Genomic DNA, 72,089 nt, shown 5'->3' with positions numbered 1-72,089 from the left:
GGACTGCACACAGAAATCGGGCCCAATGGCTAACGAACTGAATTAATGATAGTGAGAATCCCGGCAAAACAGAAATAAATGAAGGGGCTGGAATGTTGGGAGTCCCCAAACATAAAGAGGCTTTATCTCCAAAGGTTACTTACTAGGGTTTTGGACTCAGAATTCATTTATTACCAAAAAAATCCTGTAAACACTGATCACCTTCCTGCAATAAATTTTGGCCTGTGCACAAAATTTAAAGGGGTACCAAAACCTTCAATAATCAAGGTAAATAGTATTTTAATGCGACATACGTTTTAAAGTAAAAATAAATGCCAAAAATCTCATGATAAACAAAATACCACCATTTTAAATAAAGACAGGATCGGTATTATTGACTTTTCTTGTTGCTAGTGGGTGAAATACGCTCTCTGCTGATCCCACGCAGCTGAGGCTGGTAGGATAAAGGCCAGAATTGCCAGAGGCCCTGTTTGCCAAGATGTGGAAAGCTCAGATTGACAATGAAACCACAGAGATGAAAGCAGAAGCAAGAGGCAAAAAGAAACTAAGTTCTGAAGTCACGTTTGAGTCCCTGGATCTACTCATGCCTGAAAGGAAGTTCTGCTGGGTTTTTGTGTTGGGAGCTTCACTCCCCTTTTTTGTTTAAATTCAAAACCCAGTTTGAATTGGATTTTGGTCCTTTCTAATCCAATGGCTAAGGAGAGCTGAGTAGCAAACCAGTCCCCCTCTGACTTGCCCTTGCTGTGCCAACAAGCAGGCTATTCCTTTTAACTGCCTTGCTTTCCCCAAGCTCTTCTCAGCTTTATCAGTTTTCTTCTTCCTTCTCTCTTCCTAAAAGAATGGAACGTGTTTCTCCATGCAGAGCCTAGGAGATCCCTAGAATGACCAACAATTCTTTGAGATTCATGGCGTCATTAAATGTAGTTGAATTGCAATGGCATTGTTTCTACTGTTTCCTTTGTAATTATCAATACATAACTCTTTTGCATTATTTCTGTTATTCCATAGAGTTTATTTAATGGAATCTCTGTGGTTTTATTCTCAATCTGAGCTCTTCACATCATGACAAAAGTGGTCACTGGCAATTCTGGCCTTCATCTTACCAGCCTCAGCTGCATGGTAACAGCACAGAGCATAAGTCGACTGGGCACGGTGGCTCACGCCTGTAATCCCAGCACTTTGGGAGGCCGAGGCGGGTGGATCACGAGGTCAGGAGTTCAAGACCAGCCTGGCCAACATGGTGAAACCTCGTCTCTACTGAAAATACAAAAATTAGCTGGCCATGGTGGCATCCGCCTGTAATCTCAGCTATTTGGGAGGCTGAGGCAGGAGAATTGCTTGAACCCAGGTGGCGGAGGTTGCAGTGAGCCCAGATCGTGCCACTGCACTCCAGCCTGGGTGACAGAGCAAGACTCTGTCTCAAAAAACAAACAAGCAAAACCATACATTTCATTAAAATATTATTTACCTTGATTACTGAGGTTTTTGGCACCCCTTTAAATTTTGTGCACAGGCCAAAGCCTTCCTCTCTTCCAGCCTGTCCTGACTACACCTGCAATGTTACTCTGACCCTCCCCAGCCTCCGGATCCTAAACAGTACATTTTGCCCCAAGGTATCTGCTATGGCTGAATTGTGCATCCCAAAAGACATGTTGAAGTTCTAACAGCCTGTACCTAGGAACATGACCTTATTTGGAAATAGGGTCTTTGCAAGTATAATCAAGATAAGATAAAGTCAATAGGGTGGGTCCTCGCGCAATATGACTGGAATCCTTACCAGGAGAGGAAACACCCTGTGAAGATGGAGACACCGGGAGAAGATGGCCCTGACAACGGAGGCAGAGGCTAGAGGGAAGCGTCTGCCAGCCAAAGAAGGCTGAGGATTCCTGGCAGCTCTGGGAGCCAGAAGAGGCAAGGGAAGATTCTCCCCTGAAGGTTTCAGAGGGAGCATGGCCTTGCCAACACCTCGACTTCTAGCCTCCACAACTAGGGGAGAATCCATCTCAGTTATTTGGGGACCCCTGCCCCCTTTCTTTTAGTGCTTTATCACTGCAGTCCTAGGGAACGAATACAGTCCCCAATCTAGGGCCTTCTCTTTGGCTTTATCCTTGGGATCCAGAGACTCGAGAACCATATTTGAGCTTCTCCATATCTTCTTCACAATTTTCTCTCCCTTTGTCTACTGCTTAAATGTTGATATGCCCTTGGATTCCCCCGTAAAGTCTTCAGTGGGACTCTTCTAGACAATCTCCCCCTGTACTATCTAAGAAGCAAAAAAACTTGCTCCCATGAACTGGCAGCAAGAGGGGCCACTAATCAGCCAAGAATTGCTGGGCAGGGAGTTTCAGAGTCAACTGAAGGCAGCTAGCAAGCTGTGGTGTGCATGATTGCAGGAACCTACAGGACAGCGCTGAGGAAATGGCAGCGGGTCAGCCTGGGTTGGGGAATGCAGAGCACTCATTATTGAGACGTGCAACTTCAAAGTTACCTTTTACTCTACCCTAGCTAGTTGCCCAGGTATAAATCTTATTGTTCTTCCTTCAAAATATATTTTGTCCCTAGTTGCCCAGACTGGAAACCTCAGCCCCCATGACAGTTCCTCCCCATTTTCACCCACCTTTTTCTAATCAGTTGTCAAGCTTTAACTTTCAGTTATTGTCACTACTGTGGCCACTGTTCAAGTTCAGAGACCTTAAACAAAAATGTTGCCAAGGTCACATGCGAATAACTTGAAGATCCGTTGGCCCCAAGCCCCATCCTTCTCCCCTAATGACACAAGATCTCAAGTTTTGTCCTTGGACAGTCAAGCCTCGCCTCAGTCCTGGCACAGAGCGATGCTTCATAAACGCTTCCTGACTGAATGAAGAATCATGCATTTCCCTCTCATTTCACTTAGTAGCATCTTCCAAACAGGATGTTTTTTAGACTTTTAGGACTTCCTTATTGTTTGGTCACACAGGGCCTGATCTTCTATATTGTTTCGTGTTGCTACCTTTAAGAGAAAACAGGGCATACGTGGAATTTCACAGCAAGCTGTCGAGTACATGGAATTGCCATTAGGGGTTCATAAATCTCTTTTTTGGGAAGATGGGTGGGTGGGAGAGGTAACGGCAGGGAAAGATGAGCTTAGGAAACATGACTGATTCTTAGGTTGGGGAGGAAGCATGGGTTGCAAACCGGCACAGAGGAGGACCCCATAAGTAATCTCTAAAGCTATGGCCACTAAGAGGAATGGGAAGGATCTCACCAGCTAGAAATGACAGTGATGAAAGGAACAAACACCAGATAAAAACAAGTCGCCAGTAATACAGATTAAATGAAAGCAATGCACGGTTCTTTCTGTCTCCCAGAAACAAATAAAGGACAGCTAAGACCAGTTCAGAAACACTACTGAAAAAGCGGAATTCTTTTCCTCATGCACTTTGCCAAGGAGTTATTTGTATCTATTGTTATTCACTTTGGCTTCATTATTTGATCCTACGAATTCTTATGAGAATCAAAATCAAGCCAGTTTCAGTGGAGCAGTGCACTAGCGTATTGTGTTAGGAAGCTTGAAATGTATTCAGATGAAAGATACACAAAATGCTCATCATATCACTGACACAGACACACCATATGCATCTTATCTAATGTGAGTCCTCTATATATGAACTCTTATGCTTAAAATTCAGTATACATTTATTGTATATGCTTTATTCTGATCAACTGAGTAGTGCTTCTGAGATAGAAAAACTTGCCAGGTATCCTTCCAGCTTTTCGGCACCAAGTAGGGGGAAGACAGCTTTCAGAATTACCATGCTGAACTTTGATGCTACTCTGAGAAAGTTACTGCCTAATTCTACAGCTCTTATGCAAACCGGGTGGCGCACGATTTCATTTCAACTTATTAAGTCAATTACCTGAAAAATAGACACCAAATTACAATGTATACTGTTTTTTCCCACTTTATAGAGAATCAAAATGTCACAGGTAGGTGGGATACCACAGAATTTAAAAAGTTTTCTGCTTATGAATGATACATAATTTCAAATGACTCATAGCACTTGTTGAAATAAACTATCCAACCTGGCTGACTCATAACACTGACGCTGGAGTTTCAAATAGAGTTTCCATTATCACACAAATGGATCCAATCTATGCATTGCACAGAGTTATTCTGACCATAACAAATTACTAGTGACCAGGCTATCAATCATTTAAACAAGCAATGCTATCACAAGATAATACACTCAATTACCTAACCCCGTCTGCGAGTTCTATAGGAACCACTTTCATAACTTTAACAGAATGCTCTGGATATATTTTAAAATCTTTTATAATTCAGGCTCCATTGTCAAGCTCTGATGAAAAAGTGGGGCTCTTTATTCGCCTGTAATTTTGAAAATGGCTTCATTTCTTCTCCAGGTACATGCAAGACATTTCGGATAGTTTAAGAATACCGGCTTTCTTAAAAACGCTGCGTGAGAAATGTGGATGTCTGGAAATGAAAAAAGCCAGATGGCTTTATTTGTTTCATCTCCTTTTGCACCTACAGAGTCTGAAGAGATCATACAATGCGTCCTTCACTTTGGCGTCTTTTCAACCAAGATTGAAGAGAAAAATAGAAACCTAAATAATTAAGACTGATTCATACTTGTCTGCTCACAGCAATGTTCTACCCACTAACTTAGAACACCTTTATGAAAAGTCATCCCCTCCATTTCAGTTTCCTATTCCAATACGGAAGATGGACATTTTAGCAGCAAGACTTCAAAGGGGAAAACTTCAGACACAGACTGAGTGCACTTTGCATTCTGTCTTCATTTATAAGAGAGACACTAATGGATTTAAGCAAGGAAGGTGAGTGGGCTAGCTTTTATTCAAACCCTGTATCTGTATTATTCGGTGTTGCTGTCATTACAAACACCTTTTCCATGGGAAGAGGGTGCCCACTTATTTTTTTTTTTCCCCCAAAAGAAAACTTCTCTGCAGGGATTTCAAAGTTCTAAGGAAGTAGTAAGAATCTCCTATGAGCTGATTCTTTGGTTTTCTAGGGTTCTCATACAAAAAATGATCTATTCTTTCAATTAGTATTTCCTGAATTGTGCTATGTGCAAAGTGAAACGGCACTTGACCTCATGAAGTTTACCCTCTGGTAGAAGAGAAAGATTCTTAAGAAACAAACTCTTTATTAATCATAAAGCATGATAGGTCATGAGAGATACAAGCATGGCAGAGAGACAGGAGGCCAGGTGGGAACAGGGATGGAGGGAGGGTGTTTCCCTACTTAGGACAGGTTATTCAGCTACCCAAGGAGGGGACACCTAACCGGGGGTCTGAAGGATGGAAAGAATCCAGTCTGCTGGTGAGCAAGAAGAACAGTTTTCAGGAAAGGAAATGCGGATGCTGGACTCCCTGAGAGTTGAATGGGTGGGGGTGGGGGTGGCAGATGTTGGTAGAGGAAGGAAGAGCAGCATTCACACTTCTTAGGCTCATACCCCAACCCCCCGTCTCCCCTTTCCCCAAAGAAGAGAGGCAAGTCAGGTTCAGAGTCTGGGGAGGATGTGGGGACTTGAGCCCAGCAGGGGTGACAGCAGCCCCCTGTGGGGTTCAGTATGTGCATGTGCATGTTCTTCAGCATGTGCACAGCTGTGTGTGTGCAGGTGTGAGCTTACCCAGGAGGGGCCACTCCCAAGTGTATCAGGACTTGTCTGGGAGGTCAGAGTCTCTGTGCTGCCTGTGTGTTCTCATGTAAATCAGTCTACAATGTGAATGGCACCCCTTTAGATGTGGTGCAGTGCACACCCTGAACACCTGTACAAAGCTGCCCTGGGGATGAAGGAAACATCCAGGGTGATGCAGAGTCCTGGCTTGTGCCATTGGCAGTGCCAATACTGAGCAAGGGAATGGCAGAGGACCAAGTTGGAGGGGAAAGAGGATGAGTATTCTTCCCCTTTTCCCCTAATTATGTGGCCGATTTTTTTTTTCAGTTTCACCATGTAAAATGTCACAGGGGCAACATGCAGTCTTGATTTGTCCCTTTACCCATGAAACCCAAAATGAGGTCACATGATAGATGCAAACTCCGGAACCACTGTGAGTATGTGAGGAGTGAAGCCCACAGGGTCTGGGGTTAGTCTGAGTTGGTTTCCCCTGGGCCCCTCCATCTGCCAGTTCATAGGTCCTGTAACCTGGTGAGTCCCAGCGGCGACATCCCGAAAGTGGGAAGCTCACACTGAGAGGAGACACCCGGGTGGGGACCTGGGTCTCTGTGACTCCCAGGTGCCTGCTGTCTATGGTTCTGCCTTTTTTTTTTCCTCTTCTTTGTCTCCTCTGTGTGTGGATCTGCACACTCATGCTCTCCTTTGGGAGGGCATTTCTTTAAATCAAACATTTAAATTTTGCATTTTTGTAACTCATACAAAAGAAATAAAAGGTTTTCCAAGCAAATAAATTTTAAATACAGAATATCAAGTTTTAAAATATGGTATCTCAAAAACCCTCTCTTGGTCTGTGTAACATATGATAACAATTTGAAAATTATTTCAAAAACATTTCTATCCTTTGTCATAGGAAACTTGAGTTGTGAAATGGCTTCATTTTTACCATGCTCAAATATATCACGGTCTGTTGAAGTGAGAGGTACACGTCTGGGAGTACAGGGCAGTCATAAACTTGAGATCTCACGCTCTATTTTTCTGAGTCTTTCATTTATGTCTGTAATTTTTTTGGAGCCAGCACATCATGATAAGAGAGTACTTAGATTTTTGAGGATTCTGAGAACTTTGGAAATAATGTCAATACTATTAAAAAGAAGGAGTTAATGGCACAAGAATGGTCCACTCAAACTTAAGCCCAACTTGCCAAAGATCTTCTACATTCAAATCAATTAAACATTTTTATTTTTATTTTCAGAGATGGGGTCTCACTGTTACCTAGGGTGGAGTGCCGTGATGCGATCACAGCTCACTGCAGCCTTGACCTCCTGGGCTCAAACGATCCTCCGGCCTCAGTCTCCCAAGTAGCTGGGACTACAGGCACAAGCCCCACTGTGCCCAGCAACTAAATGGTTTTTTTTTTTTTTTTTTTTTGAGATGGAGTCTTGCTCTGCCACCCAGACTGGAGTGCAGTGGCCGGATCTCAGCTCACTGCAAGCTCCGCCTCCCAGGTTTACGCCATTCTCCTGCCTCAGCCTCCCGAGTAGCTGGGACTACAGGCGCCCGCCTCATCGCCCGGCTAGTTTTTTTTTTTTTTTGTATTTTTTAGTAGAGATGGGGTTTCACTGTATTAGCCAGGATGGTCTCGATCTCCTGACCACGTGATCCGCCCGTCTCGGCCTCCCAAAGTGCTGGGATTACAGGCTTGAGCCACCGCGCCCGGCCACAACTAAATATTTTTAAGTGAAACCACTGACATTTTCGCAACTTCACTTTATCTTCTAGTGAAAAGAAGGTTTCATTCTTCACACAGTGACACTGGGAGCCTGGCGCAAGCCTTGGCACCTCTGCTCTCAGCTCAGGAAGGGCACAGAACTGGGAGCTGGGGTGCTTCTGGAAAAAAGCAGTGATGCCAGACAGTGGCACCCACCACATGGCAGCTATCATCCTGTTTCTAGGAACTTCCAAGTGGGATTGGTAGTATCAGCTCGAGTGCCCTGATTTATTAGGGTTTTGCTTGTTTGTTTGTTTGTTTTGTTTTGTTTTGCTTTTTTTGAGACAGGGTCTGGCTCTTTCACCCACACTGGAGTGTGGTGGTGTGATCATGGCTCACTGTAGCCTCCAACTCCTTGGGCTCAAGTGATCCTCCTGCCTCAGCCTCCTGAGTAGCTAAGCCTAAAGGCATGCACCACTATGCCCAGCTCATTTTTAATTTTTTTGTAGAGATGGGGGCAGGGGAGACTTTCTGTGTTGCCCAGGCTAGTCTTGAACTCTTGGCCTCAATCCTCCCACCTCAGCCTCCCAAAGTGCTGGGATTACAGGCATGAGCCACCATGCCAGGCCTGATTTATCATTACCAGAAAGCATTTCTTTTTTGCACTCTCCGTGAGCTCTCAGCACATCACTGTCCTAGACAAGAAAATGAGGTGATATTTTCTGATAAGCCTAGAGTGATTGGCTGACTCAAGCCTCGTCTTGAGCACAGAGCCTTTCTGGGTCAGCCAAGTGTGAACAGCTTTTTTCCTTTGTTACAGGTTTGATAGTTCTTGGCCTCATTTGTAGGACTTTGTGTAATCTGCCTTGTAGTGTGATTAAATGTATATGTGCTGTAACTAGATTTTGAATACATAGAAGAAAAAATTTACATCTTTATCCTTGCTCTATTCCTCAGAAAAATGCCTTAAACAACAATTCCTCAATACATAGTTATGGAATTTGAATTTCAAATGTATTCTCTATTAATAGATATAATCAGTGCCAAACCCAAGATTTGTGTTTCGAGTGTAAGCGAGGATATACACTGTATCAATCAGGGGTTCTGATTACCAGCAACAGAAATGGATTCTGATTAACTTAAGAGGATACGAATTTATTGGAAGGCTACCAACAGTTGACAGAACCAATGGAAAGGCCTGGGAAATTGCCTCGGAAAGTAAGCAAGCACGGCAAGAACAGAAGCCAAGAGCATCAAGGGTCCAGGGGTCTCCCCCACTGGCAGCCACCTGTTTATGCACCTGCCATTGCTGCCCCTGGGCTCCTAACCTTTATGCCACCATGTTGAATAGCCCTCAGGTGCCTCCATTTCTTGGGGGCACATCCCAACATTTCAGAACCATGAACAGGGGAGCATGCAATCAGCTGAGCGTATATATGCACACATATCCTGGCTGCCAGGAAATGGGGAGGTGATTTATCTGCACCCTGTCCCAGGGTGGAACTGCATACTAGACAGTTTCCCCAAGCTATGATGGTATTATCAGGTTGGAGAGGGAGAGGAGGAAGGAGAAAAGAGAAGGAGGACAAAGAGGAGGAGGAGGAAGAGATGGAGAAAAGGAGAAGGAGGATGAAAAAGAAGGAGAAGAAGAAAAAGGAGGAGAAGGAGGAGGAGAAAAGGAAAAAGAGAAGGGGGAAGAAGGAGAAGGAGAAAAAGGAGGGCAAGGAGAAGAAGAAAGAGAAAGTGAAGAAGGGGGAGGAAGATGGGGAGTAGGAGGCAGAGGAGGAAGAGGGAGGGAAGGAGAAGAAGCGGAAGGGGAAGAGGAAGAAGGAGAAAAGCGGGTGGGAGGAAGAGGAGAAAGAATAGCAGTGTCTACTAGGTTACGGAAAAACTTTGATTTTCGTTAACTATGAGTTTTTAAAGCAGTTTGCACAAAAAGTTGCTTTTCACAAAAACAAATCAACCTTTCTGAACAAATTTCCCTAAACATTGAAATGATTTTCATGAGTAGAAACAGGTTCAGTAACTAACTATATAATCTAAGTGACAAAGTCTGTGTTAATAACACAAACATTTAATAAGATCAAATGTAAAGTATAAACAATTTTCACGTCAATACTAAGAAAGCGGAAATTCTCAGAATAGAAACCAGAAAATGAGAGAGTGAGTAATCGGGTCCCAGAGGTGGAAAGGGAAGAACAACGTAATACATATTCTCTCATTTAGCGCTACAGGGTGTCTCCACCTGCCTCCCATTCGGAGATAAAGACCGGATGTGACACTAACAAGTAGGTATGCACCCAAAGCATGTTACTAGCCTAAGAATATGAATGACAAATCATGCTGTTTTCCCACATGGAATAAAAGTGCTCTTCCTAGGTCAGAAATGATTTGTTCATGATGACCATAATGATCATCTCTACCACGCGTCTAGGCTAAAAATTCACCCCCCACAAACCTTCCACTTACTCCTAATTTTCATGAATTAGTTATTTCAATGCTCCCCAAATAATCTAGTTGACTATAAACCTTTTCATACTCCTTAAACTACAATAACTCTTGATTTTAAAACTAGGGCCTTACATTACTAATGCTATACCAATTTTTAAACATCATCCTCTGAAAAAATAAAAGCCTATGACTGTAAGTTATATATTAAGTTTTTTTTGGAAGTGGGTACATACAAATACCTGCTGTGCAATTTCGATGTACTAGGAATAACAAAAAATACTTAAAAAATGTTATTCATCTTGCCCATAGAATATTTATTCTTCAATTGCTAATTACACATAGGACTTTGAAGGTACAGAATATGGGCACTTCTTTGGTAAGCAGTGACACATGTCATCAACTCCACAATTTTACTTAGGTTCCATGAAGTGGACCGCCACCAAAGAGGGACTCTCTCTTGCCTTGGTAATGACAACTACATACACTATCTTTTTTTTTTTTTTTTTTTTTTTGAGATGGAGTCTCACTCTGTCACCTAGGCTGGAGTGCAGTGGCATGATCTAGGCTCACTGCAACCTCTGCCTCCCAGGTTCAAGCGATTCTCCTGCCTCAGCCTCCCGAGTAACTGGGACTCCAGGTGCCCGCCACCACGCCTGGCTAATTTTTGTATTTTTAGTAGAGACAAGTTTTGCCATGTTGGCCAGGCTGGTCTCGAACTCCTGACCTCAGGTGATCCACCTGCCTCGGCCTCCCAAAGTGCTGGGATTACAGGCGTGAGTCACTGCGCCCGGCCTGGATCAATATTTCTTAAAGGCAATTTGTCAATACATGTCCGAAGCCTTAGCTTTATTTTTTTTCCAAGAAATCTAATTTTCTGGACATATATTAAAGATACAATAAATTTGTGTAAAGATTGTGCTGTGAGCATATCCACCACAGCACTGCTTAGCAAAACAGAAAATTACTAATTTCAATGTCTACCCTCAGGGCACTAGGTAAAAGAAATCGTATGTCCACACCATGGCATTAAAAATGAGGCAGGAAGGAAAATGTAAATCCAAACCACAATGAGATACCATTTCATACACACTGCGTTGGCCATCATCAAAAACTGGAAAAGAAGTGTTGGTGAGGATTGGAGAAAGTAGAATCTTCATGCGTTGCCAGTAAGAATATAAAATGGTTCAGCAATTGTGGAAAACAGTTTGACAGTTCTTCAAAAATTAAACATAGAATTATCCTACAACCCAACAATTCCACTCCTACCTGAATACCCAAAGAATTGAAAACAGCAACTGAAATAAATACAGGTACATGCATGTTTATAGTAGCTCTATTCACAATAGCCAAAAGGTGGAAACGACCCAAGTGTCAATCAGCAGAGGAATGGATAAACAAACGGTGCTGTAGACATGCAGTGGAATGTTATTCCGCTAAAAAGGAAGGAAGTTCTGATATTTGCTACAATGTGCATATAAGCCTTGAAATACTAAGTGAAAGACGCTAGACACAAAAGGTAACATATTGTGTGATTCAATTTACATGAAACATCCAGAATAAGGCAAATCCCTAGAGACAGAAAGACTAATGGTTGTGGTGGGGGGGGGGGGGGGGCGCTGGAAGGAGGAGTGAGGTGGGGAGTGACTGCTTAATGGATATAGGTTTTCCTTCTGGGGTGATGAAAATGTTTTGGACCTAGGTAGAGGGGGTGGTTGTACAACATTGTGAATGTACTAAGTGACACTGAATTGTTAATTAAGAAATGGTTAATGGTTAATGTTACGTTGCTTTTTCCCTCAAGATAATAAAATGATGCAGAAGAATATTTCGTGGTAAGGGAAGATGTTCACCACATATTTGGGGGGAGAAGTGTAAAAGCAGGGAAATAAAAGCGGATATAGGAATTAATTATTGAACTTGCTAAAATAATTTTATAAATAAACACTATATATAAAAATATAAACACATATGAATATGTATTTTATAACATATAAAGAATATATAAACGGACAGAAAGTCTTTACACAAGAAAGTCCCTAGTGGTGATTCTTGGGTAGGGGGATTATGTGGTAGGATTATGGTTGACTTAATCCTTTTCTTACCTGTACTTCCAAGTATCTCATAATGAGCATGTAATACTTTGTATTAAAAAAATTGTAAATGGTATAATAAAAATAGGAATGTAAAATCAGGATTATGTCTGTTGACTCATAACATGCCTCCATAGAATCCAGTAATAACATGGATAGCTTTTCCATGAGCTCATCTGCATTATCAGGCAAATGATGTCCTGTGAAACACAATCACACAGTGGAAAGCAGGATATACCACGCTGAACAAGCAAGTCAGGCACCCTAAAGTGGCTCCACTGTGCTATCCAAAGGCTTCAACCTCTTAGTTGAGATAATATTGAGGTAATGATAGTAACATAACTAAGTTACGTGACTTTGGAATGCACTAAAAAAAATATACTTAAAAGAAATAGCATGTCAACAAAATAAGCCAACCTACTGCATTTAAGTAATCCTTTAACAAAATGTAATTTGCTTAAAATCCTTAATAAGAGCTCATTCTTTTATTCATAAAGTATATCAAAATGTGATCAATTTTACTATAATGAAATAAAATCTGGTATTTGTTTACTATTTTTTACTACTATTTCAAGGTGCTGTTAAAAGAAAGCTACCCAAATGAAAATATCTGTATTTTCATGCTTTAAGAAAACTTGGTAAAAATGAAAAATTTCAAAACAGGGAATCATGTGACTATGAATTGCATGACTTAAAAAAAGATTGAATTATTCTATGAAAGAATGAGCTTTCACTGCATTTCAAAAAATGTCAGTTTTCCTGCTTCTATAGTTACTTGAATTCTTTCAGGTTCTCTCTTAGATACAATTGCTTGTCTAGAGGTTACTAATTGTTATCATGAAGGTTCCCTTCTGATCTCACCTAATTTTCTTTCTTATTAGCAGCGGCTGACATTCATTCATCCGAAAAGTATTTGAGGAGTGTCTACCACATTCCAGACCACATGCTCGGAGCCTGGTGGACTGAGCATCACTGGCCCTACCCTCAGGCCATAAGTAGGCTGTCCAGCGCCGAGAATAGCAGTGCCACACAGGCATTTGGTACATATGTATTGAATACTGGCCTTAGGAGGAGGGATCAGGGTGAACTTGTGTGTGCATATTACAGCCTCTCCCAGGGTTGTGGGTTGTCCATGTGAATTTGGGTATTATTACATCATGGCATGTGGATAAGGGCTAATATCTATTGAGCATCCACTGAATTCTGGGCAGAACGCTGAGCACTTTCCCTGCACTAGGTGATTCACATCCCATTGATCTAGGGGCTACCATCACCACACTCTACAGATGTGAAAAGCGAGGCCCGAGGCAGTTAAATATTACTTGCCTGGGGTCATACGTAGTGAAACCTGGCGACTGCATCTTCTTGCCAAGGGCATGGAGAAAGAGGAAAGTGATAAAGACCAGAGGTGTGTTCTTGGGAACGCCCTCCATCCAGGGGAAGAGGGGACAGCAGAGCGGCAGGAGAAAGAGCACGGAGGGACTTCCTAAATTCCTAAATGTTCAGTGAACTACCAGGATGCTTCAAGAAAAGCTGGCTCACAGGAAGTTTGGGCTGGATGGGAAGGAGGGTCCGGAAGCACTTGGTATCTAGGAACTGGGGGCCTTCCAAGGAACACCTTCAGCTACATGGGTAGGATATGGCTGAGTTCCTGGGCCTAAGAAGGCGGCTGAGCTATGGAGGCAAGGTGTTTTTCCCAAAAGGCTTGGGGTGGCAGGCATGAATGTGCTTAGAGGGATGTCTTGAGTGGGGAGAGAATCCAGGCAAGAATTGCTTCAGGCCAGGATGAGTTAGCAGAGAAGCTGAAGACATTTGAGAGCTGAAGGCTGGAGAAGGCTCCAAGAGGAGCTGAGGGACAGGGCCCAGTGACCCCCAGCTCAGCAGAGGGCAGAGGAAGGAGACTTTTGGCTCCAATGGGGAACTGAAGAAGACATCTAAGTAAAATATTAGGCAGTGTGATCTGGCGCAAAGCGGGAGATGAGGTGAGCAGGCAAGATTCAGCATGGCTGAATGGGCAGCTTGATGGCCCAGGCACTTGCTGGCTCCTTTGTCATTTCAGAGGGTGACTTTCTGTTCCAGGCTAGTGATACCATTTTTTTCCATTCATGGTAGTTTCATAAAGTTCCCTTTTAAAATAAACCTATTCAGATAAAATAAATAAGTCCATTAAGGGAAGAAGAAAGCAAATAATGGTACAGATGGTGCAGGGATGTGGCAAAAATTGTGAAGGGGTGTGGGTGAGTGAAGATTTGACAACATTGCATACAGGAGTACATTTCCTAGTTAAAAATCATTTAAAATTTAATTAAAAAAATGTACAGTTAATTGCTTCACCTGCAATGCTGGAAACTGTCTAGGTGGGACCGAATCTGAGCCAAAACCAACACCCGCCCAGGGAGAAGAGGGCTGAGTCCTTGGCAGGGGTTCCGGGCTGTTCTTGGCAGAGAATGTGGCCTAGAGAAACTGTCCAGCTGGCTCAAACATGTGGATTTGCAGCTGTACACTCAAACTGGGTTCCATCCTTTTTTTTTTTTTTTTTAAATGAACTAGTTACCCTTATTTCAGTGCCCCATTAAAATGTTTTTGGGCTGGGTATGGTGGCTCATGCCTTTAATCCTAGCATTTGGGAGGGTGAGACACAAGGATCGCTTGAGCCCAGGAGGTCGAGGCTGCAGTGACCCTTGGTCACATTGCTGCACTCCAGCTTGGGCAACATAGTGAGACCCTGTCTCAAAAAAAAAAAATAAATAAATAAAAAATAAAAAAAAATCAGGTTTATAAAATGCTTTTTATTATGAGGATGAGAAATACTTGGATTTTCTCTGTAATTAGAATTATGAAACCAGTTGGGCCACTCACCCTCTCTAGCCTGGGCAACAGAGTGAGACCCTGTCTCAAAAAAATATTTTTTTTTTGGCTCATGTCTGTAATCCCAGCACTTTGGGAGGCCAAAGTGGGCAGATCATGAGGTCAAGAGATCAAGACCATCCTGGTCAACATGGTGAAAACCTGTCTTTCCTAAAAATACAAAAATTAGCTGGGCATGGTGGCATGCGCCTGTACTCCCAAGCTACTTCGAAGGCTGAGGCAGGAGAATCACTTGAACCCAGGAGATGGAAGTTGCAGTGAACCGAGATCATGCCATTGCGATCCAGCCTGGTGACAGAGTGAGACTCTGTCTCAAAAAAAAAAAAAAAAAAAAAAAAAAAAAAAAAAAAAAAAAAAAAAATTAATGCTCCTGTTCAGGCAATATTTTGTTTTGTCTTACTCTATAGCTTCAAGGCATTTCAAAAGAAAATGAAAAATCTTTGCTCTAATGGGCTAAGAAGCAAAGGAAATGGACTGACAGGGTTTGATCTGACTGTGTCCTCTGTGGCCAACATCATTGCGTCTCTGCTGAGAACCCACAGCCTTTTTTGATTCTGGGCACTGAGACATAAACAAGACATAAAGACAAATGCCAACTTCCTAATAGATTTTAACCCTTCCTTCAGATTTTCTTTGGAATACTGAATGGACTAATCAATTTTCCCATTTTCATTCTAGAAACTCAAATAACACTTGTCAGGTAGAGATGAAAAGACAGTAGGTTCCAGAACCCTTTCCTTCTTCTAGGACATACATGGAGCACACAAGCAGTTTTATAAGTTACAAATATATGTAGAGAATAAAATTTTAACATAAAAGAAAAGTGTGGAAATGCCTCATAACATTAACTTTTATTCATGTATGGAGAAAATCACTATTTTCCCCTATTTATTTCATTTAAAAATTTCCTCCAGTGAAATACAATTAGTTGCTGAAAAAAGATAACCCTAGGAACAAAGTGCTGTGCACCTGTGTCTTCTAGACTTGCAGTGGTGTTGCTGTGCCACCCTCAGCTGTCAGGTCAAAGATTAGTTAGGATGAAACTTTTCTGGGGCAGAATGAATGCATAATTGCATTTAAAAATGAATCTGCTTGATACTTAAGATTACTTGACTGCTCCATCCGTGAGATTCCTAAAGAAATTAGGTCACTCAGTAGGACATAAGTTCAAAATTAAGACATTCCAATTTATCATGAGGACAAAGTACAGTTTCAGACAAAATCTTCCACATGAAGGTTCAGCTAAACACCCATTAACCTGAAAATTAACAAAGGAAAACTTTGAAGATACAAATCATGATTTTAGGGCATCTTATTTTCTAGACAAGTTTTGAAAACATCAAAACATGGTTATGTAATCTGCTTTCAAAGATAAAGCCTTGATTACTGGTGCTGCAAAAGTAGGAAACAAATATCAAATGATATAAAAACACCGAATCTGATTTTACAGCACTTCCTTCAAAACTCCAATTAAATTAAATGCAGGCCGGGCGCGGTGGCTCAAGCCTGTAATCCCAGCACTTTGGGAGGCCGAGACGGGCGGATCACGAGGTCAGGAGATCGAGACCATCCTGGCTAACACGGTGAAACCCCGTCTCTACTAAAAAAAAATACAAAAAACTAGCTGGGCAAGGTGGCGGCGCCTGTAGTCCCAGCTACTCAGGAGGCTGAGGCAGGAGAATGGCGTAAACCCGGGAGGCGGAGCTTGCAGTGAGCTGAGATCCGGCCATTGCACTCCAGCCTGGGCGGCAGAGCGAGACTCCGTCTCAAAAAAAAAAAAATTAAATGCAAATAATATGAGCGTATATCAGCCAGAAAGTTTATAATCCTTCTAATAAAATCCGCATGTTTTTAAAGGAGGTTTTATGTAGAAAAAGACAGACTTTACAAAGAAAACACAAAAAATATGTACTGGTCTAAAACTTTGAAATAACAACCAGACTGTATGCCTGGGACAGCGTGAATCACTGTGAGTAGAGAATCCTGCTTGTATTCATTTTAGTGTCTGTTAGGAGGTTAGGCAGAGAGTAATTTTTAAAAATGGGCTGGTAGAGTTTTGCTATTGATTTGTAAAGTTGACTTGTGTACCATGTGACAAGGTATGTAACTGATATGACTTATTCAGATGCAATCACAATGTAAAGATTTCATACATTTCCTTATAAATATTCTTTAAAAATTCAGAAAATATCACATAAATACTAGTATAGTAAGAACGGAATTGTGAACTCCATATTACTACTAGTCATTCTTAGCGTGTGTATTTCAGAAGTGTTTTCCAAAATGGAAGGCACTGATGAATATTTACTGTTCAGTATCGTAGGGGTTAGCAAACTATGGCCCACAAGCCAAATCTGGCTCGCTGGTTTGTTTTGTAAATAAAGTTTTATTGAAACACAGCCTTGCCCACTTATTTACATATTGGCTCTGGCTGCTTTTGTGTTGTACCAGCAGAGTCTAGTGACTGTGGCAGGATCTTCTGGCCGCAGAATCTCAAATATTTTCTCTCTGGCCCTTTACAGAAAAGCTTGCCAACCTCTGGCTTGTAGAATAATTCAGAATTGTGATGATTTATATTTACTTTAATATCCACCGTGATAGCGAATTGGCAGATTCATTAATTTTGTTTCTCTTTGCTTTGTTACAATCAAAATAAATTAGGTGTTTATTTTAGAACTTGTGGCTGATTAATGCTCAAAAACAAATAAGGAAAATCACTCATCAGATCTAAATAATCTGCAAGTAATTTTCACAAAAATAAACGAGACGGAGAATAAACAGGACAAAAAATGGGTAACATAAATAATGAGACATTTATTCAAAGCTGAAGACTACCCTCAGACTCCTAAGATAACTTAGGTTCTCACAAAAATCGATTAACCTTGCTCGGAATGAATTTGCCCTCTTTTCTGTGAAGTAAACATTTCTTCTCAAAGGCATCCTGACGGCGGTAATTAAGTTCAGAAAGTTCTATACTGAGTGGGAGATGTGCCTGTACTGCTTGACTTTTTTTTTTTTTTTTTTAAAGACAACATCTCATGGTGGAGAGCTGAACTTTCGATTTTACAGGTGAATTCTACCAGTTTATAAACTTGGGATGCAACCGTAAATAAATACATAATAAGTGTTCTCTAAAATACAAGATATAGGTCATAAGAGTTAAGAGGAAAATAATTGCAGTGATCAAAACAGAATTCAAAAATAGAGGTAAAATGAATTGCTTGGGGCATCTCCATAGGTGGGGAGAATGCTCTGAACCCATGCTTCGCCCCGGTCAGAAGGACCACCAGGGGGCGTCTTGTTTCTAAGCTTTCCTTAGGGGTTGTTCTTTGTTAAGATTCCTGGATTGGTAAAGATTCTTTGGCGTTTTTGGAGAGATCCTGAAACTGATTAATTAACTCTGAGGCTTTCAGTTCCTTGCCAATGATCCAATAGATCCATCCCAGTGGGATGGTTATGTCCCTTAGATTTAGGAACCCGTATTTTAATTAATATAGCTTTCAAGCTACAAAGTTTTGTAAAACCTACAGTCAAGTGCAGCCCTGGATCTTTTTCATATGAATTTGTGCTTAGGTTAAGATTTATTCCCCGAAGAATTGTTCATGAAAAACCAGAGGATGTATATTAGAGTTCTGGGAGTCTAGTGTCTCTTTTCCTCATCCTCAGAGTATGTGACCTTGAGCCAAAACTTGACCTCCTCAGGCTCCAACTTCCCTAACTGCCACTTTTGCAAGCTGAGTTTATACACGAGTTGAGATAATGCCTGTGGAATGTCTGACACATAGTGGGTGCTTCATACTCATTATCAAGCTTCTGTTATCCTTTAATTGTATTAAAACAAATAACAGAGATCCAGGGTTTTATGTTCACGCCTGTTAAATTTCTTCCTATTTCAGTTCATCTTTCATCTTTCATTTTCTTTTTTTTTTTTTTTTTTTGAGTTGGGGTCTCGCTCAGTCACCCAGGCTGGAGTGCAGTGGCACGATCTCGGCTCACTACAGCCTCCGCCTCCCAGGTTCAAGCGATTCTCCCACCTCAGCCTCTCGAGTAGTTGGGATTACAGGGGCACACGACCACACCTGGCTAATTTTTGCATTTTTAGTAGAGATGGGGTTTCACCATGTTGGCCAGGCTGGCCTCAAACTCCTGACCTCAGCTGATCCACCGACCTCTGCCTCCCAAAGTGCTGGGATTACAGGTATGAACCACTGAGCCCGGCCTCAGTTCATCTTTCAATGGTAAACATCCTTCTGAATCTTGATTTATTCTGTCAAAGGATGAGTGTTTCCTTCTAGCCCTGGGCTACCTCTAACTTGAATTTTCATTCTTCTGAGCCTTCATCCTAGTTCAGCATTCACAGTCAAGTGGACCTCCGAGGTACAAAACCAGGCATTCTCCTTCCAGGTTGATAGCAACTGGCACTTTTTGGGGGAAGCCTGCCATGAGTGATACCTTGGGGAAGCCAAGGTCAAGGGCAAAGAAGGCAATGACCATCACTGGGGATGCTCACTGGGTCCTGGGACTGAAGTCCACCCTCCCCAGGTCCTCCTGCTTTCCTGTTGGATGCCAGTCACACCCTGGTCATTTGGTGGCCCCTGGTGTCTTCCCACTTTGCAAAGCTTTTGGTGGCTTGGTTCTGAGATGCATGTGTCCTCATTGCCTCAAATAGTGAAGAGGGACCCGTGTCGTCCATCTTTCACCTGTGTCTGTTCTCCCCAATTCTCTGGGTGTACCATGTCCAGCACTGAGGATTGGTTTTCTTCCTAACAGTCAAAACATGTGTCTCAGTCTGCCTTGGACAATCTGACTTTGTAGTGCTCACAGAGCTTTACCATTTGCCTCACAGTAGATGGAGTTTTAAAGTCTTTTTTAAATTTTTTTTTTTTTACTTCTTTTTACCAAGTTATCGACAACAAATTCCTAGGGCCTGGCTCAGAGGGCATTTAAAGGGTGCCACCTAGGGCCACAACAGTTGCAATTTAAATCACAACCTAGATGCATGGTCAGTGCTGAGGAACATAGAACCTTCCAAGCTCAGGGGAAGTGGCTTGTCTTGTGAGTTTCACAGACAGGGTAAGGAGTTGGGGAATCTGGTCCCAAGGGTCTGTGAGTCTTCAGTGTTCCTCTTACTATTTCTCCCAAGAGGCCTTATGGGTCCTCAGGCAAACATAGCTATTGATGACCTGATCTGGCAGCTCATACCCTTTTGGAGCTGGGCTCCAGAAGAGACTCCCAATGCATCAATGCACGGTCCTTAATGTATCGCTGGGGGCAGCACCATATATTTCAGAAATACCTCTACCAATGAATTAATTTTTCCCTTAAGCAGTTATTATTAAAGTGAAATTCACACAACAAAAAATAATCATTTTAAAGTGAACAATTCAGTGACATTTAGTACATGCGCAATGTTGTGCAAACACTGCTCTTTCTGGTTTCACATATTCATTACCCTCAAAGGAAACTCCAGACCAATAAAAAATTACCCCTCATTCCTCCTCCTTCCAGGTGGAAACTACCAATGTACATCCTGTCTCTATGGATTTATCCATTCTGAATATTTCATATAAATAAAATTGAACAACACATGACATTTTGTGTCTGGCTTGTTCCACTTAGTTCTAGCCTGTGTCAGTGGTTCATTCCTTTTTATGGCTGATCACTATTCCATTGTATGCACATATCACAATTTATGGTCATCAGTTGATGGACATTTGGGTTGTTTGCACCTTTTGGCTATTGTGAATAGTGTTGATACGAACATTCACATACAAGTTTTTGTTTGAATACCTGTTTTCAACCATTTTGGTTGTATACCTAAGAGTGTAATTGCCGAGTCATATGACAATTCTATGTTTAACTTATCGAAGAAGGATTAATTTTTGCGCATTTTCAAATTGTATTTTTGTTGTTGAGCTGTAAGAGCACTTTATATATTCTGGATACTAGATCCTTATCAAATATGCGACTTGCAAATTTTTTTTCATGATTGTCTCTTCACTTTTCTGATAATGTCATAATTACTTTTTTCCTTTTTTAAAAGTCAGGTTTGGCCGGGCGCGGGGGCTCACGCCTGTCATCCCAGCACTTTGGGAGGCCGAGACGGGCGGATCACGAGGTCAGGAGATCGAGACCATCCTGGCTAACACAGTGAAACCCCTTCTCCACTAAAAATACAAAAAACTAGCAGGGTGCGGTGGCGGCGCCTGTAGTCCCAGCTACTCAGGAGGCTGAAGCGGGAGAACGGCATGAACCCGGGGGGCAGAGCTTGCAGTGAGCTGGGATCGCGCCACTGCACTCCAGCCTGCGCGACACAGCGAGACTCTGTCTCAAAAAAAAAAAAAAGTCAGGTTTATTGAGATATAATTTACATATAATAACATTTACCCTTTCGAAGGATTCAGCTGCATGGCTTTTGGCAAATGTACATAGACCTGCAGCTGCCAGAGTCAAGATGTAGCGTTTGCGCCACCACTAAAAGTTCCTCTTGAGTCCTTTTGAAGTTAACTCCCTCCCAGTGCTAATTACTTGTTTTGTTATTAAACTAAATTTTAATTTTCTGAAATAATTAACTACTGTGGAACACCTAACAAATACCAGATCAATGATGCACCATTGTAGTATTTGTGCTGACCCTGTGCAACTTGCGGAGTATTGACATTTTATAGTTTGAATTTCCTCTTTCCTGGGACCCAGCTGCAAGGGTAACACTTGTTTCCGCCTTACAGACTTGGAGTGCCAGCAGGAAGCACGGAAGCCGCTCTTCTCTCCTGATGATTCTCCAAGAAGACTCACTCTGGTAGGAATGCAGAGGCAGATTCCACTGTAAAATACATTCCATCAAATTGTTCCACGTGCAATCTTCATACATCTAGGGCATAGGCAGAACTATTTCTTTCACGGTGTTTTTTTCTAAAGACGAAACAGGACTAATGATTTTTCTGGTGTTTCAACAGACAAAGGAGGCTAGGTGTGGTGGCTCACACCTGTAATCCCAGCACTTTGGGAGGCTGAGGCAAGAGGATCACTTGAGCCCAGGAGTTCAAGACCAGCCTGGGCCACATGGAGAGACCCCATCTCTACAACAAATAAAAAATTAGCCAGGTGTGGTGGCGTGTGCCTATGGTCCCAGATACTCGGGAGGCTGAGGTGGGAGGATGGCTTGAGCTCAGGAAGCAGATGCTGCAGTGAGCCCCAATAGTGCCAGTGCACTCCAGCCTGGGTGACAGAGTCAGACTCTGTCTCAAAACAAACAAAGAAACAACCAAAAAACAAACAAACAAACAAACAAAAAAAAAAAACAAAGACAAAGGAAACTGAAATTTGACTTTGCTCTGACTGCCTGCCCCTGCTTATGAACATCTACTCTCCACCCCAAAGTTCCATGTTCTGCCATGGAGTTGCTAGTTTCTCACTGAAACCAGATGTTCTTGTGCTGCCCCCATCCTGCAGAGGGGGTTTAGGCATTATTTGAACCCTTTATTTGAGCTAGGTTGAATTGGTCTAGATTTCTAAAACTTGGAAGAGCCTGATCCATAGAACTGATACATGGAGGGAGTTTTCACACAATAGGCCTGAAGAAGAAATGTGGGATTATTATAAGATTATCAGGACACAGTCAGTAGGTGACAGGGAAAATAGCCTCCAAATCTTACACTGAGAAATTTGTGATCTGTGTTGGCAAAACAGTATATAGAAACAACACCTTGAAGCTCAAGTCATGTGCTTTTAAGTCTTTCTGAGTGTACAGGATAAAAAAAATTGGCAGCGTGCGATGCTTCCTCATGCAGGTGGGTCTTGGTGTTCATGTCATTTACCACATCACATTGAGATGATCTGTTTACATGTCTGTCGTCCACACTAGATTTTCATCTCTTCAGGAGCTGGGCCAGTTTTATTTGACCTTGTTTTCACAAGGTCTCTGTAATGTCTCAACAGGGGGGATACTCAGCACCTGTTTCCAAGGACCCAGGCTGCATCACCTTCTGCACTCAAAATGGTTCGCAAACACTATCCCCTCAGTTACCTTTTGGGGGCTGCTTCTGTCTCCTTGCCTCTCCTTAGTATCTCTGCTACCTCTGAAGGTAATTTAAATTACATTCCTAGTATCTTTGAAGTAGGCAAGTAGATATTTAATGCTGAAGTCCAATATATTCAGGTTAATAATGGAAAAGATAGCTATTGCTGAACAACTAAATGTAAGGCATGATATTAGATACCGATCCAGAAAAATAATTGCTATAAAGGACACTGTTGAGTCCACTGGTGAAGCTGGAATACGGAGCAACCCTACATGCATTATTCATCCACCTTCCCATTCATTCTATTCTTTTATTTTTTTCCTCCTGGTTCTAACTGTAGATAAGAGTTTCATGTCAAGGTAAAATTTCCTGAATTTGATAACGGTATTGTTATATTAGAAACCGTCCTTTTCCTTGGGAAATGCACACTGAGCTACTTAAGGATAAAGAGACATGATGTATGCAATTTAATCTCAGATGGCTCAGAGAGAGAGAATTTATGATAAAGTGAATGTGGCAAAATGCTAGCCATCGGTGAATTTGGGTAAAGAGTTTTGGGAACTTTTTGCACTATTCTTGCAACTTTTATGTAAGCTACACATTATTTCTAAATAAAGTGAATAAAAAGTTATTTCCAAGATTAAACCTTTTATTTGATATTGATACTCTGTGAATAAAGAGCGCAAGCAACAGTTAGCCAGGATGGACAGGTGGAAGCAATACGTCCTTATTTATCCATTCCTCTAGTCCTCTTCATTTTTGCCCGATTCTAACTTCCTCCTCTTATTGTCTCAGTGTGGACATGCCCCAGGGCCCCTTTGCTTGCAGTCTTTCCCTCCACACTTCCTTGGTGCTCTTGATTCCACTCGTGGCTGCTGTCACCGAAGTATATTGCACACTATTGTGTTCAGGGTGCTAGGGCAGGTTGCAGAGGTTTGATTTATGGTTGTATAGATAAAGCAGGTGCACAGAGGTGCTTATGACCTGGATTTTCAAGAAATCATGGACTTTAAATGAAATTGGAAATCTTCAAGTCCTCACTGCCTACTCATCATCCCTGCTCCTGTTTCAAGAGACTAAGGAGGCTGGGGATGGTGGCTCACACCTGTAATCCCAGTACTTTGGGAGGCTGAAGCAAGAGGACAGCAGTTCAAGACTAGCCTGGGCAACATGGAGAGATCAGAGCAGACTGGTTTTGACTTTCGTCACCATTCAAAGCAAACTATGCTAGTGAATATCACCAAAACTTCCAACTGGAAATCTAATGGACAGTGTCCAACCTTTGTTACAGTCACCTCTTAAGAAGCTGTGTGATCTAGGATAAGAGTAACAGCAAAAACATATAGAGTTTACTAACCTAGGCACTTAACATATAATTACCAATTTAATTATCTCAACAATTCTAGCAGCAAATTTTATTATCATTCTCACTTTACAGCGAGAAGCTGGGGCATAGAGAGGTTGAGTAACTGGCCTAATTTAGTGAATGGTGGAGCTAGAACTGTAGCTTAGGAATCTATGGCTTTATCATAATATTACATGGCATGCAGAATACTCATCATGGTTCCTGGTGTACAGTCAGTGCTCAATCCATGTTAGCTATTATTGTTAATAATACTAACTATCGGCTCTGGGGTGAAGGTCTGGGTCTCATGGCCTAGCAAGAGCGGTGCTGCCCAACACGGGTTCCCAGAGCCACATGTGGTTGAGCTCTGGATATGTGGTTCCTTCAAATTGAGATGTGCTTTAAGTGTAAAGTATACACTGGTTTGAAGATTTAATATACAGAAAAAAAAATCCTGATAATTTGAAAATATTTTGGATATAGTGGGTTCAATAAGATGCATCATTAAAATTAATTTTGCATTTTACTTTTTACCTTTAAAAATACATTCGCTAACAAATTTAAAGTTACAAACGTAATTTCACGTTTTTAACGTACTTTTTTTTTACTTAATTTTACGTACTTACATTGAATTTCTATTGTTCCGTGTTGGCCTAGGCACTAGAGAGTTAGCTTGAAGCCTTGGAGCTTCCACTGGGAAAAAGCATTAGGCCCGGGGCCCTGCTCAGCTGCGCATGGGAGAAAATAGAGACAGCCTTGGAACAGGATCCCAAGGACCTGCACAATTGCCAGCACAGTCACACACTGACCCTCTAAGCCAGGGAATTGAGGGCCGCAGACGTGAGAGGTTGCCGTGGACTTTTCCATTTTCAGCATAATTGCTTCAAACTGTGGCTGAGCAGGCAGGCCCCACGCACCACCTGCCATCAAACAGTCACAGGGGTGAAGGGCCCTAGCATTGGCCACCTCCATGCTGGGAAAAGGCTTCAGCTGGCCTCACCGGAGGTCTCGCCCCTCACACTGAGGCCCCGCCTCCTTACTCTCACTGCGCCTGCTCAGCTGTCGGTCCAAGTAGATTTTTTTTCTGGTCACTTTGCTGTTTCTGGGTTACTCGTAAAGCTTCTGGGAACGTTGATTTCTTAAGCTCTTCAAAACATACTTGATAACCTAATGGTTTATTCTCTTCTCCCCGGGCTGAGGGGTAGAGGAAAAGCGTAGAAACTTGCACACTTGCTGCAGTCTCTTCCTGAAGCATCTCCACCTGGCTGTGCCCTGTAAACTCGTAAGTCCGATCTCTCCAAAACTGTTCTCACGCCCAGTCCACATAATGTTTCTCTCTTGTGTGCTGGTCTCAGGAAATTCTCCACCACCCTGGGCCATACCCCAGACATCATCTCAACCTCTCCTTCTCCTTCAGTCTGCTGGCCAATCAATCACCAAGTTGTGTGGCTTGTGCCTTCTAAGTATAGCTGGAACCTTTCCTGTGGTCTGTCTCCCATCATGGTCTAGGCCATCACCGACTGTCACCTGCACAACAGCAGGGACTCAATTTCTGGCCTTCCTAATTTGCAATTTGACCTGCACACCCCCAGCCAAACACCGCGCACTAGTGCGTGTCTTCCTAAAGCTGCATCTGGTGATATTCTGTGAATGCTGCTGTGAAGTCCAAGGTCCTACAGATGATTTCCCACCAGGCCTTTTATCAGGTCTTGATTCTTCAGCCTCTTTACTCACTCTTCTCCCTCTCTCACTTTACAGTCTAGTCATTTAAGTCTTCCTTTCTGTGTGTGTGTGTGTGTGTGTGTGTGTGTGTGTGTCTGCCTGAAATCCATCAACCCAGCCCTCTCCTAATACTACCTCTGTGTCTCCTACTCCCATCCACACTTCAAAATTTTGCCTGCCAAGTTTACTCTTCCTTAAGGTCTCAGTTAGTCACCTCTTACTCTGGGAAAGCATCCTCTTCCTTTCTACCTCACCCCCTAAGAGCACTTTGCATTCTGCTTTATAGACTGGTTTTGAGCATGGACTACTCCTGATTCCCATCTGTGGCTCAGCACTAGCAAAGTGCCAGGGCCACAGGAGTTGTCCAATAAACACTTGTTACATAAATGAAAGAATTCCCACAACTGACTGTTGCTAGAGGGCAAACTATCTCTGGGTCAAAAAGACATTAAAGCCTAAACAGATACTGACAGTCGAGCCAGTATGATTTCCAACTTATAAAAAATGAAACATCCAGGATCAAAGGCAATAGCTCTCTACAACCCAAACTTCTTCCTTCTTGACCAGCTGATGAAATGTTCATCTTTCCGGGGCCCACAGTCACTGCCTGCTCTCTTTTTTAGTTATTATTATTATTAATATTTTTTAAGGTTGACCAGTATAAGAGTGAGCCAGTGAAGGTGAGACTGGGGCAAAGCTGGGTAGAAATGATTTCTGTTTAGCTTTGGAGAATGAAGTAACTTTTCACAATTGCTAACTGCTTGGTACTTTTCTTTCTTTTTCTTGTCTTTTTTATGTTTTTTTTTTGAGATGAAGTCTCGTTCTGTCGCCCAGGATGGAGTGCAATGGCATAATCTCTGCTCACTGCAACCTCCGCCTCCCAGGCTCAAGCTGTTCTCCTGCCTCAACCTCCCAAGTAGCTGGGATTACAGGCACACGCCACCATGCCCAGCCAATTTTTGTGTTTTTAGTAGAGACCGGGTTTTGCCATGTTGGCCAGGCTGATCTTGAACTCCTGACCTCAGGTGATCCGCCAGCCTCAGCCTCCCAAAGTGCTGGGATTACAAGCATGAACCATTGCGCCCGGCCCACTACTTGGTACTTTTCATCAGCTTACTCTTTTCAAGCATTATTCCCAGATTAAATTTGAGTCATTTTGGAAGCCCGAAATATCCTCTGAATTATTGGATGTGGCTGTAAAATGTGATCTCAAGGAGCCCCTTGTAAATTTCCATGAACGGCTGTTATCCTAAGTCATATGAAGGCAGTAATCCATCAGTTACCCTATGTGCACAAGGAAGGACTGTCTAGAATCTAATTTTATCTCTAACTCTATAAACAGCCAAGTGGCACCATTTATTATTTTACATAAATCAGCCCTGAGACCAAATTCTCCTTTAAATGTGTCCTTTATTCTTTTCCAATACAGTACTGCTTAAAAATCCTCAGTAGCTTGAAACAGTTCTACGGCCTTTGCATTTGGGGAGGGAGAGAGGTTCCGGAGGAATGAGAGGAGAGGAGAGAGACCTGAGAGGGAAAAGGAAACTCCTGTTCAGCACATCAGTCCAATGAGGCTTTGGGCTTGCAAGCCAGAACATCTAGATGAAAAGCAAAGAAGCAAGTCAATGGAAGGCCTATTCTCAAGTTGGCTAGATGCCTTTTTCTATTCTCATTTAACATGTCTTTTGGAAAATAAGAAATTGTAGGTCTGCATTAGTCACTGTTAGGAAAACTTGTACAGGAATTTACTTTCTAGTGACTTGACTTGGAGAGCGGCTGGTATCCATGGGTCCTTAATAAAAGCTAGTGAGAGAACAGGATACTGATGAAGACTGATGCTAAATGGACCGTGTGCTTCCTGTGGCTCTAATGGAAATCATGGCATGTTTAGCTTAATGGCAATATGGAAAATCCACTTCCTTCTCTCAGCCATTTTTTTAAACTAATATAATATTATAATACGATTCTCTCTTGTTTATCCCCTTATTTTTTATAGTTAAAAGTTTAATTTGGAGTTTAAATGTAATTTGAATACTGCCTAGAGCTCTCCAGAGACAAGGTGTGATATCAATTCCACAAAATGGAATAATTCTAATTTTCATATGGTGTTGGATGGCAACTAGGGACTACCATGCCTCATGACTGGGTACCTCTAAGCTTCTACCACCAACCTCAGAAACACGATCATGAGCAAAAGAGAAACTGATAAAAATCAATGTTTCTCTCCTTCCAGAGTCAGTTACCAGAGTGGAAAATCAACTTGTTATCTCTCCTTGCCATACCTTATAGGATGAAAATCTGGTCTTTAAAAAATATTTAGGAGTAAATAGCCCAGTTTCTTCTTTCTATTCAGCTATGGGCTGAATTTCTGAGCAGGTAAGTCAACTGTAAAACATAATCCTTTCCTGTGTGATTTTGGCTGCAGTGCTTGGGGACAGATTATATTCTTGTTGTTGTTTTTGCTTGTTTGTCATTCTCAGTCCAGTGAATTCTCCTCTCTAACTTCCATCCACAGTTAATTTACATTCCCAGTATTTGACGTCCTTGGATGAGATCAGAAATGGCAAACAACTTTGAAAACTTTGTGCTCATATGGCTATTAATGTTTGCCTGTTGGATGTTTTTGGTTTTGGTTCATTTATAAGCTGATATTGGCTTTTTTTTTTATTTTTAAAGAAGTAGACTTTATTTTTCACAGCAGTTTCAGGTTTATAGCAAAATTGAGCAGAAAGTACAGAGATTTCCCATATACCTCTGGTTCCACACATACACAGCTTCCCCCACTGTCGACATTCTCCAACAGAGTGACACATTAGTTACAATTGATGAAGCTTCCTTGACACATCAGTATCACCCAAGGTCCGTGGTTTAAATTTGGGTCTATTCTTGGTGGACATCCTGTGGATTTGGACAAATTCATAGTGACATGTATCCACTATTATGGTATTATACAGAGTAGTTTCACTGTCCTAAAAGTCCTGTGCTCCACCTATTCCTCCCTCTCCCCCTGCTAATTCTTGGCAACCACTGATTTTTTTACTGTCTCCATAGTTTGCCTTTTCCAGAATGTCATATAGTTGGAATCATACAGTATGTAGCCTTTCAGATTGGCTTCTTTCACTTAGCAATATACATTTAAGTTTCTTCCATGTCTTTTCATGGTAGCTTGGTAGCTCGTTTCTTTCTAGCACTGAATAATGTTTCATTGTCTGAATGTATCGTGGTTTATCCATTCACCTACTGAAGGACATCTCGGTTACTTCCAAGTTTTTGCAGTTAAGCTGCTGTAAACATCCGTGAGCAGGTTTTGTGTGGACATAGGTTTTCAACTCTTGGGTGAATACCAAGGAGCACAATTGCCATATTGTATGGTAAGAGTATGTTTAGTCTTGTAAGAGACTGCCAAACTGTCTTCCAAAGTGCCTGTGCCATTTTGCTTCCCACCAGGAATGAATGAGAGTTTCTGTCTCTATCCTCACCAGCATTTGGCATTGTCAGTGTTCTGGATCTTGGCCATTCTCAGAAGCGGGTAGTGGTATCTTATTACTGTTTTAATTTGTATTTCCCTAATGACATTTGGTGTGGATCATCCTTTCATGTGTTTATTTGTCATCTGTAGAACTTCAGTGAGGTATCTGATAAGGTCTTTAGCCTATTGTTTAATCAGGATGTTTGTTTTCTTACTGTTGAGTTTTTTTTTTGAGAAGGAGTCTCGCTCCGTCACCTGGGCTGGAGTGCAGTGGCGAGATCTTGGCTGACTGCAATCTCCGCCTCCCAGGTTCAAGCAATTCTCCTGTTTTAGCCTCCTGAGTAGCTGGAACTATAGGTGCCCGCCACCACACCCGGCTAATTTTTGTATTTTTAGTAGAGACAGGGTTTCACCTTGTTGGTAAGGCTGGTCTGGAACTCCTGACCTCAGGTGATCCACCCGCCTTGGCCTCCCAAAGTGTGGGATGACAGGTGTGAGCCACTGTGCCCAGCCACTGTTGAGTTTTAAGAGTTCTCTGTTTATCTATATTTTTTCATTTTAAACTTTATTGATAAATTAAAAATTATACAGATTTATGGCATACAGTGTATTGTTTGATAATGTATGCATCATGCAATGATTAAATCAAGATAACACATTCATCACCTCACATGTTTGCCACTTTTTATGGTGAGAACATTTAAGACCTGCTCTCTCAGCAATTTTCGAATATACATTGCATTACTATCAACTATAGTCATCATGCTGTACAATGGATCTCCAGAACTGATTCCTCCTGTCTTATAAAAAAATGTACCCCTTGAGCAACATCTCCCTGTTTAACTTTTATTTTAATTTCAGGGGTACATGTGCAAGTTTGTTGTATAGGTGAACTTGTGTCATGGGGGTCTGTTGTACAGATTATTTCATCACCCAGATATTAAGCCTAGTACTCACTATTTTTCCTGATCCTCTCCCTCTGTCCTCCACCTTCTGATAGACCCCAGTGTGTGTCTTTTTCCTCTGTGTGTCCATGTGTTCTCATCATTTAACTCCCACTTACAAGTGAGAACATGTGGTATTTGGTTTTCTGTTCTTGCATTAGTTTGCTAAGGATAATGGCTTCCAGCTGCATCCATGTCTCTGCAGAGGACATGATCTCATTCTTTTCCATGGCTGCATAGTATTATATGGTGCATCTGTATAACATTTTCTTAATCCAATCTATCATTGATGGGCATTTAGGTTGATTCCATGTCTTTGCTGTTGTGAATAGTGTGCAATGAACATACGCATGCATGTGTCTTTATTTTTTATTTATTTATTTTTTTGAGACGGAGTCTTGCTCTGTCATCCAGGCTGGAGTGCGGTGGTCGGATCTCAGCTCACTGCAAGCTCCGCCTCCCGGGTTCACGCCATTCTCCTGCCCCAGCCACCCGAGTAGCTGGGACTACAGGCGCCCGCCACCTCGCCCGGCTAGTTTTTTGTATTTTTAGTAGAGACGGGGTTTCACCGCATTAGCCAGGATGGTCTCGATCTCCTGACCTCGTGATCCGCCCGTCTCGGCCTCCCAAAGTGCTGGGATTACAGGCTTGAGCCACCGCGCCCGGCCGCATGTGTCTTTATAATAGAATGATTTTATATTCCTTTAGGGACATACCCAGTAATGGGATTGCTGGGTCGAATGGGTAGTTCTGCTTCTATGTCTTTGAGAAATCACCACACTGTTTTCCACAATGGTTGAACCTAATTTACACTCCCACCAACAGTGTTATAAGCATTTCTTTTTCCCCACAACCTTGCCAGCATCTGTTTATTTTATTTTATTTTATTTTTTGAGATGGAGTTTTGCTGTTGCCCAGGCTGGAGTGCAGTGACGTGATCTCGGCTCACTGCAACCTCTGCCTCCCAGGTTCAAGTGATTTTCGTGCCTCAGTCTCCTGAGTAGCCGAGCCTAAAGTTGCACACCTCTACGCCTGGCTAATTTTTGTATTCTTAGTAGACACGAGGTTTCACCATGTTGGCCGGGCTGGTCTCTAATTCCTGACCTCAGGTGATTCACTCGCCTCAGCTTCTCAAAATGTTGGAATTACAGGCGTGAGCCAGAGTGCCTGGACCATCTGTTATTTTTTGACTTTTTAATAATTGGATGTTATTTTAAATGTTTTTTTTGCTTGATTTATTTTTCAGATAGTTCGTTGTTGGTGTATAGATATGCCACTACTTTTTACATGTTAATTTTGTATCCTGTAACTCTACTGAATTTCTTTATTATTTCTAACAGACTTTTTATGGCATCTTTAGGATTTTCTATATATAAGATCATGTCATGTACAAAGAAAGACAGTTTAACTTCCTTTCCAATTTGGATGCTTTTGTGTATCTGTTATAGGTTTTTGCTTTATGGTTATCATGAGGCTATCTTGCTGATATCACTGTTTTTGTGTATTTTGGATAAGAGACATTTATCAAGTATATTTTTCTGCAAGTATTTTCTCCTAGTCTGTGCCTCCATATCTTTTTGTTTTCTTGACAGTGTCTTTTGCAGAACAGAACATTTCATTTTAATGGAGTCCAGCAAATCAGATTTTTTTGCCTGGCTTTGTGGGGAAAGACCTTACCTTTGTTTCTTTCATGAAAAGGGACTTTGGTATTGTATAAAAGTCATCTAGATTTTCTCCTATGTTATCTTCTAGGAGTTTTATAGTTTTGCATTTTACACTTATGTCTGTGATCCATTTTGAGCTAATTTTTGTGAAGGGCATAAGATCTGTGTCTGATATTAATTTCGGAAAATTCTCAGTCATTATTGCTTCCAATATTTCTTCTGCTCCTTTCTGTCATTATTCTGTTTCTGGTGTTCCCATTATGTATACTTTATACCTTTTGTAGTTGTCCCACAGTTTTCAGATATTTTGTTGTGTTTGTTTTCAGTCCTTTTTTTCTCTTTGCTTTTCAGTTTTTGCAGTTTCTCTGGTAATACTCTCAAGCACAGAGATTCTTTCCTCAGCTGTGTCCAGTTTACTAATAAGCCTATCTAAGGTATTCTTTCTTTCTATTACAGTGTTTTTTATCTTTAGCATTTGTTTTGATTATTTCATGGAATTTCCATCTCTCTGCTTACATTACACACTTGTTCTTGCAGGCTGTCTACTTCATCCATTAAAATTCTTAGCATATGAATCGTAGTTGTTTTCCATTCCTAGTATAACTCTAAGATCCCTGACATATCTGAGTTTGCTTTTGACCCTTGCTCTGCCTCTTTACATTGTGGGTTTTTTTTTGTTTTGTTTTGTTTTTGCCTTTTAGTATGCCTTGTAATTTTTCTGGATAGCTGGACATGATGTACTGAGTAAAAGGCAGTGCTATAAACAGGCCTTAGTACTGTGGTGGTAAGCTACAGGGGAGGTGAAGCCTTCTATACTTTTCTGATTAGGCCATAGTCTTCTAGTGAGCCTGTGCCCCGGACTGTGAGCTTCTCAAGTGTTTCTTGTTTTTTTTTTTTTTTTTTTTTTTGTCTCCCTTATATGGGACAGGATGGCTAGAACGTGCTGGAGTTGGGTATTTCCCTTTCTCCCTGTGGGGACTAGAGTCAGTTGGAGTTGGGTATTTCCCTTCTCCCACGTGGAAGGCTAGAGTTGGCTGGAGTTGGGTACATCCCTTCCCACAGGTCAGCTAGGCTCTGATAAAACCCCAGCTTGTTAGGCTCTGGTTAAATAGTTTCTCTTGAGGGCAGACCTTATTAAGAAGAACATAATGCTCTAGAGTATTTTAAATGTTCACTTTTTTTCTTCCCCTGCTGGAAGCATAAGGGGATTTTTCTCCACTATTGACTGTGAGAAACCCGTCCAGCTATTAGAGGTAAAATTCATAAAATTTGGGTCCTTATGGAGTTTTTTTTGTTTTTTTGTTTTTTTGTTTTTTTTGAGACGGAGTCTCGCTTTGTCGCCCAGGCTGGAGTGCAGTGGCGTGATCTCGGCTCACTGCAAGCTCTGCCCCCCGGGTTCACCCCATTCTCCTGCCTCAGCCTCCCGAGTAGCTGGGACTACAGGCGCCCGCCACCTCTCCCGGCTAGTTTTTTGTATTTTTTAGTAGAGACGGGGTTTCACCGTGTTAGCCAGGATGGTCTCGATCTCCTGACCTCGTGATCCGCCCGTCTCAGCCTCCCAAAATGCTAGGATTACAGGCGTGAACCACCGCGCCCGGCTTCTGGAGTTCTTTACTCTCAGACTTGTCTACACTGAGTCTTTAGCAATTCGTCAATCACAGTTCAGGATTTCCTATATTAGTATTGGTTCCCAAGGTAGAGGTTTCTGCTTATAGGTATCTTCTCCAATAGGTTGACGTTTCCGTATCTGCCTGTCTGACTCCCCAGTTTGGAGGGCAGCACTTTGTTCTTTCACCTCACTTCTCTTATAGACCTAAGAGTTTGATTTTTCAGTTTGTCCAGCTTTGTATTTGTTGTTAGGTTGGAGTGACAACTTTCAAGCTCTTTACATCTTCTGCAATAAGGCTACGCAGTGAAGTAACACAATGCTCCTTCCTGCTGGGAGTTTCCTGTTGTGTAAAGAACCCAAAGAAGTCAACCGTGATTACCCTGCAGTACAATATTGACCGTGGCCAGTGTGTGGAAAACCGGTTGCCTCCGTTGGTACCACAGCCTGATTCTGTAGGTTCAAATCCTTGTTGTACCACTTCATGTCTTTGTGGTCTTGGTCATGTAATTCAACCTGTCTGAGCTGTGGTTTCCTCCTCTGTAAAATGGGAATATTCATAGTTCCAATTTCCTTGTGGGGATTACATGAGTTATCAAATGTAACATGCTTAGCTCAGTGCTTCATGAATCATCACTACTCGAAAAACCTTGATGGTGCTGTTGTTATCAGTATACTCACGGTGTTAGGGAGAAAGAGAAGGGTACACCTAACTCTGAAGTTTTATAGAGGAGGTGATGTCTGAGAAGTGTTTTGAAGAATGAGTGGAATTTATCAGGAGGGTAAGGAAGAGAGTGTTCTGGGCAGAGGAAATGTTCCTGTGATTGTCATACTCATGGAAAGCAGACTGTCATGTTTGGGAGCTATAGTCTAATAGGATTCAACATTGAATGAATATCACTTCTGTGCCAGGCATGCTTCTAGATACTCAGATACAGCAGGGGAAACAGGCCTGGTGTCTGCTGACACTGCACTTACATTTTAGTGAAGAGACAGTCAATGAACACAAGATACTTAGAATTTTAGGTAGTGATACATACTCTTTGCATATATTTCCTCCGGAAGCCCGTTTTAATAAAATAGGGAGGTGGAGAGCTTATCAAGTAAAAGAACTCCCTAAATATTCTCTTGTCCAAAGGGAAGGGTGTGTGTGGTAGAGGATAACAGTTGTAGTGAAGGAGCAGTGACGGGTGATGAAATCAGGGAGGAAGAAAGGCATCTCTCATAGGCATGAAGAACCTTTCATAGGCAAAGATGTTTTCACTCTTAACTGTAGGCCAATGATCCCCAGGCTTCTGTCTTTCATACATTTTTACCCATATTTGCAGAAATTAAAAGCTTCCCATTCAATTATTTATTTAAAATTTCTATTTAAATTCACCTTTTAGCATTTAGAAAACAAATGCATTTATTTTCAGAAGGAAGTGTTGTAGTATAGCTGTGAATGGAAGACCAGGTTTACCTGCCATGAAAGTAGCAATTGGAAAAATTAAAATTAAAAATGTTTATCTGTGCACTACCCAAAACCATCTTGAGTAGCACCTTTGGTGCACTCCTTGCATGCTTGGTCAATGATGAGGTGCTGGGGAGTCACAGAAAATGTTGAATGGAGAAGCAATATGACTTTTGTTAGCCAATGGAGTCAGGGTGGAGAGGAGTTAGCAAGACATCAGGGATGCTGTCGCAGGTGGTGCCCCCAACTAAGGAAGTGTCAGGAGACAAAGCAAGACAGACAGATACAAAACATGCCTTGAAGTAGAATGGGATGGGCTGGAGGGATGATGGAGAGGAACGAACTAAAGAAAATGTCCAGATTTTTGGCTTTGGAATTATGAAGAAGCAAGTGTTTTCATGTTTCTGTGTCATTTGAACTGTCTAAGGCAACATTCATCAGCCAACACCTGGGCTGATGAACAAACTTTGGAAGTTAAAGGGTGTTAGACCTGGAGCCGTGGGCTTCCATTCCAGGAGTGAGCCAAATATATTCATCCTGGGATAGGGCCCTCCCACTTCTCCTTCCTAAAGGAATTAGTTTTGTTCCAAATGGCTTAAGACATTGGGGAGCAAAGGGTTCTCTGTCTCTCTGTCTTTCAGGATGGGAGAGGTCCATAAAGCTGTCATGTATAAGCTCCTAGATTCATAATTTTGGGGTTCTTCTCCTGCCATACAGATCCTGTCCATGAAGGGTGACAGCTGGCTCAGTGGGTCGCTGTGGGACACAGGGCACGGGAAATCAGCACAGTTACTGCTGTGAGTAATCACTTTTGGGCTCTGCTCTAGGAACCCAAGTTTGCACTCAGGATAAAATGAGTAACTATAGATATTAAAAACTTTTCAGGTAGCAAGTGACAACCTCTATAGATACAGAACTTCAGAGGTTTAAAAGCGATTTCCCATGATGACCTCATTTGACCTCGAAAGTTCAGAGCCAGCTGGGCAGACATGGGGCTCTTTTCAGATGGGGAACTTGATGCTGAGAGGGGAAGGGATTTGCAAAAGGTTAGGCTGCTTGTACATAACAGAGCTGGCTTCTTCTAGGTCCGTGGTCCTCCACGGGGCTGATTCTGCCCTCCAGGGCACATCTGGCAATGTCTAGGGACATTTTTGATTGTCACAGTTTTGGAGAGGATGTCACAGGCATTCAGGGAATGAAAGTCAGGGATGCTGCTGAACACCCTGCAGTGCACAGGACGGCCCCACAACAAATGTCTCACTTTGCCAAGGTCAAGAGACAGTTCCAGAGACTTCCCGCCCCAGTCGTGTGCCTTTCTGTTACAGGGCAGCAGCCTCCTCCTTTCTGCAGCATCCACTTGGTTTTGATGAAAAACGAAACCAACCTGCCAATCATGTCTTACCGAAGTTACCTGCGGTGGTGAATATAATAATTTTGAAGTTTTCTTTAGCATATAAATAATCCCTGCCTTATTATAATATTCTACAGGATAATGTCTAACTCAGTCCTAGCCAAGAGCATTATATATGTATGTGTTTTCTTCAGGAGGCTATGATAATGAAATAAAAAGACAGTGAAGCTCATTGGGAAAACAGCAGGCTGGGGCTGCCCTTGGGTTGGAAAGTGCTTAGGGGAGGGAAGGTTCATTCTTCTCTCACCAGCCTCCTGCTGCCCTTCCCAGGGGACTCTCTGATGTGGAAAGTCGTAGAGTTCTCCAGCATTCTTCCCTGGGGCATCATGGCTCTGGCCATTCCTGTGACCCTGTCCTCCCATGCACAGCTCTTGGCAGGCCTCTTGACCTAGCCATGTGATCCCAACTGGGTGAAGGTAGATGTCCTTTGGCCCACACTTGTGCCTGCCAGGCTATAGGTTTGGTGCAGAGATTTAATTTTTGGAGAGGTGAGAACTGGAAACTGGTGGATGGACATGGTTTCTTGGATGGCTGGCCATTTATGATTTGTTAAGGGCTTTTGCTCTCTTCTGGCCTCAGCTTCTCTCTGGGTCTTATCACAAACCTGTTATAGTTTCATTCGATTTGTTTTTTGGTTTATTTTTTTTTTCCTCCCTTTTTGGTTATTGTTATTTTCCTGGGGTTTTGAGGATCAGACTGAGCGGGGTGAGGGAGCCAAGTTACCACTTGGAAACCTCAGAGACAGCGAGATCAGATTTCAGGTCTAAGGTGAATTTCCTGTGGCCCAAAATATTCACTGTCTGTCTAGCAGCTCATTCCCTAATTGCCCGAATTGCAGTGAGCTTCTTTTTATCTCCAGGTCAACAGGGATACCTCAGTGATGCATTTAACTTCTTAGGAGGTAAGATCAGCACCCAACCCCCATCCCTTATTCTGAAGAGAAGGATGTTTTCCTTGGGTTCAAACCCTAGAGCCACATTCTACATCATAATTCCTTCTACACCATAATTCAACTCAGTTCACAAAACATGGATCCAGCTTCTACTTTGAAAGTGCCCATGCTTACTATTAAGGTCAGAACCACAATGGGCAAATGTGGAATCTTGGTTCTGGATTCTCCCTGCCCTGGGATGAAGAAAGGCATGGCGGTTGGCTGGGGTGCACTGAGCCTTGCAGTTGAAGAGATAAGGCCCTGCCAGTGACTATCCCGCCCTCCCCTGTCTGATCCTTGCTGTCCTCTCTGGCTCTCATCCCTCTTCAATATCTCTTTTCCATCCTGTGCCACAATCTGAACACCTTGGCCAAATGCACCAGGCTACTCTCTGAATCTGGGACTCTGCACATGCCGCATCTTCTGCCCAAGACATGTTCTCTTCTTTGGTCATTGACTTGACTCTTACTCATCTGTCAGCTGGGTGTCTATTAGGGATTCAGTTGATTGCATGTCACAGAAGATCCAAATGGGAGAAACTTCAGCAAGATAGGGGTTGACTTTTTTCTCTCGCAACAAGAAGCCTGAGGGTAGACAGTTGAGGAGGGTGTGTAGACACCTGGTCCAAGGGCTTTGCAACACTCCCGACCTTTCCCCGTTCTGTGTTGCAAGATGTCCACTGCGGCTGCAACCATCAAGTTTTGGACTCAGGCAGGAAGAAGAGGAAAGGTAGGGGGCAAACCTGCAAGGACCACAAGCATCTTTTTTTTTTTTTTGAGACGGAGTCTTGCCCTGCCACCCAGGCTGAAGTACAGTGGCACAATCTCGACTCACTGCAAGCTCTACCTCCCGGGTTCTTGCGATTCTCCTGCCTTAGCCTCCCGAGTAGCTGGGACTACAGGTGCCTGGCACCAGGCCCGGCTAATTTGTTTTGTATTTTTTTTAGTAGAGACGGGGTTTCACCGTGTTAGCCAGGATGGTCTCGATCTCCTGACCTCGTGATCGGCCCGCCTTGGCCTCCCAAAGTGCTGGGATTACAGGCGTGAGCCACCGCACCCAGTCCACAGGCATATTTTAAGGAGGTTACCTTGAGGTCCACCCGGCCACTGCTGCTTACCTCTCATCAGCCAGAACTGTGGCACAACTCTGCAGGGAGAGCTGGAAAATGTAGTTTTTCCCTTTTCAGCTGAGCGCATAGCCCTTTCTTCCTCCCACTACTCTAAATATGGTTCTGCAAAGTATATTCAGAGAAGTGGAGCTTCTCATGTCCCATCCATGGCATTTTGTAAAATAGATTTTTATTACTTTACTACCTTTTAAAAAATAAATGGAGCATATCCTTTTCTCCATCTTGCTTGTCTTTGCCTAACAATATACCCAGAAGAGTTCTCCCAACATGGTTGTGTTATTTTACATCCCCACCAGCAACATCTGGGAGGTGCACTTGGGCCACATCTTAGCCAGTATTTACTGCTGTCAATTTTTTTTTTTTTTTGAGACAGAGTCTTGCTCTGTTGCCTAGACAGGAGTGCAGTGGCACAATCTTGGCTCACTACAACCTCTGCCTCCCGGGTTCAAGTGATTCTCCCACTTTAGCCTCCTGAGTAGCTGGGATTATAGGCGTGCGCCCCCATGCCTGGCTAATTTGTGTATTTTTTAGTAGAGATGGGGTTTCATCATGTTGGTCAGGCTGGTCTTGAACTCATGACCTCACGCGATCCACCTGCCTTGGCCTCCCAAAGTGCTGGGATTACAGGCATGAGCCACCATGCCTCGCCAGTGCTGTCAGTTTTTAAAATTGTATTCACTCTAGTGACTATAAAATTGTATAACACTGTGGTTTTAAGTTTTATTTTCCTGTAACCTAATGATGTTGAGCACATTTTGATGTACTTTTTGACCATTCATGTCTTTCCTTTTGTGAAGGATCCGTTCAAGACATTTACCTATTTTTGTTGGGCTGTCTTTTTATTACAAATTCATAATAATCCCTTAGTTATTCCTGAATCAGTCAGGTATAGTGTAGATATTTTCTATGAGTCCTTGACTTGCCTATTCATATTCTTACTGATGTGTTTTGAAAGACTGATATTTTAAATTATGATTAAATGTATCAGTTTTCCTTTAAAAAAATGTGGTCTGTTAAAGAAGGAGCTGTATTCATTTCCCAGGGCATCCCCAACAAATGACCACAAACTGGGAGGCTTAGAACAACAGAAATGGATTCTCTTGCAGTTCTGAAGGCTGGAAATCTGAATTCAAGGTGTAGGCAGGGCTGCGCTCCCTCTGAAGGCTGCGGAGAAGGGTCTGCGCCAGACCTGTCTCCCAGCTGCTGGAGGCTGCCAGCAACACCTGCTGCTCCTGGGCTTACGGCTGTGCCGCTCCAATCTCTGCCTCCATTGGTACCTGACCCTCTCCCCTGTGTGTCTTGTATCTTCTCTTCTGACAAGGACACAAATCATATTAGATTAGGGCCTCCCCTACTTCTGTGTAACCTTAACTAATTACATCTGCAGTAACCCTCTTTCCAAATAATGTCACATTCTGAGGTTCCAGGAAGAACATGAATTTTGGAGGGGCATTACCCAACCAAACATAGATATCAAGGCGATTGGCTAGGAAATTAACTGTCTATACGGTTTCAGCTTAGCTTGTGAGCACTGAAAGCATCCTCTCCTTCCCAGCATAGCAGCTAAATGGTAGTTGCCTGCTTCCTTGTCTGAATTCCTCATGTGTCAGAGGGCAGGGAACTCTATTTTGTTCCTCTCCCTGACCCCTGACTTTAAGTAACAGAAATCCTTAAAATGGCTAAAATTTTAAGGGAATTTATTTTTTGGGCCAACAGGAAGTCCACAGGTGGGTCGGCTCCAGGCTCCAGAGCTAGGGCTTTAGTTTCACTCATGCCCTCCAGGATGTGTTAGCGTCAACTTCGGTCAAGAAGCAAGATGGTGGCTTCCATTTCAGATAAGCATTTGTAGAGGGGATATTTCCCAGACTTCCCCAGCCATGTCAGGCTAGGTCACATATCCTTTTGTCAACAAATTGCTGGTAAGACCTAGCTTGGACTAATTACTTAGGGGTCACCTGATGTTGGGGATTCAATCAACAAGACCCTTTCCCTGTATGAATGAGTATATTCTTGTTGCACTGCTGAGCCTGGGACACTGCTGTGCCCATGGTGGCTTCTTGATTGTGTGGTGACCTTGAAGGCTCCAAAGGCCCTGCTCAAAGCCCTAGAGGCATTTTGCAGGATCATGAGAACCAATGGAAACACGTTTTCCTTTGGCTTGGGCCAGCATCTCCTCATGATCACGGCTGCACGCCAGCACTCCTGGAGGTCAGTTGAGGGGACAACTTGATGTTCTTTCTTGGCAGGAACCAACTTTCTTTCTTGGAAAGTTACATGTTCCTGAGCTGGGGCTTCACAGCTGCTCTGAGGTCAGGGTTGTGGGTGAACAGCATCTGCTGGGCTCTGAGTGAGTGTGGCTTGGCCTGGAATTAAGTCAGGGACAGACAGCTGCCCCCATTAACCCAGGATTTTGGCTTTGACTGGTTAACCAAGGAAGGGGGGTGGAGGACTGGAGATGACCAGTGATTTTTGCAAGCCAAGAAACTGCAGCACAAGGTCAGTCTTTATTTAGACCTATTTCTGCAGGAATAAAGACGGTGATGGTGGTGTTTCTACTTCTAAAATAAGAGCAGAATGAGTAATTTCTCTTTGGGGAACACTTACCCATTGACCTGTTACTTCCCTACCTGAACTTTTTCAGCCAGCTGATGGGGGTGAGGTGTTGATCCCAATTGCATGTCAGGGGTGTCTGCCTTTCCCTTGCTTAGAACAGCCCCCTTATTCATCTGGGCCCTCCTCATTTTGTGATGAAAGATTCAAAAATTAGAAAAAGAAATGATGCTGGAAATTATAGTTAAATTTACAAAGCACTTACTATGTGGTCAGGGCTGTATGTGGGATATCTCATTTAGTCTTGACAGAAAATATTACCACAAAGTAGCTAGTCCTATAATTCCCCATTTTACAGTTGCTGTACTTGAAGATGAGAAAGGTAAGGTCACCTGCTTCGAACCCTACAGCTGGGACATGGTGGGGTCAGGATTTGAACTCAGGTCTTACTGATTCTAAAGTCTGAGCTGTTGCCTCCCAAAAGCCAGCTGCCATTCTTTTGTCACCTCTCTAATTTCTCCAAATAGTGGCATTTTCATGAGAAAATGAGAATAGTTCTTCCCATAGGGATCCTTTAGTTCAACCATAGCTAAGTAATAAAAATGTGCACTTTTTTCATATGACACAACGACTTTTAATGTATTATGTGTAAGAGAAAAAGGTAGGAAATGACCAAATGTCCACCAATAGTGGGACAAGCTGAATAAACTATGGTAAATCCAAACAGTAGGGTACTATACAGTTGTAAAAAAATGTGATGCATATCTTCATATATTTATATGGAGTGGCTTCCAGTATATATTGTTAAGTGAGAAAAACCCTGCAAGTGTAGGACAGCATTAATAGTAGTCTCCTTTTGTGTAACAGAGGGGAGAACATATATATATTCTATTCTCTATATAAGAATATGTTTTCTTATTTTAAATATATATTAGAATACATTTTAAATATATATTTAATATATAAATATATAATTTATAAATATTTAATATATTTAAATAAATAATTAAAACATCAAATTTAAATGTATTTATGTAAATAAATATATTTATATATTTAAAATATATGTTATAAATATATTCGTATTTTAAAATATTTTACATGTACATTATATTACCTATAATATATATTTTAGAATATGAATATATATAAAGAATTTTTATAAAAGAATAAAATAATGAAAAGATAAACCAAAAAATCACTTAATATGGATACCTAGATGGGGGCAGGAAATATGGTGAAGGAGGCAGACATGAAAGAGGCTTCTGAGAATGCACCTCATTTTATACAATTGGCTTTGGAGCCCTGTACATATTTCACATAGTTAAACATGAAAATTAAAAAATAGCAACACTTAAAAATTGAAAACAAATTGTAATAAGTAAATCTAGGTGAATGTCAAAGTGGTGCTCAATTACACACACACAGAATTATTTCAAATGACTTTTAATCCCAGTATTTGGACTGTTTATCCCTAGGAGAATAATATCCTTAAGACCAAAGGAACTGTAAAAAAAAAAAATCTTAACTTGTATTCAGAAGCCTTATTTCAGTAATAATATTGGCATTGCTGTTTTGAAAGTATTAGATGATAATGTAGGTTAAAGTAAATGGAAATTATGTTAATAACTTTAGGAACCAAATTTTCAGTATAAAAGTAAAGATGTGTACATATAAAACCCAAAGATATTAAATAAAGCCCTAAAATCTTAAAACTTAAATAAAATATATCAGTATAAATTCATGAGTTACTTTTCCCTTTCTAAAACAACAACAGCAGAAACCCCTTACGTATTTCTTTCTTTCTTTCTTTCTTTTTTTTGTCACTGATGAAGCTCAGACAATCCTTTACGTATTTCTTAACTCTGTCCATTGAAAAGTCCTGGAAATGACTAACCCAGTAGTGTTTAGCAATCACATGTCCAGATTAAGGTCTCTAAATATCATTTTCCACAAAACGAACCACAGTTCCTTAGAGAAATAGCCAGTTCCAGGTCTGGAGCAGGACCTGTGCAAGTTGGACATGTGAATTTTTGTTCTGCCAAAAAGCAAGAAAGGTATAATCTTTTATAGATTAATGGAATCATGTCAAAAGGAGGTAGGAGCTAACACTATGGGCTTCCGTTAGCGAAGAAGTGTCAACTTGAACAATAAAAAAGAATAACGACTGTAATTGATTGAAACAAACCAATTATTGCCAAAGTGACACTGAGAAAACAACTCTTTGGTTGCTCCTGAACGTTGATAAGGCACTAACTTATTCTGAAAATTGATAAGCAAAGAAATAAGCATTTATACTACCTTATTGTGCCAAGTGTATTTCGTGGTAAAAAGGTGATGGAGGGAAAGTTCTTTGTAAAATAAATGGAGGAGGCTGGGTGTGGTGGCTCACAGCTGTAATCCCAGCCCTTTGGGAGGCTGAGGTGATCTGATCACTTGAGTCCAGGAGTTCTAGACCAGTCTGGGCAAAACCCCATCTCTACAAAAAATACAAAAAGGAGCTGGGTGTGGTGGCATGCACCTGTAGTCTGAGCTACTCAGGAGGCTGACGTGGGAGGATCACCTGAGGCCAGGAGGTCGAGGCTGCAGTGGGCTGTGATTGCACCACTGCACTTCAGCCTGGTTTGGAGTGAGACCAGCCTGGCTGGAGTGAAACAGAGTGAGACCCTGTTTCAAAAATGAAGAAGAAGAAGGAATAATAGAATTATCACTATTTTGCTATCCCTAATGAAATAACACATCTAGGCAACAATCCTTGATGCTGCTAAAACCATTAGCTATAAAGCCAGTAGGGAGAATGAGGAGAGCTAAGTGGGATGAACTAGGCTAACAGCACTTAAACCCATTGATCAATCTTAGCGTCATTAGAAGTGAGGTATTCCAATATCATGCACCTCATGATGGGATACAATAGTAAGTACACAGCACCACCTATATTCTTAAAAAAGCTTGAACTTGAATCTAGCTTGAATTTCTCTAGTGCTTACTACCAGTCTTCAGAAATATGGGGAATAGGAGAACAAGTGAAATGGCACTACAAGGAAGCAACCAGCCAAATTCAGAATGTGAAACTTTCTACAGGAGAGATGACCTAAGGTGGGGAAGGAGAATTCTCTAGATTAAAAAAAACATGTAAGAGACATATTCAATCAACAGCAATATGTGGACCGTGTCTGTAGCTTGATTCGAGGAAATTAACTGTAAAAAGAAACTTTTGAGACAATTAGAAAAATGTTTATTTTCCTGGATGTTAGATGATATTCTTGCTAATTTTGTTAGGTGTGATAGCAGCATTATGGTTATGTAAAAAGTATCTTCAATTGATAGAGATGTAATCTAACAGTAATGATGGTTAAAATAATACACTGTCGCCGGGCGTGGTGGCTCACGCCTATAATCCCAGCACTTTGGGAGGCCGAGATGTGCGGATCACGAGGTCAGGAGATCGAAACCATCCTGGCTAACACAGTGAAACCCCGTCTCTACTAAAAAATACAAAAAATCAGCTGGGCATGGTGGTGGGCTCTTGTAGTCCCAGCTACTCGGGAGGCTGAGGCAGGAGAATGGCGTGAACCTGGGAGGCAGAGCTTGCAGTGAGCCAAGATCGCACCACTGCACTCCAGCCTGGGCGACAGAGTGAGACTCCCTCTCAAAAAACAAACAAACAAACAAACAAACAAACAAACAAACAAACAAACAAACAAAAAACGCTGTCTGGTTGAAGCTTTCAGGCTTGGATGGCTGGGCAGTGCAGCCCAGTGTCCACCTGCAGCAGCTGCCTTCTGTGTCAGTCCTCTGCCCTGCTAAGGCTGTAGAGCTTGTCCGTGCATGTAGCAGGATGCTCCGAGGAGCCGCGCACCGGCAAGCACCATGGTCCACCTCACTACTCTCCTCTGCAAGCCCTGCAATGGGGCCACTTAACCATCTGCCTTGCCCTGGGTGACCGCACCAACCAGCCCTTCTACCACATCATGGCTGCTCACAAGTGTCAAAAGGATGGCCGTTTTGTAGAGCGGCTGGGCTCCTATGATCCATTGCCCAGCAGTCCTAGAGAAAAACTTGCTGTCCTCAAACTGGACTGGATCTGTCATTGGATTGGCTGCTGGGAAAAGCTAGTGGGTCTTGATGGATTTTTCCCTCTGCATCCTATGATGAACACAAATGCTGTAAGACTATGAAGGAAACGGGCATGTGAAGTCCTCTAAGCTTCCCAGAAAACAGATGCAGAGGCTACAGATACACAAGTGAGCTGACTTCAGTGAGCATAGCAGTAGGAACAGTGTCAAGGTCCTCTTAAAATACTGTGTAGAGATCTTAATTTTGTTAGATTAGGAGGTCAATAAATGGAGTGTCCTGATTCACCCTTGCTCTTCTGGTCCGGCCTGCACAGGGCCCAGGGAGAGATTTGTTCTTGTGTGATATAAGGCTGGGGTTAGGTATTAATTAGCTTTTTTGGACTTTGTCTTGGGAAAGACAGTGGCTGCGGGAGGACTGGACTTTCGAGTTGGGCTCTGGGTCTCTTGGACAGCTTTACAGTCTACTGGCTTCCAAGACTTACTGCTTCAAAGCCCCCAGCCAGACTGTTCATGGCCCATCCACATCTTCATGTTCATCCCACAAGTGCAAGAACAGTTACCTTTCTTATTGATTTTGTAATTGGAGATTTATATTGTCTTGTTTAACACATATGCTCAAATATACAAAAGGTAGATTTATTATGAAAATTGCTTTTTGGCTGTAATAACCTACCTTTTAAGAATGAGAAAGTGCTGGGCTTTAGGGAATTCAGAATGAATCAAGATTGAACCATTCAAATGTGGCTGCAGTTTCTGCATGTATCATAGATGGGATCCTTCTGAGTATACTGGAATAGGGAATTAGGACCAAGCCAATTCAGCTGTGGACCTTATTCTTGTCCTTTTCTTTCTTGCTGGTAATTGTATGAAGCAGGTTAAGAAAGCTGCTCTGTGTTAGGATAAACTGTATACCAGTAATTCTGAAGACCTATGATGAGTGATACATTTTACTTCTTGTATCTTTTCCTTCCTACCTTGATGCCAGTAATTTATAAGGGATCTATATAGTTTGAATGTATTTGAGTAACTTCAGTATACTTTAGCTCTACTTTTTGATTTGACTCAAAGAACCATCCATTGGTCTCAAGTATTCCATGTGTTTTAAAAGCCTGAAGTCGCCAGGTGCGGTGGTTCAAGCCTGTAATCCCAGCACTTTGGGAGCCCGAGATGGGCGGATCACGAGGTCAGGAGATCGAGACCATCCTGGCTAACCTGGTGAAACCCCGTCTCTACTAAAAAAGACAAAAAAACTAGCCGGGCGAGGTGGTGGGCGCCTGTAGTCCCAGCTACTCGGGAGGCTGAGGCAGGAGAATGGCGTAAACCCGGGAGGCGCAGCTTGCAGTGAGCCGAGATCTGGCCACTGCACTCCAGCCTGGGTGACAGAGCGAGACTCTGTCTCAAAAAAAAAAAAAAAAAAAAAAAAAAAAAGCCTGAAGTCAGTGAGATGAAATTCAACATCAAGAATTTGAAGTAAAGTGACTTGAAAGAATGTAAAGGAAACATTGGGACAGTGGCTTGTACCTATAATCTCAGCACTTTGGGAGGCTGAGGGAGAAGTATTGCTGGAAGCCAGAGTTTGAGACCAGCCTGGGCAACCAGCAAGATCCCACTTCTACAAAATATTGAAAAAATTAGCTGGGCATCATAGTGCTTGCCTGTAGTTTCAGGTACTTGAGGGGCTGAGGCAGTAAGACTACTTGAGCCCAGGAGGCCTGGGTGACAGAATAAGACCCTGTGTCAAAAAAAAAAAAAAAAAAAAAAAGAAGAAGAAAAAGAAAACATTAGGTAGTATTAGGTATTTTGGCTAGAGCATAATAATTAATTTGATTTTTTGGTTTTCAAAAATTTGAGCTGCAATGAAAGGATATTTCAATGTGTTAAAAAAAATAATAGGCCGGGCGCGGTGCCTCAAGCCTGTAATCCCAGCACTTTGGGAGGCCGAGACGGGCGGATCACGAGGTCAGGAGATCGAGACCATCCTGGCTAACACGGTGAAACCCTGTCTCTACTAAAAAGAAAATACAAAAAACTAGCCGGGCGAGGTGGCGGGCGCCTGTAGTCCCAGCTACTCAGGAGGCTGAGGCAGGAGAATGGCGTAAACCCGGGAGGCGGAGCTTACAGTGAGCTGAGATCCGGCCACTGCACTCCAGCCTGGGCGACAGAGTGGGACTCCGCCTCAAAAAAAAAAAAAAAAAATAATAATAATAATACACTGTCTTGGATTTGCTATAAAACAATCCAGAAAAGAGTGGGTAGAGAAATGAGGTGGCAAAATATTAAAACAATCACTGAAGCTGGGTGGTAGGTATATGGAGATTTATTCTATTGTTTTTTTCAACTTTGGTGTATGTATGATCATTTCCATAATAGGTTTTATTATTAAATTTTATTATTTTATTATTAAGATAAAATAAAACAAACTAAAATAGTGTTTTATAATTAGACAATTTGTGGCTCATTTTTACAGTTCCTTGATTGCAGGTTTTGATGCACAAAAATGTTTGGTTTACTTTGCTCTAAGACTTGGCCCTGATCTCACCACCTCCCTGAAATGAAGGGCCTTCCCTGACTGCCCTCCTCAGAAAGAATCTCCCTGCTCTGAAGTTCCAGGAAGATCCTGGTCCTTGTGTCACTCTAGCATGTATCCAGTATAGCCTGGTACCATCAGCTGGCTTTTTGTGCCCTGAAGTCAGGACTTTTGAATCCAGCAGTCCTGGGTTTGGCGCCTGAGTCTGCTGCTTATTGCTTGTGTGATGTTAGAGATATTCTTTAGCCTTGGTTGTTTCTCTGCAAATGGACATGGGATAATGGTTGTTGTCAAGGACAATAAATAGTAGGTGTCATCTCTTCCTCTAAAATGTCAGGGTTGGTGTTGCAGGTTGCATTGTGTCTCACAACTTCATATGTTCAAGCCCTAACCCCCAGTACCTTAGAATGTGCCCTTATTTGGGAATGAGACCACTGCACATGTGCTAAGTTAAGATTATCCTGGAGTAGGGTGGGCTCTGATCCATATGACTGGTGTCCAAGTAAGGGGGGAAATTTGGACCCAGTTAGGTATACAGGGAAAATCCCATATGAACAGGAAGGTGGCTGTCCATAAGCCATGGAGTGAGGCTTGGAATGGATCCTCCCCTCACAGTCCTCAGAAGAAACTGACTGCCGATGTCTTGATTTTGGAGGCCTTTGTCTGGAGGCCTATGATATGATGCGTTTCTACTGTTTCAGCTGCCCAGTTTATGGAACTTTGTTATGGCAGACCTAGAAAACTCACAGAGATGGGGTCCCCATCTTTGTGTTCCCTTCAGCACCTGCTCAGTGCCTTCTTCTCATCCCAAAGGGAGGCCACAGCTATTGTTCAGGATGTTGATGTCATTGATGACAAGGAAGAGCTTCAGAACTGGGCTGTGAGCCCCCATTGCTGCACTCCTGTCTTGGGTTCTCAGCTTGGCCACTCGTCTGTCAGTATTACTCATGCATTAGGGTCAACTCCCTCTCACCCCTCACTCCATGTGTTCACATATACACAGACACCATGCATGTACTTGTACACATGTACACATACACACCACACATATACTCACACATGTACACACACCATGCATGTACTGTCACGTATGTACACATATACACACCATGCATGTACTCACACACATGTACACAGTCTCACCATGCATGTACTCACACACGTACAGTCTTCATCACACATGTACTCTCATGTACACATACACACCATACATGTACTCTCACACATACACATACATACATGCACACACACAGGTACACATAAATGCCATGCATGTACTCACATACATGGGCACACATATGTACCATACATGCACTCACGTATACACATACATATGTACACACATACATATGCACACACATACACATGATTTTGTTTCTACTACTTTAGAGCAACAATCTTGAACTATTTGCTAGAATGCTCCTGACCTAGTAAAATCTCAGGAAAGGACAACAAGTCCTTACAAGTTGTAGAGAAATGATGTATTAACCAACTGGCCTAAACGAAGTTCTGTGAGCCCAGTTGTACAAATGTCTGGAAGGTTAGGTCCACATGAGTTAATTCTGAGAAAGAAAATGAACTCCTGGATTCTAGAAATTGATGTTACAGAGCTTGGGTCTGGTTGGGAGTGGAAGACCCAGGAATGTAATGTTGGGGGCTCCAGATAGTTCTGTTTCTCCAAGGGCCCTGACCCTGTGTCATTGCTGTGTCCAGCCCCTAAGGGGTGACTTTGACTTGGCAGAGTTCTTTATGGTGGCTTTGGCCGCAGTGGTTCTAACAAATTCAGCCTGATGGTTTGAGGGAGCTCCAGTTCCTGGGTCCATTCTAACTTCCTGACTTTGCAAATCCCTGGAGTGGCCTAACTAACTAAAGGAGCCACTCCTAACTACGAATGAGACCTCAAGAACAGGAAGGGGTGCAGAAACCCAGCTCCAGGGTAATGGTGAGCAGGTGGGCACAGGGGTCTTCAATGCGAGTGTATGTGGTTTTTGGCCAGTGGTGACAATCTCACCCCTGAAAGTTTTGGGAGACCAGTTTATGTTATCTTGAAGAACTAGGGATTTCTCGTAACTATGGAAACATAAATCTCGGCATTAAAGAGTCAGAGAGAAAACTGCTATTGTTGCCTTGACAACCCATAAAACCCCAAGTCTTTGTGGTTAGGAGTAGAGATAATGTGCCTTCAATCTTTTAAGCTAATTTACTTGTGGGAAGGAGAAGTGGAAGTGGGCTTGGGCACCCTGTGGAAGCAGATGCTGCCCTGACTGGGTGTGTGCGTATGAGTCTTCCCAGGCCCACCCTGCCGAGTGGCAGGTGTCCAGTTCTGCCTAATAAATGGCCGAGATGTCCTGGAGAGTCTGTACCAAAGGACTGGCTCTCATGTTCCAAGGAGGCCCTTGTTTCTTGACTCTGTAGGTCTGTAAATGGAATGACTTCCACTCCTGTAATGCAGAAGTTAACTGTTTTCAGCTGTTTTTGGAGGGGCTGTGGCTACCTGAAGGGAGCCAAAATCTTTTGTTACTGGGGCAGATACTCAAAAGCCCTTTCCCTCTCCAAGTTCCTGGCCCTCACTTTTTGTAAGAAAGGCTGGGAATTTAAGGTGTGCAGCTTCCGATGAAACGAGGGGTTCTGAATTCATCGCACAGCTTCTGCACCTGAGGCACTGTCGCCCTTGAACCTGCTGATAAATGCCCATAAGCACTCAGAGCTCGGGGCCACGTTTAGGTTTCATTTCTGTGTTCCATGAAGAGATTATTTTTTCTTCCTTAATATCCTCAGCGGATATTGTGCCTCAACGTGGCACAAAAATTTCTGAGTTGATGTCCAGATGAAATCTGCATGGAGAGTGTCCTCATGGCAACTCTGGAGGACTGGCGAGAGGCTTCCTGTTCTAACTAGAGAACAATGACATCGCGTCTTCTTGAGGCTGAATTGCCAGCTCTCTTTGTTGGGGAAGATAGCAGCGATAGATGAAAGGAAAATTGGAGGAAAGGCTTTTTGAAAATCATTACATTGCCAAGTGTGGGATTTTGGATCCCTATTCAGTGGATGGAACATTGAGTAAAATGAGAAAACAGCACACACAGAAATGCCTGTGGTGTGGCCGATGAGAGGGGCAGGTGGAGCGGTTCTACCCACCCTACCGCGATCCTGGCCCTGTCTCCACAAGAGGTACCTTTCAACAGTTATCCAAATGTAAAATACATTCATATAGAGAGAATGATGTGTTCAGAAACCTGGAGGTCACCAAATGGCCACGCCACTTTGATGTGCTGAGGGTTTGTCTTCTAGCCCGACCCCAGCTTTCTCCCCATGATCTGAGAAAATGGCTTTCCCCTCCCGGGGATACTTCAGGAAAGCTCAGTGTGGAGAATTCGGGATTACACAAATTTATCAATCCAAGGACTCCTCAATAAAACTCCTCCTTTTGGGGAGATTTCAGTGATTCAGCAGTTATTGGCTGCAACCTGTTCTGTTGGAAACAGTGCTGGGGATGTGGCCAGCGACAGCGCAGGTCCCCACCCTGGGGGGGCTTCAGCTTGGAAAGTAAATATCTTGACTATGCTACCACTGTGATTTAATTCCCAAATGTGGACATTTCACAAATGTATTATAAGAGGTGAAGTGTACCTTCATCACAGAACAAACAAGAAGAAGCCAACGAAGCCCGTGGGGCTACAGAGCTTTAAACTAGATTAAAAGCAATTATTTACTGAAATAGCCAATAACACACTCCCTGACCTACAAGGTGCCTGAGCCTCCTTTTCTTTTATCGGTTCAATTTCTTCATATTAAATGTGGACAAACGTGGAGCATTGTCATGGAAAATCAGCACATTGGTGAATTAGAAAATGATCTGAAAGCACTAAAAGTGCAGGTGATGAATCCATTTTAACGTGCTGCTTTCCTGTTGACTTTGCAGCCATTGAATTTGCTGCTGATCTGAAGTATATTTCATAAAAAGTTGCTTCACTAATAAAGATCAGACAAGGACTTCTCTTATTAAGTCTTGGATAACAAGGGAAGATGTGTACCGGTTATTGTGGGTGATTTCTAACTGCTGTTTGTCACACATGAGTGAGATTACATACATAAATTAATCATCACTGCCCCTGGATGCATTTTGCAAGTTACCTTAAAAACTCATTTTAAAAAAGCATGCAGAAAGTCTCATCCATCATCTCCATCTGTTGCTTTTTCCCTCCATGACCCGGCATGGCTTCACACCGTGATATTCTTTTTTGCTTTTGTTTAAAACAACCACCTTTAAAAAAATAAGTTTCCAAACTAGGGATTAGGGAATTGATTACGTGGTGACGTGGTGCTCCTTACATTTCAAGAAGTGGGAGGGAAGCGGGAATTTTAAAGTGGATGAATCACGGGGGGATTAGAGGGAGCCACAGCACCTGGAGATGGAAGCGTTCATAGTGGATTGCATGGCTTGTTCTGAAACACTTCTGCTTCTGCTCTTTGAAGGCCAAATGGTGGAGAATAACTTATTTAGCTGATGCACAGAGAACAAAAAGAGGGATGATGGGTGACAGGGTGCGGATCAGTAAAGGAGCAGACGGATTCTCCTCTGAGAAGTGGGCTAACCTTCTCCTTGCTTCCGAGGGGAATACTAGGGAGGTGATACCTCAGGCTCTGGCTCAGTCCTTCCTGGGTCTTTTCCTGCTGAAGCTAAGTGCATATAGATTGGTTTTCAAGTTCCCAGGTGGAAATGTCTTGTCCAAGAAGCTGTTATGCACAAGACATTTCTTTTTCACAGTCAGCCATTCTCTAGTTCGTTTTCCAAGAGCCCACTAGATCCTGGGTAAAATTGTAGATGCTGGGGTCTCTGTGGGGGGCCAAGACATCCTACAAATGAAGTGATATTTGGAACAATATTGCGCTGATCAGAGGGTCAGAGAGAGATGTAGGTGCCGATGTCAATGAAATCCTGATCTGGCCATGTTTGAACGAACCTATTTAAGCCCAACCTCACTTCCTCAAGTTCTTAAATTCCTCTTGACAACAAGCCAGTCTGGGTTGAATTTCTGTCAGTACCAAAAAAGATCTTGGCTAACAGGAAGTGAACTCTGGTTAAGTGAGAGCAGCTCCTGGCATGTGGTTAGGACACATTTGAGGGTCATTGTGGTTTTTACTGTCACTGTGGTAATTCCCCAGGGGCTCTGACCCTCCACCTTTCACCATTCCGGAGCACAGCCTCCTTCACCAGCCTCAGGAAAGAAGCAGGCTCCTGCAGCAAAGTGGAAAGCTGCTCCTGCTTTCCTGGTCTAGGATTAGGAAAGTTCCAGGTTTTATTTTTTAAAATAGTTTTGATCAAATCCTGAAATTTTCCAGGGGTTCACAGTTGGAAGAGGTTTTACCTAATAAGAAATCACTCTATTCCTCATGCTAAAGAAGTGATTGTTGATGCACTGTGGATTTTTGCCTCTCGGCGAGTGGTAGCTGGGGGAGGACTGCAGAGTCATCTGTTGTTTTTGGATGTCTAGCACTCAATGTCCCTTTTTCTGGTGACAGCATCTCTCTTTTCCCCTGGGGACCCGTGGTATTCTCAATCTGTGAGGTTCAGGTGGACTGACCAACATGCATAGATGGAAGCCGTGCTACAGCTCACACCTGCATCATCCCGAGGAGGACGAACACTTTCTGGAGGGAGCAGGGACAGGTTTGAGAATTCTGAGGGTTCCATCTCATCTCTGCTAAGATTGCTTCTTGGCTGTTAAGGCTCCATTCACATGTATGTAGTGCCTGAATATATCCACAACAAATGGGGAAGGATGATGTGATAGATTGTTTGTAAAAATGGCCAAAATTCTCCATCCCTCCTCTCTCATTCTCTTTGCAATGTGACCTTTCAGCCATCCTCCCCACCCCCATCAAGAAGTGAGGTCCACATCTTTACCCCTTGAATCCAGCCTGGCTTAGAGCTTGCTTTGGCCAATGGAATATGGTGGAAGTGATGCTGAGCTTGTCCCAAGCCCAGGCCTCAAGCACCCTTGTGGCTTCTGTCTGCTCACACTCTCCCTCCCTTGTCCCTGCCTCAGCAACCTACTGCCTCTGTGTGGAAAAGCCTGGCATAGCTTAATGAAGAATGGGGACCACGTGGAGGAGAGCCTGATTGTCCTGGATGAGTCCCTCCTGATCCAGCCTACAGCCAGATGCCCCCCAAACACGTGATGGAGCTCAGTCAGGTGAGCATGAGAGAGCCCAGCTGAGACCAGAAGAACCACCCAGCTGACCTCTACTGCAATGATAAATACCAGATTAAGCCACTAACTTCTAGGGTTATTTGTTACACAGCAAAAGCTAACTGTTGCAGACGTCATCAGTCAGGCTTATTAGGTACTAAATTGGTGGCTGTGGTTAAAAGTTGTATAAACATCATTTAACTCCACACATCCCAGGAAGCTTTGGAAGGTCACTGACTTTGAAAGCGCAAGGTATTCTTGTTGCCATGGATACCTCCATTGAGACATTAGAGTGCAAAGAGAGAAACCTAGTGTTGCCTTGACAACAGGTTTGCAAATCCAAGTCTGGTAAGGCAAAAGACTACAAAGAATAGGAAGAAGGAGCGGGGATGGGGGGGCAGAAATTAGCCTAAAGAAGCTTCACTTCTCCCAGTAAAACAACAACTTGCCTCCATGCAGTTGAGGGTCTGTTAGAAGAAGCACTGCCTGAATGGGGAGCTATAAAGTGAACAAAAGGAAGCTCTTCTCTTTTCATGGCCCATCTCCACAGCAGGAGAAAAGTCTCACAGCCAGGGAGCAGCATGAGGCACTGTCACTAAGTGCTTCCTTTAAGAGTTCGCAGTTTGCTGTCAGCCAAGCTTCATTCCAAGAATTGGAGTTTTCTCAAGCTGGAAGGGGTCTGAACAGCATTGAGTCCCTTACTCATCCTCTCCATCAGCTGGAGGGAAGCTGAGGTTCTGAGAGGGAAGAGAGCTGCTCACAGTCAGACGTGCCATTAGGATTTTAGTCTAGTCTAGTGGGTAAGCACTCAGGGCCCGGAGTCAGACATACCTGGGTACAAGTCCTAGTGACACCATTTACTAGCTCTGTGACATTCTGCAAACCAGTTGATCTTGTAAACTCTGTAAGATGAGGATATCACTAATGTCAGCCTCAGAGGGTGGTGAGAACTCAGTGAGCTAATGCATGAGAAGCACTTAGCACAATGTCTAACCTGCAATGAGCTTTCAATAAATTGCTTGCTATTCTTTTTACTATGATCACGTCACTCTGCCTCTACTCTTCAGACTCATCAAAGTAGTACCAAGGAGGCCCGACTGGATCCAGAGTCTCTCTCGAGAGGCTTGGTGGTCCATCTTCGATGCCCTGTGTCATTTTCTGTATCATACAATTGGATGTCACAGTTTCTAATTTTCAAAGCCATTGCATTTTCTATTTCCTCTCCCAACAGCTTGGCTGGGCAAGCAGGAGGGGCAACAGTAGCTTCATTTTTTTTTTTTTTTTTCACTTTGTCAGGGAGGAAATTGAACCCCAGGGAGGTTTGACGATCTGCCCAAAGTCCCTGGGAAGTTTCCGGCCGTTCTGGGGCTAAAGCTCAGCTCTCTCGACTGCATCTCCTTCCCACCCCCATGTGGCTGCCCCCACAGAACAGCGCGTCCACGTAGATGGCCCAGATGTTGGGTTTAAGGGAGAGAGAGAGAGGAAGTTTGGGGCATCTGTTTATGAGAGAAAATCGTCAGCCGTGCGTGGAAATCTTATGCATAGCAAATAAATGATGGGCAAATACCCACTTGCATATTCAGAGGCACATTTCAAATGTGAACATCCTGTGTCACCAAAACAACCCCAGCTAAGAAGTTCTGTCGGGGATGGAGGACTTTTTCCAAGCCTTTGTTTTGGTGGAGTCTCTGTGCATGGCCTGATGTGATGAGGTAGGGGTTGACCCAGAAGTCTAAGGAGGTCACCACCCTATAGGAAAGAGGAGCCCGCAGACAGCAGTGCCAGGGGTTAATGGGGACCCCCAAATGGGGAAGGGAAGGGGTGTAGAGAAAGTCAGCAGCCCTGTCTGTATTTGACAAGCAGGGCAAGGACGAAAGCTCAAGGAGAGCGATGTGGAGGTGACTCGATGACAGGGTCAGTGCAGGTGAGGAGAGTGGGCTACCCGTTAATTCCCAGGAACATGGTGGTCTTCCCAGCCCCGCCACACAGCTGCTAAGGGATCTTGCTTTCTGATGAATGTCTCTAATCGGGGCATTTGCTTTATAGCAGCATTTCTGGGCTCCAATCAGGCATCTCATCCACAGAACATAAACCAGATTAAGAAGCTCTGTGAAGCATATTTGAAGTCAGTGCCAGTTGAAAGGATATTAAAGTTCTGACTTCAAACTAGCTGAGCCAGGGCACACGGAGCAGGCAATACAGGCCTTCCTCCTGCCAGGAGAACCTTTTCCATTCCCCGTGACGGTCAGGGTTGTTGGGTCAGGTGTGGGGACAAGGTGGGGTGGCCTCCTATGCAAAATAATCTGTGTTGGTGGCAATGTCAGGTGATCCTCCAGCAGCTCAGGAAAAATAAACTCTTCCTATGGCTGTTTCTTTGCCCTCAGTTCTGAACGGGAGGAGGACACTGGGCTGCCTGTTTGTGTTCTATAACTCTAGCCTCCAGGGTCATTCCTCAGGCCCCATTGCCAAAGAAAAATCATGACTGTGTTGGTGGTCTCATCTGGCCTCCTGTTACCATAGGCTGGCTAGAAGCACAGCTGGGTACAGAGTCTGATTTTGAATAAAACTGTCACCTCTTTTGTCCCTTGGCAACATCCCTCAGTGCCACATAGGGTTTGTTTTTGTGTACCTGATTCACCATCTGTCTCAGGGTTAGCAATCCAAGTTCTGAAATCATTTGGGCTTCACAAGCATGATTAGCTGTTGATCTGGCTTCTGTTGACTCTAAACCCCGGGTTGGGGGATTACAGATGCACCTAAGCAGCCTGTGCAGTGGGGCCAGATGCCTCCATGGGTACAGCATGTCCAGGATTGTTGCTGTTTGTTGCTGGGCTCACCACCCCAACAAGGAGGAGGTCACACAAGGGGACACAGAGCTTGTAGTCAGAAAACAGGCGTGCTTGTCAGGTTGCCTCTCTGAACCGCAGATCTCTCTCGTGTAAGGGGCTGGCCCCTTCGAGAGGCTCAGTGTAGAATAAAATGGCTCTTATTGCAGTGGGTGTGGCAGCCCGCCACTCCTTGTTTTTGCTGGTTTAAGTGTCCACCCTCCTCCACGCTGGGAGTGTGTCCAGGATGAGGATCCCATCCCCGTGCAGGGGGTCAAGTCTGATTGGAGGCGATCATTTCTGGCTGTTACGTTCCTTAGACCAGGGCTCAGTCTGGAGTGAGCAAGTATTTTAGGCCTGGCCAATGCGGCAAAGATAATGTCTGCTGGGGCCTTCTGAAAAAAATTTCCTTAAAAAGAGGCTCAAAGAAGAGAGATGTCTCTTTTCTTTGGCTGGACATTATTAGGACTAGATATGATGCCTGTGACTACATGAACCATCTTGTGACTGTGACAGCCTGAGGACAGAGCTTGCACACTAGGGATGCAAGATCAGGCAGGTATTAATAGAAGGGACCTGGGTCACTGCTAGGAGCTGTGGCTCCTGCGCACTTGCCATCCCCGGCCCCGCCCTGCTGTAGAATCTCTTGATATGTGAAATAATGCAAAGTCCTTATTGTTTCAGCCATTCGGAAGTGCTGGCTTCTGTGACTTGCAGATCAGTGCACCCTGAATGCCTTGCTCCTCCAAGTGGCCCCAGCATCATCACCATGGGGAGCTTGTAGGAAATGCAGACTCTGAGGCTCCCCCCACGCCCCCGCAGCATCACCCTCTGTTCCTTAGTGAGATCCCCAGGCACTTTGTGTGCATACTGCAGTCTGAGAAGCTCCACCGATGGGTTTACTTTTTGTCCAACATGTTCTGTTGAGGAGGACTTGGGTTTTAACAGTAATGGGTTCAATTTTTTCTCAAGACAGAGTAGGAGGTGTTAGCTATGCAGATTTTGAAATCTCAGCTATGTCAAGGAATTGGGGAAAAGCCCTGGAAGGAAGGTGGAGGGCCTAGCTCATCTCTTAAATAAAATTATGAGAGAGTTGTTTAGTAGTTCCTGCTTTACCCAACCATTTTTCATTGACTCGTGTTTGGGTACCACATTGATTTTAATCTAAAGCTGTGAGTGCAGTAAAATCTCATTAATTCAGGCCTCACCAATTTTGAAGTGATAATTTAAATGGAGGCTGGGCTGGCTGGTGTGAGAGCAGGATTGAGAGCAAACTGTTCTGAAGGACTTGGGCTCACCAGGTGGGTGCAATGAGATGCTTCCAATTATAAACGACCCTTGGTGTGTTTGAGTTCAGCAGGAACCACACTTGGAAATCAATCTATCAACAAAGAGTTATTGAGTGTCCCTTATGCAAACGTACCCGGCTGGCAGAACACACTTGGTTAGAAGTTACTTTTAATCATTACCCATGCTGGAAGTAACAGATTTCTTTAGGAAATGCCATTTCTTAAGCAGCCTGTGCTCCTATCCTAGGCCACCTTCCCCATGTGTGCCAGAGCACTTTGCTCTTGAACGGCCCCCTCTCTCTCCCCTGGTGTCAATTCCCCTTTACCCTCCAAGGTGTTTATAACTTGCTGTAGGAACTTCTTGGATTGTAAAATAACATAAAGTCCCTATTGTTTCAGCCATTCGGAAGTGCTGGCTTCTGTGACTTGCAGATCAGTGCACCCTAAATGCCTTGCTCCTCCAAGTGGTCCCAGCAGCGTCACCATGGGGAGCTTGTGGGAAATGCAGACTCTGAGGCTCTGTTCCTTAACAAGATACCCAGGTACTGCGTGTGCACACTGAAGTTTGTTTCTCTGCTCTTAGGAACAGCTGTCCGATCTTCATTCCATACTCTCCTCCAGCCACGCCCTATTTTTCTGCTTCCCTTTGTCTCCTCCAAGAGTTGCCTGCTCCCGTCTCTAGCTGTCCTCCATTTTCATTCAAACGCACTGAAATTCAGCTTCCATGGCCACCCCCTTTTCATACAAATGCACGGCCTGAGGCCGCACATTGACAGTCTCTCTTCTCCGCTTGCTGTCCCCATCAGCCACCTTGCACATGGTTGGTCACTCTCCTTTTCTGGAAAGACTTTCTTGCTTGTCCTCTAGGACAAACTCTTGATTATCTGTGAAGCATGGGTCACTCTGGCTCCGTCTTCTTTGCGTCTTCTCCTCTTCTGAGCTCTGGGTGTTGGGTCGCAGGACCCGTTCCTCCCTCTTTCCTGGGTAAGCGGTGGAGAGTATGGCTTTGAGCATCTGTTGGATGCCAGTGGGCTCCATGTTTATATTTCTGCCTGGGTTGCTGCCCCACCCAACTGGTCCCCTCACTGCCCCACTGCCCCTACCTACCTCATGACTCCTCATCTGAAGGGGTGCATCCCAGGAGGTTTACTTCTTGGGTAAATTTCAACTCCATTCTTCCTTGGGCTCCGGGCAAAACTCTCAGAGGATCCTTGATCCTTTCTCTGTCTCACACCTTACATCTAATCACCAGCAAGTGCCCTTGGGCCTGCCTTTGAAGTATAGTCAGCATCTGGCCATTTGTCCCACCTCCATCACTGTCTCTTGAGTCCACGTCACCATTCCATTTCCCCTGATCATAGACCATCTACTTCTCATGGCTCCCCGGCCTTGTCCTCTCACCCTAGAGGCTTTTCTTTTCCAGGCAGTCCATGGGATCCTGTGAAAACCTAGGTCAGGTCATGATGCTCTCTGGTCAGATCTTCCTATGGCCTCCATCTCACTTGGGGTAAAGTCCCATGTCCTTCCCGTGGCCTCGAGGCCCTGCACCTTTCTGCTCCCAGCCAGCCCCACAGGGCTCCCTGTTCTTCCTCCATTGCCACACATGTGTGTTTCAGCCCAGATGGTTGACACGTGCTTCCCTTGATTTCCATAACTGTTCCCCTCTGATGGGCTCACTCCTACTTCATTTGATCTCTACTCAGAGGTCTCCTACTTTATTTTCCAGCCTGGTGGTTTTGCCACCTTGCCTGTGAGATATTTGTGTGCTTCCTGCCTGTGATTCCCTCTGGAATAGAGGAGCTTCAAGGGCAGGGCATGGGTTGTTTTGGTTCCTGCAGCACTCTCCACCCTCAGGAAGCATTTCTCAAATGAGCAAGTACTCCCGCCAGTGGAACTTTTCTGGCCTAGACAAAAGAGGAAGACTTTGAAGAGGATGCAGAGTGGAGTCTTCCACTCTTCCCTGGTGAGCTCACAGGGCAGTGCCCACATGGTGTGCCAAGCCTGGGAGACATTCCTTCGCTGTAGCCAGCCTGGCACTGGCTGGACGCTGGGCTGCCTACCCTGGGGGCCGTGGCCTTGGCACAGTGTTAGGCGTTTGCAACCATGTGTGTGCAGCACAATCCAGAAACAGACATTTATGTAAATTTTCATTTATGTAAGCACATAAATGAAAAGATGATTACAGATTATGACAAACGCCACAAAGAAAATAAACAGGGTAATGCAGTAGTCACAGTGAGGAGGGATACTAATTAGGTGTTTTTTAAAAAATTAGGTATAATTACATATGGTAAAAGGTACAGACCAAGTGTTTGCTTTGATGAGCAGTGGCCAGCATGCATACTCCTGTCCCTGCCGGGGTATGGAACACTTCATCTTCCATCTGTCTTCCCTGCTGTCCCTCCCTAGTCGTTCCTAGAAGGGACCCCTAGATGACTGGCCAGGGAAGGCCTCTCTGAAGAGGTAGCATCTGAACTGAGCCCTGAAGGAGTGGGAGGAGGTGGCCACGGGAGACCTGGGGGACAGTGCCCAGATGCAGGATGGTCCAGGAGGCAGCGTGGCGGGGAGGAGTGGCTGAGACAGAGCCGCAGTGTGAGCTGGGTGGTGGGCAGACCACATCGGCTCTTGCCAGCTAGGGGGATGCACCTGGCCTTTATTCTCCATGAGATGGTAGCCTCTTGTCAGGGGGCTGGGGATGGCAGAGGCAGTGTGACCAGGTCAGAGGTGGTGGTGGCTCAGGCTGGGGAAGTGGTAAGAAATGGGTGTACTTTAAAAAAACTTTCTATTTTGAAATTATTTATTTATTTTTTTGAGATGGAGTCTCACTCTGTTCCCCAGGCTGGAGTGCAGTGGTGCAATCTCAGCTCACTGCAACCTCCGCCTCCTGGGTTCAAGCTGTTTTCCTGCCTCAGCCTCCTGAGTAGCTGGGATTACAGGCACCTGCCACCATGCCCGGCTAATTTTTGTATTTTTGGTAGAGACAGGGTTTCACCATTTTGGCCAGGCTGATCTCGAACTCCTGAACTCAGGTGATCCACCAGACTTGGCCTCCCAAAGTGCTGGGATTAGAGACATAAGCCACCGTGCCTGGCCTATTTTGAAATAATTTTGGACTCACAAGAAGTTACAAAAATGGTGCAGAGTTTTACCATGGATCCTTCACCTCTCTTCTCCAGTGGTAGCACCTTATGGAAGCACAGTGCCTTATTTAGCTGTCGTCGGTTTTTGCATGCATTCATGTGTGTGTATGTTGTGTGTATGTATGTGTGTACGTGTGTGTGTGTGTATCTAGTTCTGTGCCATTTTATCACCTGTGTAGATGCGTGGAACCCCCAACACTAACAAGACACACAACTGGACCTGGTGCGGTGGCTCACACCTATAATCCCAGCACTTTGGGAGGTTGAGGTGGGTGGATCACCTGAGGTCAGGAGTTTGAGACCAGCCTGGCCAACATAGTGAAACCCCATCTCTACTGAAAATGTAAAAATTAGCAGGATGTGGTGGCGGGCACCTGTAATCCCAGCTACTCAGGAGGCTGAGGCAGGAGAATTGTTTGAATCTGGGAGGCAGAGGTTGCAGTGAGCCAAGATTGCGCCACTGCACTCCAGCCTGGGTGACAGTGTGAGACTCTGGCTCAAACAAACAAACAAACACACAAACAACACAGAACTGTATAGCCCCATGAAGTTGCTGCCTATGCAGCCCCTTCATGGTCGTAGCCCACCTCCCTAACCTCCAGCCAGCACTCATTGGTTCTCCACTTCTGTAATTTCGTCATTTGGAGAATGCTATACATTGACTCACACGGTATGCGGGATTGGCCTTTTTCATTTCACTCAGCACAAAGTCCCTGAGATTCCTTTCTGTGCATCCATGCTCGTTCCTCCTTCTGGCTGACTAGGACTCCCTGGGGGGCTTACCTATCCACCTGTTGAAGGACATTTATTCCATTTATCCTATTAACTAGACTCAGACCCTATGCAGACTTCAGGATTCCTGACGGACGTTGAACCAGAGCCAGCAGCCTTTGAACTGGGTGTGGTCAGAGCAGAAATGAACCTCCTGGCCTTGGTTTCCTCATTTGTAAGATGGGCATAAGAACAGTACTTCCCACACAGTCTCGATGGTGGGATTCAGGGAGCTAGGAAGGGCCTGGCACCTGGTAAGAAGCTGACCAACATTTGCTGTTATTAAAGAGACAGGGCCATTAATTTGCTGGGAGGAGAGAAGGTTCTCTTGGGTGGGTGTCGTGAGAGGTGTGGCATTTAAGCCGGGCCTGGAAGCACACTCCTGGCTTCAGCATCGTGTTCCTTCTCTCCCTGTATTTTTCCAGCAGGTTGTGAACCATTGTAGCCATTGGAAGGTGTGAGGGTTTGCAAAGTGTGAAAAGGCCCCTGAGTTTCCAGGGTGCACCGAACTGCTGGCATCCGGCCTGGCACTCTGAGCAAACAGACACCTGATGGTTCTCCCTTCACCCTACACATTGCTGGGGCAAGGCCCAGAAAAAGAAGTTTGAGGCATTTGGCTCCCCTCCCCTCCTAATGAGCAAGACAGGCTGTGTGAACATGCCCTGTGGATGTGAGTGCACCTTGGGGCTTCTAAACACCAAAGGCACTTTGGAAAGGCAAGGTGCTCTGTCTGGCGGAGCTTGATGGTGTTGTTGGAAGCTGCTGGTAATGGGCTTAATCTACATTTGAGTCCCAGGATGAAAAATGCCTCAAACTCACGTCTGGACACGTGAGTTCGGTATGGACACGTCTGTGCCTTTGGTGTTTAATGGATATTCTGAATGGTTCTTGGGAGGGAAGTCTGGGAATTGGGAGCAGTTTTCTAGCTTCTGCTTTCAGGACTCAGGAACCTAGTGTCTGGGTGGGGCTCTTGGCCCTGACATTTTCTGCCCGTGGGACTTTGATAATGGCTGAGCTCTGTGAGCCCCCGTTTCCTCATCTGAAAGGAGGGCTAGTAGATCTCTTATCACAGCTGGTTGTGAGGCCAGAGTAAATGGGCGTGGAAACATGTGGTGCATGTTTCACGCTCAGTAAACATGAGATGTGTCTGAATCCATCTCCCTTTGAGACACTCTTTTGTGGGCAAGGTTGAAGGAAATGCTAGACTCCCAGCTTTAACCTTCCAGCATCCACTTTGGGTCTTGGGGCTGCTTCTTGGTTTGGAGTTGGAAAAGGCATCCTCTCTGCCCCTTCCTTTCATATGTTTGAAAAGAGCTTTGTGGTCATCAATACCCAAGTCACCGTTTCTGTACTTCATGTTCTTCCCCAGCTCACATTCTGATGTCCTCGGAGGACAGGAACCGCACTCCTAATAAAGGCAATGATTCCTACTAATAGTTGGCTCCTGCACTAAAGCCAGGGTCCTGGTCCAGGTGCAATAGCCTTCATGTGCGTCAGTTCCGGGGGTCCTTGGGAGAGCCCCACATGGCGGGTGTCATCACCTCTCATTTGACAGAGAGGAGGTGGAGTTCCTTGCTTCCTGATACATGCCAGTGTGTGTGGCTCCAGAAGTCTTGGCCTCGAGGGGTTTCTTGCTGCCTACTCTGCCCTGCACCCCATGGTGGTCCTTGCCCGTTTACCCTCCACTCTATAGACCCCAGCCCCACACAGGTGTCCCTCTGAGCACCAGGATCCTTAAGGAAGGGCCTGGACTAGAACAAGGAGGCCTGCTCCTTGGCACATTTTTAGGGGAGTGAGGGATTGAGTGGGTGATGGGTACAGCCCCAGGGAGGTGTGAAGCAGCACTGCAGGCATGGCAGGGTCGGCCTTGCAGAGCCCTTGTCTCCAGGGCGTGAGACAGATTTATCTCTATCCATCCAGGCATGGCCAGGTCTTTAGAGTGTTGGCATTCTTTGTGCCTCATTAAATTGCTCTTTTCTTCATAAAATGGAAACTGTTTTCATTGTACTTTTTTTGATTATAAAAATGGTACATGATTACTGTAAAGAATTCAAAGCACACAGGAAAGTATAAAGATAAAAATTAAAATTCCTCCAGTTCTCTCCACAATGGGGTAACATTCTGGATGCCTCTTCTCTGGTGTCTCACTGTGTGCAGCACACATACACCCCATTGTATGAGAAATTTCACACAAGTGGGAACATTGTCCTGTGCTGTTCTGTAACTTGCTGTTTTTTTCTGCATGATAATATGATAGAGACATCTTTGTAAGTAAAAAAATAAAAACTGTAGCATTCTCTCAGCATTTTAAATGACTGCCTTGCATTTCAGCGATGTCCCATAATTTAGTTGCTCAAGCTTCTTCTTGTTGGAGGTTTAACTTTTTTTTTTTTTTTTGGCCATTGTCTGCCTTCGGTAAACTGTCTTGTATATACCTATTGTGAATGTGTCTGATTATGTTGTCAGGAAAAATTTTCTAGATGATTAATCACTGTGCCCATATTGCCAAGCTGGTCTCCAGAAAGTTTACTATTTTACATGACCATCAACAGGGCCAGAGGAGGCCTGTTCCCTGTAGCCTTGCCAAGCCCAGCTTTGCCAATATCTCACCTCCTTGTCAGTCTGATAGATAAAAAATGACATCTCATTTTCACCTGCTTTTCTTTTGATGATCAGAGAGGTGAAGTATCTCTTCATGGGCTCCTTGGACATTGGCATGGCTTCTGGAAATGTCTTTGCCTATTTTTTTTTCAATTGGGCACATTGTCTTTTTTATACTTTTCTGTAATCACCAGATTGCTACACTGGTGAATTAACTTGAATCCTCAGCAAACTTTCAACTTCATCTCAAGCACCCCTCAGCTGGAAGAAGGTGAGCCGGCCAGGGCTGAAGGCTGCTTCTCCAGCCTTGCTGGCCTGGATGAGCTGTGCCAAGAGTCGGCTGCACTGAGGCTCCGCTCTGCTGAGGCTCCCAAGGTCTGACAGTGGCCCCTTGCACTGCTGACCACAGCTGGAAGCTTCTCAACTGACCTGTTAGGGCCTATTCAACCTCTGGTCCTGCATGACTTCCATAGGATTACTTTGGACAGTTGTTATGCTTGTTTTTCCAGTAGGAAAACATACCTCCCCTGTCAAGTTATTATCCAAAGTCAATGTTTATGATAATTTAAAGCAACGTATGCAAATGCAGATCTGTCCATAGGCACCTCCATGCAGAACCAGATGGCCCTGCCCATGGGCGGAACAGGTGGTCCCATGTATGCCTCGATTTGACAGTTGCCAAGGAGGAAAAGGGAATAGAAAGCATGGATTTTGGGTTATGGGTGTAGGGCTGGGGACACAAAAAGCAGCAGATAAAGGCTGGTTGACCAAATGAGCAAGAAGTACATGCTGGAGTCCAGGGGTCAGAGACTCGAGAGCTCATCTCCCTGCATTCTGCCATTTTCCAGCTTGGAAACAGACACTCAGAGAAGGGAGGCAGCTCAGCGGCAAGGACGAACCCTGGAGTGAGAGTGCGTGCCTACCCCTGGCTGTCTGCTCCTTTAGGCTCTGCTTGACTTCCATGCTGCTCACTCAGGTCTCAGAGAAGAACGCATCATTGCCATCACGTGTGGGTCACTGGTCAGCAGTGCCGTGGGCTGAGATGATGATAAGCACATGCCTTCTGGGCTTGGCCCATGGTGGGGCTGCTGGTGTTTTGGGCCCTGATACGGGAACACCTCGCAGCTCAAATGCACCTCCTTGGTTCCCAGCAGACGTCTTGGGCATGTTTCTGGGTCAGCTCCCTGCTGGCTTCTCAGTGGCATTGAGGACTGCCCCAGAACCCTCTAACATGGACTATCATGCCCAGAATCTTGCTGAATGGTGGACAGGGAGCAGTGGCTGTAACACCCCGCAGATCCCCTGCTCCCCTCCTGCCCTCCCTCTGTACCAAAGGGGACTTGAAGTAGCAGAACCCAGGCCCAGAGCAGTCTCTCTATCCGTGGTGATCTTATGTCCTTGTTTGGTTATTTTCTTGTCTCTTGTATTTCCTTATGGGTACTATGCCATCCTGCTCACCACTGTCACCCAGCACCAAGGATAGTACCTGACATGTAGAAGGCCATTGATTGCTAAATAAATGAGGAACAAAGAGACTGAAGGGAAAACAGCTGCATGGGGCTTTGTTTATCTGCTTTTCTCTCTTTTTACCTTTAAGCAGATGGAAACTGTGGGCTTTCTTTTCAGTCTACTCTGAGAAGCTACAAGTAAGACACTGGACCTCTCAGAAACCTGAGAAGGACAAGAGAAACCCAGTGGTCCCACCATGGGCCAAGCCAGAAGGCATGTGTTTATTGGGTTATGGGTGTAGGGCTGGGGACACAAAAAGCAGCAGATAAAGGCTGGTTGACCAAATGAGCAAGAAGACACTGTCCTCATGTGCTTGGCTCACCATAGACTGGCCATGTGGCCCTTCTGTTCCCAACCTCTCTGTGCTCATCTGGGATGGAAGCATCTGCAGTCTTCCTCACAGAGCCCTGGAGCCACATGGGTTGGGGTGGAATCTCAACTTTGCTTCTTACTAACTGTACAACCTTGAGGGAAGTCATTCGATCTCTTCATGCCTCAGGTTCCTCTTATAAGTGAGGCTAATAAAAGTACCTGGCTTAGAGGGTTGTGGTGAGGATTGAGGAAGACCATGCGTGACAAGTGTCCACCTCCACTAGCCCCTTTCCCTCCAAGATGGAAAAAAATAACTATCTGCATGGCAGCAGGAACATTGATTACTGGTTCCTCTACACCAGCTACCCCAGCGGTCCTCTTTCAGCCTCTTAGTAGCTCTAAGGAATGATGACTATTATTCTTCTTGTTGACCCATAAGGAAAATAAGCCACAGAGAAGGGACTCACACAAGATCACTGGGCTCATGTTCTACTGTTGCTGTAGAAAATTACTGTGAATTTAGCAGCTTGAAGCAACACCCATTTATTATCTCACAATCTGTTTGTCAGAGGTCCAGGAATAGCATGTCTCAGCTGGTTCCCTGCTCTGAGTCTTACAAAGCTAAAATCAAGAAGTTGGCAGAGCTGGATGTGGCATCTCATGCCTGGAATCTCAGTGCTTTGGAGGTGAGATTGGGAGGATCACTTGAGCCCAGCAGTTTGAGACCAGACTGGGCAACATAGTAAGCCTCCATCTCTACACACACACACAAAATCAGGCATGATGGTGTATGCCTGTGATCCCAGTGATTAGGTTGGTGCAAAAGTAATTGCAGTTTTTGCCATGACTTTCAGTGGCAAAGCTGCAGTTACTTTTGCACCAACCCAATACTTGGTAGGCTGAGGTGGGAGGATTGCTTGAGCTCAGGAATTTGAGGCTGCAGTGATCCATGATGGCACCACTGCACTTCAGCTTGGGCAACAGAGCAAGACCCTGTCTCAAAAAAAAAAAAAAAAAGAAAAAGAAAAAGAAAAAAAAAGTCAGTAGGCTGTGTTCCCTACTGGAAGCCCTGGTGAAGCTTATTCAGGTTGTCATCAGAATTGAGTTCCATGTGGTTGGGGGACTGAGGTCCCTGTTTTCTTACTAGTTCTGGGCCGAGGACATTGTCAGGGTCTAGAGGCTGCCTCATTCCTTGGCTCATGGCCCCCTTCAAGGCCAGCATGGGCTGTCAAGTCCTTCTCATGCTTTGAGTCTCTCTTCCTTCCCCTCCTGCCTCATCTCCTACCCTCCACTGCCGCTTCATTGCCCTGCCTTTCTCTTCTGCTTTTAAGGGTTCATGTGATTACTTCAGCCCCACCTTTATAATTGAGAGTATTTTTCCTATCTGAAAGTGAGCTAATTTGTAACCTTAATTCCATCTGCAAAGTCCTTTTGCAGCAGTACCTAGATTAAAGTTTGGTTGAATAACCAGGGGATGTAGTTAGAATTCTGCCTTCCACATTACCCAGAAACTCAATGGTGGGACAGGACACCAGCTCTGTCCTGAGATCCTGGAGCTCAAGATGCCCTCTGACACCCAACTGTTGCTGCACTTGCACGTTCATGTTTAAACCTGCCATGATCCTTTGCGGTAGATACTGTAGCTCCCTCTTGATTGCAGTCCAAAACCTATCCCTGTCCCCCCGAGCTTTCATCCTGATATTTGGCTCATTCTAGGATAAAATGTTGGAATTTGGCCATATTCTTTTCTTCCCCACCAGAGTCCAGACTTCTGTAAGGCAACATAGCAAAGGCTACAAGTTGTCCCCCCAAATCTTTTTTCCTTTCTGTCTCATAGCAACTGATCCCCCAGGTTTTACCTGGACACGTGGTCACCCGGAATAGAAATAAAACTTTCTACCTTCTCTTGCAGCTAGGGATGGCCTGATGACTAAATTCTGGTGAAAGAGCTGTGATCAGGAATGAGTTATGCAGTTTCATGTCCTACCCTTAAAGGGAAGGGGCGCGCCCACCTTCCACCCCTTTGTTCCTCCTGGAATAAGCTGGTTAAGCACCTTGGGCTATGTGGGCATGGGCATTTGTTAGGGAGAAGGAGCAACCAGTTAGAATGAGCCTGGGTCTTTGACTTTGTGGATCTACCACCCACCTCTGCACTGTCTGTGTTGTGATTATTATACAGAAGACATTAATCTTGCTTAAGCCACTGTTATTTGGGGTCTCTATTACAAAAGCCAAACTTTCATCCTAAGACAGGCAAAATCCGGATTCTTTAGATGTTATATGTACTAATATGCCTTTAATATGCTCCATATATATATATATATATATATATATATATATATATATTTTTTTTTTTTTTTTTTGGAGTGCATCAATAAAGTGCTGTATACAAGATGAAAAATACCTTGCGTTTCTCACTACATTTTGTGTAATCAGTCTCTATTTCTGTTCACCAATGATGTCAGGATGGAGAACAGGGAGTGCCAAGATATTACTTGACATCTCTAGGTCCTAAGAGGTGGTCAGCTTCAAACTCCGACCTTTTAAGTTCTCTTGGTGGCTCAAACTTTATAGGGTTATCAAAGCTGGAATCGGCATCAGCTCTCTGCCCCTGGAAGAGTTTCCTTTAATTCCGTAGAAGTTGAGCTGACACAGGGTTAGGGACTCTTGTGTGTAATGGAAGTTGCAAAGCCGGAGTCAACCTGGCGTTTTTAACCTTTGGTTTATGGCAGTACCATGAGCATGGCCACATCCTGGCAGAAGCTCCAGGCAGGTGGGAATGGTGCCAGCAGAGCGTTTATAGCAATTCGCACTGGTGAAGGGACCTGGCAGTGCCCATGTTTTCCCTGGGGCACAGCTGTGTTATTCTAAGATAGGCCTACTCTGACCCTGTGTCACATCCTAAGCCCTTCATTTCAATTCCTGTGTCATTTCTGCACGTACCCCCCAGTTCCAAGACTGTGGCTCCTTCCTCTCTGGCTATCCCACAGAAAATCGCTAAAGTCCTTTGGACTTAATGCATTGGTTACCTGCTTTCAGAAACACATTATTTTCAAAATCCCAAGCACCAGGTGTTAAATGTGTATCAATTACTTGACATATTTAATTGCAGGATTAATGCTGAGACACAGTAATGTATTTAAGGACACATTAGATGTATTATTTTAAAACTGTGATTAACACCGATTTTGAAGCATTTTGGAAGACAAATTAAATGATTGAAAACCACATTCTAGCATTGCAATGTTTGTTCAACAAAAGCATTTGTGGAAATTAGGTGTAATTCAACCACCTCATTATACAATTAGTTGTTTAATTCTGTCTGCAGGCATTTGAGGTCATAATCAGGATGAAGCTGTGGCTTCTGGGGCATGACTGGGCTTTAGGATGTGTCTCCCCACTTTCCGTGGTGCTGACAGGCTCCCCATGTTTTACGGTGCTGTCTTCCCCTGCCGCTAGTCTCCTCTTCTGCCATGCTTCAGTCTCGCTGGCCCCCGTCCCCTGATCACTGTGCTTGTTTGCACTTCACTGCACTCTGGCTTGCCCTCTGCTCTGTCTGTGAGGCCATTGTTACTGTTATTCAACAAATATTTTTGGTTTTTCTCACAAGCACATAATAGATTATGCTCCATTCCCACACCTCCTCGAAGTTGGGTCTCCCTAGTAACTAAGGCAATGTGGGCAGAGGGACATGTGCCATTTCTGGGCGGAAGCTTTTAGAAGCCTGTGGAATTTACACCTTTTCTTTTCCTTTGCCATAGCAACTGCGGATTCTCCAGACAGCAGCTTCTCCATCAATCTGGGGTCTTGAAGATACCTGTTTATGGACCTGAAGTATAAAGTAAAAACAAACCTTTATTGTTTTAGGCCACTGAGACTTGGAGAGGCTCATGATCTAACTGGCCTTGATGGACACAGCCAGGGGATGTTCCTTTGGATTTTTCCTTGATCTTTGCTCTCTTATTTTTCAGACTGTTCTCAAATCCCCTCCTCAGAAAGGTCCTCTCTGTCCATTTCCCCGGAGCCACTTTCAATTTTGTTTCCTGCTTTTTTTTTTTTTTTTTTTAAATAGTGATTACTGCCTTCTGACATTATTTTATTTACATTTATAAATAACGTGAAAATTTATAAATAAAGTGTTTCTCCATCTCTGTAGTTCTATCATTTGGAGAATGGTATACATTGAATCATACAGTATGTGGGACTATTATTTTTCCACTTAGGCCTTGAGGTTCATCCACTTGCTGGGTGTAACAGTAGTTCCTTTTTATTGTTGAATAATATTTCTATGGTATGGAAGTGCTATGGTTTATTTAATAATTTACCTGTTGAAGGACATTTATTTACATCTATAAATACAGTCCACTCACTGTATTTCATTATCTCTAAGATGGAAACGTGAAATAAAAATCATTTTTATTTTCCATTCTTGTTTCTGTTTTTCTGTTTTTACTCCATCCAGCCCCCTAAGTTTTTCACATGTTTGCTTTTCTGAAATCAGGATGGCTCTTAGAGTCCACAGTGTGCTATTGAGGCCATGACACAGGAGAATTACCTGCGCAGGGTGTGAACAACCAAATGACCAGCGGACACGTGTAACTAATACACAACTGACCAGCATCAGTGCGCTGGAAAAGAATCCAAGATTGGACAATGGAGCCCTCTTTTAACCCCTATGAATGTTGTGGTTGCAGGGACAGACTGGAGGACGGGGCAAGTCAAATATGTTTAGTGACATTGCTGAAGTGGGACCCGAAGCAGGAAAACTGTATATAATTTTAAAGTGTCCTCAAAGCCCAGCACTCTTGACTTTCAATCTTCTTATGGATTCTTTGAAGAAATGCCATATCATCAGTGCTCGTGGATGAATGCACAGAGGGTGATAGTGTGTGGAAAAACCCCAAATTGATGAGTCTGAGTTGAACAGTGATTCACAAGAATTGGACTCAGTGTAAAGTAGTTTGAGGAATAACAGCCAATTTATTTCACTTGTATTTTCATTTTTATGTATGCTCAATAGTAATATGTGATAAAAATCTGTCTAATTAAGTCTTAAAGAACTCTTACAATAAGTAAAATTAAAAATTCTAAGTGATAAGAATGCATTGTATCATGGTTTAATTGGCAGCGTATTTTTCTTTCACAGTGGAACAAAAAATAATGGTGCTTCTTGCAATTGTGTGTCTTAGAGGTGATGAAATGTGGTATTTCTTTTGGAGACTGCCCTTATCACAAAGACATCTGCTGTGTCATTCAGTTCAATTTTAGTTGAGTTTAACAAGGCCTCTGGCCATTTAGAAAGTTGGCTCATTTGGGCTCAGAGGCTACTGTGATTTTAAATTTGACCAGATACCTCGACTGGAGAAGAGCTGGAGTTTTGCTTCTAGCCAATCCATTGGGTACCTAAGGTTAGCCTGGCCAGAGAGTCTGCTCCTGGTTGAGACGGGGCCCTCCACCCCATGGGAACAGTAAACCACAGAACTTAGGCATGTCTGTTTCACCATCGCAATGTTTTTTCTGCATACATAAATCACTTGACTACTATTTAATTAATATTCTTCATTTCTGAAGCCTTTTATTTTTCGATAACTATAGACCACAGGAAGTTGCAAAAATAGTACAGAGAGGTCCCAGAGACCTTTCACCCAGTTTCCTCCAATGCTAACATCTTATTTAACTACAGAAATTGCCAGACTTTTCAGAGTGACTGTCCCATTTTACATTCACACCAGCAACTGGGTCTGGGTGACCTAGTTTCTCCACATCTTTGCTAGCATTTGGTGTTGTCATTTTAAATTTCAGCTATTTTGACAAGTGTGCAGTGATATCATGACTTCACTT

General features: G+C 43.7%; 1 long non-coding RNA gene and 1 pseudogene across 1 annotated transcript; both read left to right on the top strand.

The window, feature by feature from the left end:
• Window positions 1–44,874: 44,874 nt before the first annotated feature.
• LOC104663882 lies at window positions 44,875–45,257 on the top strand (annotated as a pseudogene).
• A 10,168-nt stretch (window positions 45,258–55,425) lies between these two features.
• On the top strand, window positions 55,426–70,337 carry LOC115892809. Its single transcript, XR_004052728.1, has 3 exons — window positions 55,426–55,513; window positions 58,315–58,457; window positions 70,010–70,337. It is a non-coding gene; the product is annotated as an uncharacterized LOC115892809 (long non-coding RNA).
• Window positions 70,338–72,089: the final 1,752 nt, after the last annotated feature.

This window comes from Rhinopithecus roxellana, chromosome 13, assembly GCF_007565055.1.
Source record: "Rhinopithecus roxellana isolate Shanxi Qingling chromosome 13, ASM756505v1, whole genome shotgun sequence".
Taxonomy (NCBI): domain Eukaryota; kingdom Metazoa; phylum Chordata; class Mammalia; order Primates; family Cercopithecidae; genus Rhinopithecus; species Rhinopithecus roxellana.
Note: the sequence above shows the minus strand (reverse complement) of the source record. Positions and strands in the feature narration are given on the sequence as shown.